The sequence below is a fragment of the Beta vulgaris genome, chromosome 8, assembly GCF_026745355.1.
Source record: "Beta vulgaris subsp. vulgaris cultivar EL10 chromosome 8, EL10.2, whole genome shotgun sequence".
In the NCBI taxonomy this organism is placed as follows: Eukaryota; Viridiplantae; Streptophyta; class Magnoliopsida; order Caryophyllales; family Amaranthaceae; genus Beta; species Beta vulgaris.
Window position 1 is genome coordinate 58,623,476 of NC_079209.1, and position 60,948 is coordinate 58,684,423.

General features: G+C 37.9%; 4 protein-coding genes across 4 annotated transcripts; 2 read left to right on the forward strand and 2 right to left on the reverse strand.

The window, feature by feature from the left end:
• Positions 1-16,238: 16,238 nt before the first annotated feature.
• Positions 16,239-22,649, reverse strand: LOC104902202 (hypothetical protein). Its single transcript, XM_010689901.4, has 5 exons — positions 22,224-22,649; positions 22,099-22,136; positions 19,676-19,946; positions 18,435-18,718; positions 16,239-16,941 (listed from the first exon to the last, which is right to left on the reverse strand). Exons 1-5 carry the CDS (start codon positions 22,566-22,568, stop codon positions 16,512-16,514), a joined length of 1,368 nt encoding a protein of 455 aa, XP_010688203.2. The 5' UTR covers positions 22,569-22,649; the 3' UTR covers positions 16,239-16,511.
• Positions 22,650-24,031: 1,382 nt separating this feature from the next.
• Positions 24,032-27,811, reverse strand: LOC104902203 (uncharacterized). Its single transcript, XM_010689902.4, has 7 exons — positions 27,422-27,811; positions 26,319-26,429; positions 26,127-26,225; positions 25,897-26,007; positions 25,514-25,817; positions 24,994-25,133; positions 24,032-24,908 (listed from the first exon to the last, which is right to left on the reverse strand). The coding sequence occupies exons 1-7, from the start codon at positions 27,560-27,562 to the stop codon at positions 24,366-24,368; spliced, it is 1,449 nt and encodes a 482-aa protein (XP_010688204.2). The 5' UTR covers positions 27,563-27,811; the 3' UTR covers positions 24,032-24,365.
• A 4,181-nt stretch (positions 27,812-31,992) lies between these two features.
• Positions 31,993-38,719, forward strand: LOC104902204 (probable chlorophyll(ide) b reductase NYC1, chloroplastic). The gene is made up of 10 exons (XM_010689903.4): positions 31,993-32,558; positions 33,225-33,303; positions 33,400-33,529; positions 33,611-33,685; positions 33,776-33,959; positions 34,712-34,780; positions 35,195-35,334; positions 35,434-35,556; positions 36,351-36,543; positions 38,178-38,719. Exons 1-10 carry the CDS (start codon positions 32,217-32,219, stop codon positions 38,361-38,363), a joined length of 1,521 nt encoding a protein of 506 aa, XP_010688205.2. The 5' UTR covers positions 31,993-32,216; the 3' UTR covers positions 38,364-38,719.
• Positions 38,720-45,634: 6,915 nt separating this feature from the next.
• Positions 45,635-58,256, forward strand: LOC125492534 (proline-rich receptor-like protein kinase PERK1). Its single transcript, XM_048635140.1, has 8 exons — positions 45,635-46,180; positions 50,758-51,315; positions 51,450-51,536; positions 51,627-51,697; positions 51,902-51,978; positions 52,152-52,299; positions 52,429-52,590; positions 57,692-58,256. The coding sequence occupies exons 1-8, from the start codon at positions 45,703-45,705 to the stop codon at positions 57,989-57,991; spliced, it is 1,881 nt and encodes a 626-aa protein (XP_048491097.1). The 5' UTR covers positions 45,635-45,702; the 3' UTR covers positions 57,992-58,256.
• Positions 58,257-60,948: the final 2,692 nt, after the last annotated feature.

Below are 60,948 nucleotides of genomic sequence, written 5' to 3' on the forward strand. Positions count from 1 at the left end.
AAAAAAGTTTTCTTTTTTTATGAATGTCTGTCTCTAGTGAGTAGACAAAAAAATTTCTTCATTTATAGGTCTATCGCCTGGAATTGATAACATGACAAGATGATTGTCGCGGAATATACTTAGTGATCCCCATTAATGTGAGATTAAAGAATTAAGAAAGTAACCTATGTGAAAGGTTCGATTCATACCAAATTGTGTATGTATTTTGTTTATGACAACTTTTTAAATTGTAATTTAAGCTTCTATTGTATTATGTTATTATGTAATCTCATAACAAAAATAATTATTTTATTAATATGGTTTAGATGATGGTAATTCTTTTGTGGTTCAAAATACCATCAACATTTACATTAGAATGACTTTGTTTCAATGTAAATGTTGATGGTATTTTGAACCACAAAAGTATTACCTTTGTAGTGGACACGCTTTCCCCATACCGTTGAATTGATGTATGCAAGAGAAGGGGCGAGAACAAAATATTCCCTCAGTTTTTTTTTTTTTTACTTATAACAATTTGACTTTTACGCTTGTTAATATTAACTTTAATCACTAATATTTTTAGTTACTAATAAGTATAAATTATAAAAAATAGACATCCGTAAAATACATTGAGACGAATCTAACAAAATTACACATAGTTTTTCCTAAACTATATATCAGCAAAGATAAGCTAAGTATAGTTTGTAAATAATGTAAAAGTCAAAACACTACTACAAGATGGAGTCAAAATCAGTAACGAAGAAGAGATGAGAAGAGGGTGGGTGATTTTAATTTTCTTCCTCTTTCAATAAATCAAATCTTTCCCGATGGATAAAATGTGGTAGGAATATGAGTCTTCATGTTTTCTCATAAAATTAAGGGAACCCAAATATATTCTTCTTCGGTTTTTAAAAAGTGAAACATTTCTCTATTTTTTGTGAAAATTTTTCGAAAAAAAAATATTTCACTTATTTTAAAACGAATGAAGTATAAAATGTCTCGCATTTTCTATAAACTTAAGGGAACCAATAAAAACATAAAATGTAATTTTGCTTGTAGTTGATGCTTCACATCCACGCAATAATCTTGCATTAAAAAGATATTGAGATTCAAGGCCTCATAAGTCATAAGTCATAGGGGATCCAAGTTGCATCTTGGCATCAGAAGGATCCAATGTAATAATAGTGAATCCTTTTCAATTTTACATTTAAAGTAGTCAAAGTCCTTTCAACTTTAATTAATGAGAATAGACTTCTGGTATATGCACTATTACTTGGCATTCCACCAAATTTCATCTGAGTATCGACTCTTTTTCTTTTTATCGTCTTTAACATTTGCCTTGGCACTTTCTCAAAAGCTTCAATAGTTGATGTACACTTTCGATCTTCATAGCTTAGTGGTTATGTTAAGCAACAGGGTGTTGTAGTTTGATTAATGTGGAACAAAATCAATGAAATAATAAAGGTGAGAAAATAATAAAAATGAACAAACAAAGAACACAAGTATTTACGTAGTTCAGTCAAATTAGACTTATATTATCCACAGGTGGAGGATTAGAGCTTCTTCACTATAATAGAGAAAAACAAAGAGAATGATTACAAGAAGTCCTAAAATTACTAGAGGCTAAAAGTGTTTCAAATATTGTGTGTTAAATAATGAATATCAGGGTTCCCTTTTATAACATAAGGAACCCCGTACAAAACCCTGAAAGATAAACTAAAACGGAAATAGTCAAAACGCGTCCAAGCTAAACCACCCGATTGGACAGTCAATTTCTCCAAGTCTTCTGACGTCGTGGGCCTGATCAGGAGACGTCCGTCCGGTCGTAATTCACGAAGGTCGCCTGATCGGGCGGGCATACGAAAATGGACTTTGATGAGTTCAAGACACCGAACTTTCACAGGTTGCTTGGTTAACAATTTTTTTTTGATAAGTGTTTGGGCCCATTAAATCCCTCCAAGGAAATCATGCCACGTGGCACCGCTACCTAAGGATCGTGGGTCCCACCAGAATCATCCAGTGAAAAGGTATCACCAATCCCCAAGTGAGCTGTCATGTCCAGCACACCACTTTATGGAAATTCTCACCACTATAAATACCTCTTGTCCCATCAATGCAAAGGTATTGAATACTCACCTAACTAACTTGAGCTTCTCACTCTAGATTCCCTCTCTACCTCAATCATCAACTGACTTGAGCGTCGGAGGGGCGATCCCGGAACAACCCCCGGGGTAGTTTTTCTGTGTTTTGCAGGTTTCCGGTGAACTGATAACCCCCAGCTCGGACCTAAGGACTTGTTCAGCACAGACATTAACCTTAATTTCTAGACAGAAACAGTTTGGCGCCGTCTGTGGGGATAGTACAAAAAGTTACTTCGCCACCACTTTCGAAAGACTCTCTTGCTGCTCAGCAGGACTTAATCACAGTGCTAGTCAGCCATGGACGCACCTCTCCAAGAACGCCCGTAACAGATCTACCCAACCTCAACAAACTGAGAGGGAACCCTCACCCCAACCAAGGAGGTCAGCACGAACTAGATCCCCATCGGTTCATACACTGGACCCTAACCTGGAGCTCTCTCAGGAACTTCAGCCTTCTCCCTCTCGGGAAATACAACGCGCTGACCCCCAACCTCTACTCACAGCTGACATTGCACTCATAGCAGCTCAGCTGCAACAAACCTTGCAACAAAGCATTATGCAGATGCTGACCACTCTCCAGCAAGGGCAAGGGCATAACCAGCTCAACCTCCAGCAACGTGAGGACAACATTCAGAGGCCCTCTCATAGGGAAGAGCGAAACCCTCGCTCCCTTCATGACCAGCCTAACCGGCAAAGGTCAGCTGCTCGGGAGCTTAACCGGTCTCAAAGGCCCCCCTCCCGGCAGGATGAACGCCCTCCTCCGGGCGAGAGGTCGGCCCCTCGGGAAGCCGCTCTCCGAAGGGAGGAGACGCATGTCTCCAGATCGCCAAGGGGGAATCCTGGTCGCAAGCCAGAGGATGCTCGGGATTTCCTTAACGAGAAACGAGGAGTCAAGGTATGATGCTCGTCAGTCCTAGACCGCAAAGCGCTCAGCGAGAAGGACACGGCGACTCCGCTCAATCCAAACCCCTGAGGCTAGGAAACGGGAGCCTGAAGTTCATGACTCCGTTCAGCCGGGAAATCATTGGCACCCAGACCCAAGGGAAGGTAAAACACCACTAATTGAGCCATTTGCGGGCCTAACCGACCCGGAAGATCACATGGCCACATACAAGGCTCAGATGAGCGTGCAGACCAGCTGTGAGGCCACCTGGTGTCGGTTCTTCCCCACCACACTGAAGGGGCTCGCGCTGAATTGGTTCCAAGAGTTGCCGGCGGGAATCATCACCGACTTCTCGGTGCTAGAAGACATGTTCACTCATCAGTTCGTGGCCGGAAAGAGGCAAAAGAAAACTAGTTTGCATCTCATGGGGGTCAGACAAGAAAAGAATGAAAGTCTAGCCGACTATATAAAAAGATTCAATGAGGAATCTCTGAAGGTATCCGACCTGCAGGATGCTGTGGCCTTTGCTGCTCTCATGTCCGGATTGCAACCTGGCCGGCTAAGATGGACATTGGCCGAGAGTGAGGTCAGAACCTTCTCAGAGGCCATGGCAAAGGCTCAAAGATTTATCCAAGCGGCGGATATTTGCCGCCACTCGGAAGAGGGAAGTAAGAAGAGAAAGGAAGAAGGAAACAACAGAGATCAGCCCAAACAGCAGAAAACGGGCGGTAGGTCGGATAGGTTCACTGATCATGGAAACGACCCTCGTTTCAATAAAAATAGAAGAGAAATATACCTGGACATCAAGCACAAGTCCATGCTGCCCAATCCCCAACCCATCCGGACCTCAGCTTACCGGAGGGACAAAAGCCAGTGGTGCGAGTACCACCGGGAATGTGGTCATACCACAAAAGATTGTAGGGAACTGAAGAAGGATTGGACAATCTAGCTGACCAGGGGAAGCTGAACCGCTACCTCAAGCACACGAGTGAAGAGAAGGGAAGCAGAAGGTCGGTCAGTCCAATAGTGGGGACACTGAAGGCTACATTGGGGTCATCTCGGGTGGCTTCGCTTCGGGGGCCTAACCGGCCGAGCCAGGAAAGCTCATCTCCAAAACCTCAAGCACCAAGTACTCGAGGTCAAACCAAGCCGGTCGGACTGTCCTGTGATGACCTTCGGGGAATCCAGTCGACCAGTCAGCGTACCCCATGATGACCCCTTGGTCATCGAGCTCAAGGTAGCCAACTCCCGGGTAAGGCGAGTCTTGGTTGATAGTGGGTCGTCCGCTGACATCATAACTCTAGAATGCCTGAAAAAGCTGAAGTACAGCGAAGAGGATGTCATACCACTCGACCAGCCACTCATAGGCTTCGGGGGTAACTCGGTACAACCTGTGGGATCGATAAAGCTCCCTACTCGGATGGGTGAGAAAGGCAAAGGCAGAAGCCTACCGATCGACTTTCTAGTGGTCGACATCCCCCTCCCATACAACATAATAATGGGGCGACCCACTCTGAACAAAACAAAAGCTGCTATCTCCACGTACCAACTCCTCATGCAGTTCGAAACAGATGAGGGGAAGGTCGGAAAAATTCAGGGAGATCAACAGGCTGGACGAGAATGCTATGTTAATAGCTTAAAGAGCAGAACTGAGATCGACGTCCAAGAGGACTCGAAGAAGAGAAAAAGGGAAGAAAGTTCACCAAGGAACTTGGGGGTGTACATAACAGAAAACCCCAAACAGTACGAACGACCTCAGCCAGCTGAGGAAGACGAAGAAGTAGAGATCGGGACAGAACCCGGTCGGACTGTAAGAGTGGGCAAGGCCCTAAACCCAGAAACAAGAGCACAAGTGTGCAAGTGCTCAGGGAATACCAGGACGTGTTCGCCTATGAGGCCTCAGAGATGCCGGGCTTGACCCCAAAATTATGTGTCATGAGCTGAACATTAAGGAGGGTATCAAGCCGGTCAAGCAAAAGCTAAGGCATCAAGGTCCGGAAAGGTGCAAAGCTGCCGCAGGGAGGTAAAAAACTGCTCGAGGCAGGATTCATTGAGGAATGCCAGTACTCGGAATGGCTGGCTAAGTGGTATTGGTGAAAAAGCCGAGCGGGGCTTGGCGCATGTGCGTGGATTTCACAGACCTGAACAAGGCCTGTCCGAAAGACAACCATCCTCTGCCCAAAATAGACAGGTTAGTCGATTCGACAGCTGGTCATGCCCTTCTAAGCTTCATGGATGCTAATGCAGGCTATCACCAAATTCCCATGGCGGAACATGATCGGATTCACAGCTTTCACCACCCCGCAAGGGGTATACTGCTATAAAATGATGCCATTCGGACTGAAAAATGCCGGAGCCACCTACCAGCGGACAGTTAATAAAATTTTCAGTGATCAGTTGGGCGGAACATCGAGGTGTATGTTGACGACATGATCGTCAAAAGCAAGGCCCACTCTGATCACCAGACGACTGAGGGAGACGCTGAGCACACTGGGAAGTATCGTATGATGCTCAATCCTAAAAAGTGCGTCTTCGGAGTGAAAGGGGGTAAGTGCCTCGGATTTCTGGTAGATGAAAGGGGTATTGAGGCCAACCCCGACAAGATCAAGGCAGTTCTGGAAATGAAATCCCCCCGGAACGTCAGGGAAGTGCAGCGCCTAACCGGATGTCTAGCTGCCCTTGGACGGTTCCTATCACGGTCGGCTGATAAGAGCCTATTCTTTTTCAAGGCCCTTAAGAGAAAAGAGTTCGAATGGGACGAAGAAGCTGAGCAAGCCTTCGCCTCCCTCAAACTTCATCTTCAACTCTCCCAAGCTCATGTCCCCCTTGCCGGGGGAAACATTGTTTGTATACTTGGCCGTATCCGAATACGCCCTAAGTGCTCGTTCTGGTAGCCGAAAGGGAAGGGACGCAACACCCGGTCTACTTCATAAGCCATGCCTTCCGAGGGGCAGAAGCAAATATAGTGAGGTGGAGAAGATGGTCTTCGCCCTCGTCATGGCAAGCAGAAAGCTGAAACCATACTTCCAAGCCCATCAAATCAAGGTCCTTACCGGACAGCCTCTCCGCAAGGTCATAGAAAGCAGGAACCACTCCAGTCGGATGACTGATTGGGCTGACCAGTTGGCTGATTTCGGCCTGGAATATGAGCCCAGAAGGGCCATCAAAGCTCAAGCCTTGGCGGACTTCATAACTGAATGCACAACTCGGCCCCCGGTCGGCCAGAATGAAGAGTGGGAGCTATACGTGGATGGTTCTTCCACCAAGTCAGGATGTGGGGCGGGGCTAGTGCTTAAGCCCCCGGTCGGAGAAAAAATGGAGTATGCAATCAAATTCGAGTTCCTGGGGTCGAACAATGAAGCAGAATATGAGGCACTCATCCTCGGACTTCAGCTGTGCATTCTTGCAGGAGCCACGGCCATTGAGGCCCGATCAGACTCACAGCTTATAGTGGTCAGGTCTCTGGGGAGTACGAGGCCAAGGAGGACAATATGAGGAATGTATCTGGCTAAGGCACAAGAGTCATCAAAAAACTCTCCCATTTCCGCATCAGCCACATACCCAGGTCGGAGAATCAGCAAGCCGACGCCTGGCTCGTATGGCTAGTTCAGCAGAGGGGTCAGCCCCTCGGACTATCATGTGGGAGGTGCTTCGCCAGCCCAGCATCAATGCCAAAGAACAGTGATTCTAGACCGAACGGCCACTTGGATGGATGAGGTGGTCGGATACTTAAGGGATGGAGTCCTCCCAACAGATGCAAAGAAGCCGAAAGGATCAAGCACCGAGCAGGTTGGTTCTTATGGCATGACGAGCAGCTCTACAAGAAGTCATACACGCACCCATTGCTGAAATGCGTAACCCCTGAAGAGGAAATTACATCCTAAGGGAAATACACCAAGGGGCTGTAGTAGCCATCAAGGGGGGAGAACCATAGCAGGAAAAGCTCTAAGGCTGGGTATTACTGGCCTACCCTCAAGGCAGATGCACAGAATTGGTAAGAAGATGTCCATCTTGCCAAATCCATTCGGATATTCCCAGATCCCCAGCTACCCCCCTCAATCCAATTCAGGCAGTTCTACCATTTGACAAATGGGGCATGGACCTGCTCGGCCCATTCCCACCAGCATCGGGTCAGCGGAAGTTCTTGATAGTGGCCATAGACTATTTCACCAAGTGGACTGAAGCCGAACCCCTTGCCTCCATCACTGACAAACAAGTCCAAGCCTTCATTTGGAGGAACATAATCACAAGGTTTGGGATCCCCGAGCCCTGGTCTCGGACAATGGTCGGCAATTTAACAGTGGACCAACTCGGGAATATTTCCGTTTTGGAATACAGACCAGTTCTCTCCGTGTCCCGACCACAAACTAACGGCCAAGCGAAGCGGCCAATAAGATAGTGCTCAAGGGGATAAAAAATCCCTTGACGCAGCGAAAGGGGCTTGGGTGGACGACCTACCTGGAGTCTTGTGGTCTGCTCGGACAACGGTAAAGGAAGCAACGGGACACTCCCCGTTCGGACTGGTCTATGGTAGTGAGGCAGTACTGCCCGTAGAGGTCGGTATCCCATCGCCTCGGATCACCTTTTATGACTTCGAGCAAAATGAAGAAGAAAAGCCTGTCAACCTCGACCTGCTGCCAGAAACAAGGGGCAACTCATTGTTAAGGTCGATCCGCTACAAGCAAAGAGTAACTCGGCAGTTCAATCGTCGAGTCAAGTCAAGGCCGATCCAGCTCGGAGATTGGGTGGTCAGGAAAGTCGAAGCTACGGGGCTATCACATCTGAAAGGCAAGCTAGGGGCCAACTGGGATGGTCCTTACAAAGTAACCAAAGTCATCAAGCCTGGTACATTTCAGCTCGAAATCCTGAAGGCATACCACTTGCTCGGCCATGGAATCTGGACAACTAAAGAAATACTATGTATAGTCAATTGCAATTAGGGGCATATAGCCGAGATACTGGCCAGACGTGGCATGTAGTCACTCGGTTTGTAAGACTTAACCAGTCAATCTTCTAAGTTAATAAAAAGACTTAACCAGTCATTTCAATTGTTCGAATTAAACTTAACCAGTTTCAGTGCTCGAATTTAGTCCGACAACTATATTCTTTCGAAACTTAACCAGTTTCAATCCAATTGTTCGAGTTAAATCCGACCAGCATTATCAAGCAAAACTCAAACCAGTTCGAGAATCTATACTTGAAGCAAAAATTACAATCGACAATAATAAAAGGTGCTCGGATAAAATAAAGAAGACTTTTATTAAAGTTAGAAAAATATTACATCCTAAAACCTTGGTACTACCAAGGCTAAGAGCAAAAAGAAAAACAAAATACAAGTCAAACAAAGCCTAAGATGCAGGGGCGTCGGTCGGCTCATTGGTGCTTCCATGATGCTCCTCGGACCTGGCCACCCCTTGGTCTTGTCCCTCGTCAGCCACCGCCTCTTCCTCATCCTCTTCATCACCATCATCGTCATCATCCGAGAGGCCAATGTGCAATTCCGAGAGGATGGCCTGATCCTCCTCCTTCAGGAGAGCTTCGTAGTCCCCATGACCTCGGACCAAGGAAGAGAGGGATGCGATCTCTCCAAGGCCGCTTTCATCCTCTTAAGGGCGCCATCTACCCCCATCTGCTGGCGCGTAGACCGACCTCGTTGACGAACAGTTCGCAGGCCTTGGTCTCCTTCCAACCCGCAAACCATTGGTCCTCGGTCTTGGGAGCCTTCTCCAGCTCGGCAAGTTGGAATCGCAGCTGGGTGATTTGGCTCTCCGCCTCCACCACTCGGGCCTCGACAGCAGTCTTGGCAATCACCGCCTCATCCCTCTCCTTGATGAGTTTCTCCTTAGCCAAGTTCCACTGCTCCCGCTCGGCCTTGAAGTCCTTCTGGTCCCGGTCGATGCAGCGTTTGGCATTGACGAGGTCGGCTTCAGCTATCCTTTGGCCCTCCTTGGCAGCGCGTAGCTCCTCATATTGCTTCTTGCCTCGAGCCTCCAAGTCGGAGACCTTGTCGGCCAAGTGAACTTTGTTCCGAGCCACATTGACAAGCCGAGCAGAAAACTACAATAAACAAAAGATTCAGTACTTGGCAAGAAAAAATAGCGAAGTTAAAAGCGAAAGGGGCTCACCTCAACCCAGCTGCGGAAGAGGTCGTTCGTCTCCTCCGGGCCGCTGGACTGCGCAATGTACTCCCGGTCGGTGGGACTATACAGGCACTCGACCGCATTCATCCAGCGGGTGTCGAGCCCGTGGGCATCCAATTCTGCGAATGGTTTGGCCAGCGCAAGGTTGAGCTCCTCCGGGTCATCATGATGGCGAGGAGTGGCCGGTGTGTATTGAGGGCTCTGGACCGGTCGGAAATCTTCAGAGTGAACCGAAATCCGAGTCCCCTCAGACCTGTCTGCCCGCTCCTCCGGTCGGGGACTATTAACTTCAACGGACTTGGCTTTTTTAGCCTTTTCGTCCTGAGCCTTGGCCAGCGCCTTCTCGGACTTGGCCACCTTATGTGGATCTCGCTCCTTCCTTTTTTTCGAAGCTTTGGGCTTCGACGGATCCTGCAAAGTTTCAAGATCAGCTCGGAACCAACAAGAAAGGGTACTCGGCCAAAACCCGAGACATACCTTTGGGGGGTTGGGGACTCCGATCTTTTTTGCCTTCAATTCGGCCTTAAGCTGGGCCGCCCTCATTGCTGCGTAATTTAACTTCTCGGCCATTTCGGAATCGGATTCGAGGAGGCGTGTCAAAGAGCAAGCTGCAAAAACAACCAAGTATGAGAAATTGCAAGTGCAAACAAAAACAAGTTAAACAACCCCCTCGGCCGATTACCCCTGGGAAATGTCCGGCTCAGCCCGACCGCCGACAGCAAGTGCTCGCTCTTGAACAAGCGGCAGCTCGGTATCCAGTTGCTGGCAACATAAACCTCCCCCCCTTGAACAATTTGGGCCTCGGTTTGTAGGTAAATGGCCGCAATGGCTTCCTCTTCGGACATCTCCGGAACCCTGAAATTAAGTTCATGATTGGGCTCGACATCCGGTCGGACTGTGGGGATTCCCCAGTCCCCTCCAAAAAACACGAAGGCAAACTCCCTCCTAAAGCCCTTTTGAGACGTGGGCAGGTCGAGCACTACCTTGTATCCCTGTCGGGCCTGGAAATACCACCAACCTGGACCGTTGTCTCCAGCCGACATCTCGACCAGCTTGAACATATTACGCCAAAGTCTAATGGTTGGTCGGACGCTCAGCATGGCACATACTGTCTGAACAGCAATAATACTTCCCCAAGAGTTCGGAGAGATTTGACTTATACACAGATTGTAGGCGTTGAGGAGTTCCTTCACAAAGGACGTCAATGGAAACCGGAGCCCCATCTCCATGGATTTGTAATAAACCGCGGTACAGCCCGGAGGGGGAGTGAGAACAGTATGATGGGCCTCTGGTCGGACAAGCATATATGGGTCCCTTATCTGAAACCGTGCAGCCTGCCCCCTCGGGTCCTCAATGAAGGCCTTCATCAAAGCAGGGAGCGGAAACTTGGACCCCGGTCCTCCCTTCGGATCCGGGTCAGGAAACTCCGGTCGGCCAGAGGTTGACACATCTTCGCTATCCGACATCGTCACCCTCACTACACCATCAGCAAGGTATTTATCTAAGTAACTGGCTTTAGAAGAAAAGGCCAGGGACACTTCCCAAGGGAAGGGAACAGCGTCCTCGGCCTCTTCCTCTAGTGACGATGAGGGGCTCGGAAGCAGAACCGCGTCAGGAACGGCCGAGGGGTCGGGGCAACTTATTAAGGTCGACACCAACGTTATTCCCATCCCCCTCACCTCCTCGAACCGATTGTAGGGAGGTGAGGTCGGAGGTGTCACCGACTCGGACGATTCTCCCATTATTGTATTGACAAGGGAGTCGGCCGAGGTTATTGAAAAGAAAAAGCGAAATAAAACTAAAAAAAGCAAGAGCGTACCTGGTCGGACGACGGAAACCGGAGAAATTGCAGAAACTTAGAGAGAAGCGAGAGCTTTTAGAGAGAGAAAGCGAAGAATTTTTTTGAAGATTTTGCACAAATGAATTCTCTCTCCTCTCCGTACAAATATATAGGCGTGCCTCGGGACGCGTCTCTCCATAAACCTATCAGGTGCCTCCACATGGCCAATGGAAGATGAAACGTCAAAAAGTCCCATCCAGCTCAACTACCCAGCTGAGAAGCGCCATGTGGCAGGCCACTGGCGTCCAGCTCAAAGCCACTCCTCTCGGGCTTTACAAGCGTCAATGCAGCACCCGGTCGGTCAAATTGGGGCTCCATCACCCTTTGCCCGACCAGGTCTCTGCTTGTTCATTTCACTTAGCCAATGTTGCTAAGTGCTAGGGAACACCTGGTCGGTCTCTCCAGGGCTTGTTAGCCCCTGTCCGAGCAACACTCTCCAATCCGGAACCCGGTCGGTCAAATTGGGGCTCCATCACCCTTTGCCCGACCAGGTCTCTGCTTGTCCCCTTCACTTAGCCAATGTTGCTAAGTGCTAGGGAACACCTGGTCGGTCTCTCCAGGGCTTGTTAGCCCCTGTCCGAGCAACACCTTCCAACCCGGAACCCGGTCGGTCAAGATGGGGTTCCATCACCCATTGCCCGACCAGGTCTCTGCTTGTTCCCTTCACATAGCCAATGTTGCTAAGTGCTAGGGAACACCTGGTCGGTCTCTCCAGGGCTTGTTAGCCCCTGTCCGAGCAACACCCTCCAATCCGGAACCCGGTCGGTCAAATTGGGGCTCCATCACCCTTTGCCCGACCAGGTCTCTGCTTGTTCCCTTCACTTAGCCAATGTTGCTAAGTGCTAGGGAACACCTGGTCGGTCTCTCCAGGGCTTGTTAGCCCCTGTCCGAGCAGCACCCTCCAATCCGAAACCCGGTCGGTCAAGTTGGGGCTCCATCACCCATTGCCCGACCAGGTCTCTGCTTGTTCCCTTCACTTAGCCAATGTTGCTAAGTGCTAAGGGACGCCTGATCGGTCTCTCCAGGGCTTGATAACCCCTGTCCGAGCTACTTGCGACTAAGAGGACCTTCGGTCTCCAGGGCTCGATAACCCCTGTCCGAGCTACTTGGGGCTAAGAGGACCTGGCCGGCGCATTCCCGACCTGGTCTCCTCTTGGCCTCCCCTCATGGAGGTCGGCCTAATTGAACCGGCGATTATCATGGACCTGGTCGGCACATTCCCGACCTGGTCTCCTATTGGCCTCCCCTCATGGAGGTCGGCCTAGTTGCACTGGCGAATGTCATGGACCTGGTCGGCGCCTTCCCGACCTGGTCTCCTTTTGGCCTCTCTTCATGGAGGTCGGCCTAATTGCACTGGCGAATGTAATGGACCTGGTCGGCGCTTTCCCGACCTGGTCTCCTTTTGGCCTCTCTTCATGGAGGTCGGCCTAATTGCACCGGCGAATGTCATGGACCTGGTCGGCACATTCCCGACCTGGTCTCCTCTTGGCCTCCCCTCATGGAGGTCGGCCTAATGGGGTCTGCGGATCAAAGACCTGGTCGGCACATGTCCGACCTGGTCTCCTTCTGGCTCTCCCTGCTAAGGATGGTCAGATGAGGGAATTCTACGCCACCAAGGGGCTTCACCCGGTCGAACGGCCCTTCTGCCCCTTCCCGGCGTGGGGCTAAATGTTTGGGCCCATTAAATCCCTCCAAGGAAATCATGCCACGTGGCACCGCTACCTAAGGATCGTGGGTCCCACCAGAATCATCCAGTGAAAAGGTATCACCAATCCCCAAGTGAGCTGTCATGTCCAGCACACCACTTTATGGAAATTCTCACCACTATAAATACCTCTTGTCCCATCAATGCAAAGGTATTGAATACTCACCTAACTAACTTGAGCTTCTCACTCTAGATTCCCTCTCTACCTCAATCATCAACTGACTTGAGCGTCGGAGGGGCGATCCCGGAACAACCCCCGGGGTAGTTTTTCTGTGTTTTGCAGGTTTCCGGTGAACTGATAACCCACTCAGCTCGGACCTAAGGACTTGTTCAGCACAGATCATTAACCTTAATTTCTAGACAGAAACAATAAGTTTACCATTTTCATTAGATAACTCTTGGCATGGTCAATCTCTACTTAAAACCAGGTATTCCTTCCATAAGGAGGGAAACTTTCATAGTGACAAGCACACCCGGAGATGAGGAGATTGATCAAACCAAGTCAATTACAGATCTAGTACTACCATCTTTTGTCAAGTATCTAATGAACATACATGATTATAATACCAATTAAAAAAACGAAAATCTTTTGTCATGTTGCTTGGTTCACAATTAATTGTAGGAAAGTACAACTTTTAAAAAACGAAAATCTTAATGAGTTGCGTGGTTGATATAAATATATAAGCGTAATTTAAGAAGTTCTTCCCACAAAAAAGTGAAAGTTACTTACCTAATCCTCCTCACTAGGTATATGAAAATTCAGAAAGTTAGTTTCTTAGTAGATGGAACTCAATCTTACATAGTATTAAATTTTTTTGCAATAATGCAATAAATAGACCACTTAGCCATGTTATGATTTTGGCACTAAGTACTTGTATGGATGGAAAGATATCGACTAGCTAATGTTATTAAACATGAGTTTACCTTACCTAAGAATACGACTAGGAACTTATGTACTTACGGATTATTAATATGCTATTATTAGTTACAATAATGTCTTAATTCCTTTTAATAATAAAATATATATATGAGATGATTTCACAAAAACAAACATTTAGAAACATTTTATACGTGAATCGTTCCTTTCTTTCCTATCATTTTGTACCGGCCTTCTGAGGGTGTATATTGAGGACTTTTAATCATAAATTATATTTTTAACATCAACTTCTTCCCAACATTCTGAATATTACTCAGGTTACATGTTTAACTAGTGAAATTCTTTTTCGAAAGACAGTTTTAATTTTACATGAACATTTGTTAGATCTATAACCAAGTAAGATCTCCTCAATCTGAAAAAAGTTGTTAAATCAAAGGGAAAAAATAGTAGGTCATGTCATAAGTGGATCACTTTGTTATTAGGTCAGAGTAGGTCAGATTATGAAGTTTGAGGGTCTGTAGCATATCATACTGAGAGCAATAAGATAAAGGATAGCATAGACGGAAAATTGAGCTATAGAGAGAGAATTGAGCGCACATTAAACATTAAACTATATGTATATTGTAGAGCTGATCATTTTGGCCCGACCCGCTTTTGGGTAGATTTTTTTTGGCCCGCGGTCGAGCACGAATATTTTTTTGCTTTGGGCGGGCTTTTGACAAGTTACAAATGACTTTTTAGTCTATTTTTTTGGCCCAACCCGATTTCGGCTCGAAATAACGGGCTTTGGGCACAAAATTTTGGCCCAACCCGACCAATGAGCAATTTTTTTTAGGTCCTCCCCATAATCACCTCTAGTATATTGTCTTTGTGATATCTTTTTTCTCTTACAAAATGATTTGCCTCCAATCATGGTCTTGTATTGAATATCAACCATGTCTAATAAAGATCCAGTCAATTAACCAGGTCTACTCTGTCTCAGACTCTTTAAAGCGCACCCTTGTAACATATACATCCAGTAAAGCCAGTATTGATTAAAGTTATTAGCTAATTACTTTCTTTAGTGGTAATATCTGAACAGTCATCCTCTGGCGCTTAGCATGACTACAATTGAGCCTTTTCTTCACCCTTTTGTATGAACAGATAGGATATGTCATGTGTGTGCACCAAAATTAAAGAGTGTGTATAGAAAAACTATAGATATAACTGATATACAACGAATGCCTAGCTTTTGTTTCACCTTTCATTGATTTGAAACTTGGATTAAAGTACTTTCTCCGTTTCAAAATACTCGCTACACTTTCCATTATAGAAAGTTTCACATTACTTGCTACACTTCTTTTTTAGGCAATAAACTCTCTCTATCTCTCTCCTCCCACATGGGTCCCTTTTCTTTTTACTCTCTACCTCTCTCTTCTCCAAAAATTGCCTAGAAGTCCGTGAATTGAGAAGTGTAGCGAGTAAAATGAAACGGAGGAAGTAATTGATTTGTTATCCCTTTCCCTTTACCAATGAGAGTATGAGACAAAGTGTTTGCACTTTGCATGTGTTTACCATTCTGCAAACATGATACTGATGGCTTATGAGCTTTCCCTTTTCTGACAATACCCAACAGTCTAGCACTTAGAAAAAATTAAGAGCTTAAACATCATCATAAACTGTTCAAAACTAATAAGTTTGTGTTCAGGTAGCTGATTAAGGTACTCGCCTAGTTTCCCTTCCATATCCATATAAAAAACGTTTTGATTTTGAATTCTTTCCTCTAGACAGCTGAACTCCGTCAAGCCTCTAGAAATAAACTGAGAATTTATGGGGGAGGGGTTATAATAAACAGGTTAATCACTTTTCCATTAATTCAATATGAAGATTTCCCTCAATTTACCCTAATATCTAAGTATCTAACACATCATATTTTCTAAAGATGGTAGATTTTCTAAACTGATGCCCGCTTAAGAGGTGCAGTTTTGTTCCATGGATACAGAAAAGCAACTTTCTGGGATATGTGGACATGAGTAGATAGTGGTTTTTATTATGCTGCAGATAAGCAAAGAATGAGGCGTTCATTGATCCAGGCGGATGAGTCGACTGCTATAAACATTTACTGGTGGAGCTTAATACTGGCTCCTGTGTCAACTTTTTGGAGCGTTTGCTTTGTGATGCTGCAAAGAGAATCGATATCAGAGCCCTGAACAAGGACGATGCCGACTATCCTTTTTCAGAAATCTTACCTGAAGCAGGTTGGGAGCTGATGGAATCGTCTCCAGTGCAATACTTTGACGATCTAATGAAACAGTTGCTCGCTTCTGTAGTTCATGATGGAAAGCCAAGGTTCAGACACAGATAAAGATAGCTCTTCGCTCTGTGTTGCTTGATGGAGCCTTTTGATGGACTCGATATATCAAGTGTTGCAATCAGAATGAAGCGAAGATAGTATATGTCATTGATCAGGTTGACCCTGTATTTTCGACAATTTCTTTATTCGTCATTGTCCATCTGCAAGAAAAATAGAAAGGCATAAAGGGAGGAAAAATAGATCTTTCCAACTCCTCCTTTTACTCCCCATGCTTGGAATTTCCCATCCAAACTAGGGGAAATTCTAACCCTCCACTCTTTCTTTCTTGCACTCGTGATTCCCACATCCAAACACAGTATAAGCGGCAAAAACGCAAGAGCTATCGCTAAACCAAGCAATTTGTATAAAATAGTATATTCGATTTACAGTAGTCTTGTTCTTTGAGACACTATCAAAAGTAGCTATTACAATAAGGAGACCAGTACTCCTACAGGTAAATGAAAATGTCATTCTGCCATGTTTGGCTTCCAAATGATTGTTTCTATCACTACTTCTGTAAATTGCAGCAATATTTACACAAGCGTATATGGGACCGCCCATTTACTATTAACAACTTTGTCACACCCCATCTAATCATCATGTTATATCATTAGTCAATTGCTTATATACTGCGCAGCTTCTGCTGCAACTTGCGAGACCCAATCAGCAGCAGTTCCGAAGAACAGCTCCCAAAACCAAAGATCCAACGCAAGAACGGAGGAAAAGATAAGGAGCGCTAATGTTTGGTACCGGTTTAAAGGCCATCCCAAAATTTCAGCCATGGTCTTCAGAAATGGGAACGAATTGCTTTGTAAATCTCGTTTCCTTATAGTCCACGCAGTTACCCATTGAACTTCACTTGGAACCAAGTCAAATTCCTCCCTCAACCGCCTCCCTAAATCTGGCATATGCCCACCTCCATACAGTATGGCTATCTTATTGTGGCCTTCATCCATAGCCCTTTCAAGTGCATCTATTGCTGCCTTGTTTCTCTCACCAATGATAACTGATTTTTCCTCAACATCTGCTGTGTCTTGTGTGAACCTTCACATAGGAACATATATCAGGAATCAACAATTGGCACTCCATTTAAGAGCATACTTCATCATAAATATGAACAAGCAAATTGCACTTACACGTGGAATACTGGTAAACATCAAAGACTGGCCTCAAATTCTTAAACATCATGGAATCAAAATAAAATAAAATTATTTTAAGAAATCTTTGGGATTGTATTCAATGAAGTGCACCTCTCACTGCTATGCGAAACAATATCAAGACGATAGGTGCGGATGTAATGAACTGATGCAAGGGGGGCGGGGAAATTTAGATATGTTACTTTAAGGTAGCTTGAGGAATAAGTTAGAGGGTTAGAAGGAAAGAAACTCTACAGCTAGAATAGATTAGGGAGAGAGATATTATGTTGAATATTAATGAGAATTCTGGTGAGCTTTTAAGAGTTCATCTGGGAGAGAATCAAGCCTCTCAAAAGCTTGAATATCTTTACATTTTGCTATATTTTCAGTTTATCAATCAAATCTTCTTCTTCTTCCTATAATGCTATATCTCAATAATGCTTAAGCCTTAAGCTATGTTAATTCGTGGCAGTGGAGTTTATGCCACTGTATCTATTCCTTACTACTATAATGTAATTGTCTGAAGTGCAATGGCCTTCTTTTCATGGCTATATTCTGACACCTCTATCCTTCACAGTTTCCAATAAGAACTCTATCCTGTTTGTCCCTGAAAAATCTATGATAGAAGTGAATCCAATAACAGACCTAAATCTCGCAGGAACCTAACGAGAGAAACCCCGTCCTATCTGAATCCAAACAACCCAATTTAGACCAGAATTGAGTCATTCATCATCTATTGTAGTTATATTTTAGTTATAAACTATTTTTAATATAATTTTAAGCACAATACCTCAACTCTTCGGGTTCCAAGTGTATAAAGCTAACCACTTGGTCACTTGCAATCAGTGTAACATGTAGCGAGTCTTTAAATTCATAATTAATTGACAGGGTGCATGTGTACCATACGTACACTTAGACGTGGATCCGACAGGACCGCTACTAAGCTACAAGTTTCATAAGACATTAACAATCTGATTTTCGAAGAAGTCTACAAACAAAGAAGAAAAACTGAATAAAGCACAAACTATCAAACTTCATATTTTAGTGTGAGAAAATTAGAATGCCCAATATATGCAACAATTTGGCAGTGTACATGGCACTTCAATCAGACATCTTGTGATCTATGCATCCTCTGCTATAGACTCAATCTTGGAAGAGTTATTGGACCAGATAAGGTTCAGATCAGTATGTCACTAACTTACACACCCCTCAATATTAAAATTTTGAGGGGTCGAAGTGCACATGTTGACAGACTCCACTTGCACTCCCAAATTGACCACCTTCATATTCAGCAATTTATCATGATTCATTGCATGAAGAAAAAGAATCTCAAGAAAGCTTATTTCACCAGAATCCATGGAAAATAGTTGCATATATACAGAATCTCATGCCAATACTTACTCAGAGGTGAGGCGCTTTGCCAGGAAAACTTTCATTGCAGCACCAAAATCAAGCCTAGACAAAGCATCAAGCTCGGGGTATTCTGATACCTGGCCTCCAACATCAGTACACATACCTCCGATAATAAGAAGGCCCACAAGTGGCATTGGAAGTACACGGGATGCCCACAAAAGCTTGGATCTCCATGGGTCAAGATTTTCTGGAATTTCTGGTTGCATCAAGGCTTTTGTCGATTTGAGGGTCATATCTCTTGCAAATGTGAATATACTTTCACCTCTTTCCATCTGAAGGATGAAAAGATCAAGTAAAGACATGTCAGGTTTGAAGTCTCAAGTTCTGTTGTTTGCCAACTGCCAACATTCCACAAGCTCAATTATATTTTACTTCTAAAGCAGACGGCAAAATCTCATGGCTGAAAGTCTAGGTTATATTGTTGGAATACTGGTTTTGAAATCCTGTTTTGACTATTCTCAAGCACTGTATTCTCCTTTCGCTATTGATTGAAAGTTATTGAACTTGCACGTCCAAGAAATTGTAAAAAATACGTTTGCTATCGGTCGTGCAAACAAGGCAAGAGCTTCTTATAACACCACTCTAGGGTTGATTTTCAAGTTGCTAGATGGAGTAGTCATCAACTGATATTTACAAAAAGTAAATCTAGAATCATGAGATTTTATCTCATTAATTATTTTGATTTTCCAACAGTTATCTTTGGCATTGGATCTTATTTTTCAATTTTTTTGCTTCCTCATATATTTCTATCCCAAGTTGATGTGTAATAATAATCTTTTTATCGCTTGTCTTCACAAACACATAAGCTTCATATTAAGAAAAAAAAGTGTGTGAACTTCATCAATCTGAGAGCATACCACTGTAAGTACTTTGGCTAACCTTGGGCAACAAATCTAACATTACTTTTGAGCACCATGGGGCCTCGACAGACTGAGTTTTGTTTTGAAGGCAATGATTATATTACTACACATAAACTTGTTAATCTTCCTATGTTAAACTTGTTAGTTAGTTGACTTGAAACACTATAATTCTGACATGAATATATTTTAAATTAAATTTACATAGGAGATCACTTAACTAATCCCTATGTACACTGTTCACAAGCATTCTGTGGTCTCATCTTCAACACAACAAGAGATGGGAAGACAGACAAACAAAATAAAGTTACAATAAGAGCATCTTTCAGTGTTAGCTTAAAACCGACAAGAAATGAAGACAAGATATTGTACCTGTAATGACCTGAAGGTCTCAAAATCCAAGTCAGCATGGTACCAGTTCTCCGCCTGGTAATCAAGACAATCTAACTGGAAATCAAGCATAAGAATCCGAGCCATCTGTCTTTGAATAAATCCAAGAATGTTAAAGCCTCGAGAACGTGAAGATTTAAGCCTCCTTTTAGCCGCAGCATATCGACGATTTTCTAAACTCTCTCTGCTAGCCACCATCTCATAGAGGACACAGTCATAGGGCTCAAGTTCCTTCTGCAAATTTTCAAAATATCTGAACAGTCACAGACATCAGTTTTTGCAAAATTGAGGCCAGTTGCTAGCTAATTAACACAACCTTACATCAAAACACACCCTATAACGAAAAGGGAACCCCCTTCTCCACTTTATATTTCAGAATTGATATGATACGATCTAAGTATCCATGTAAGGGAAACATTGAAGAATCCCAAAGGCTAACACATCCATAGCACATTCTCTAACTCTTGTGTAAGGAAAACCTAAGAGCTTAGTATTATCAAGGAACCAAAACCTTCAGAGTTCCATAGAAAACTAAAATTAGTACCAAATAAAAGGATTTTTCGCCAATTGCAGCCCTTTAAAATCTCGAGTTTGTTAATTGCACCCCTTTCATCGAATCTCTTCAATTGTAGCCTTAAAAAAACCCAATCACTTTTAAGTTGCAGCCCAAATTCATTTTCAGCCCAATTTTGGACTGGATATGACGTCACTATCTAACCCTAGTTAAGTCCCAAGAGTCTGTTCTATCTCTACCCTCTTTCAATTCCCTCCAAAACCCTAAGTCATCTCTCTCCTCTGACCTCCATTTTCTCTCTCCTTTGACTTTCATTTTCTCTCTCCTCTATCTCCAGGACACTCCATTCTCTCTCCAGAGGAATCTGCTTCACCAAGTTAATGGTGAAACTCCCCACATGAATTTGACCATCCAAAAACAATGACCCCTAACCCAGTTAACCATTAAGTTTCTATTCTCAAAATTCCCCCATAAAACATGCGAATTCCAATTTCAGGAGGGAGGGGTTTAATGCCAAAATCCGTGTGCAATTTCAAATTAACAGTCATTAAAATAATTCTTTGCAACTGTAAACTTAATTAACAATTTCTTATTTTATGCTAATTGCAGGAATCAAAGTGCAAAAACAAGTTTTTATTTATGCCATTAAAGTATTACAAATGGAAAATAAAAGGCGCAATTTACTTGGGGCATATCATGGGTCCGGTTTTCGAAGTTGAAGATGCTTGGGTGGAGCTTCTCCCAAATTTTTCAGCCATTGTCACATAAGCTTCCAACTGCCAGCATAAAGAGGAGAGAAGAGAGAGGGGAGAGGAGAGAAAATGGAGGTTAAAGGAGAGAGAGAGGACTCAAGAGTTTTGGAGGTAAGTGAAAGAGGGTAGAGACAAAAAAGACCGTGGGGACTTAACTAGGGTTACGTCATATTTAGCCTGAAAATGAATTTGGCTGCAACTTAGAAGTGATTGGGTTTTTTAAGGCTGCAATCGAAGAGATTCGAATGAAAGGGATGCAATTAACAAACTCGAGACTTTAAAGGGTTGCAATTGGCGAAAAATCCCAAATAAAATAATAAGTTTACTACAGGAAGGAAACACAAGGTCCATAATTTGCAAACCACATATAAGCAATGAAAGCAAGTACATACATCAAATGCTCAAGCCTTTCACAGGTAGCAACAGTCAAAAGCTCGTAAAGAATACTTAAAAGTTAATTAGATAAACAAAATGATATTACAAATCAATAAGGGCATTTCATACAGGTGGCTGCAAAATGGGAAAACCTCAAAAGCAAGTTCACAAGACCTATTCCTGATGCTCTGTATCCTCATTTCACGAAGCTAGCGAAATAAGTATAATACCAGCTAATATAATCTAATTTTAGCCAATCATCACAATGAAACCTTTACACTAGACTCCCTAAAGCACTCACCGCAACATGAATAACAACCTACTCCATTAAATTATCCCATTACTTATCTTAACCTTCCACCGTCGATTCAATGCTATTAAGTAATCTCTCCATTTCAAAATCAGCGTCTTCTAAGTGGAAAAGGTTTAACTGTTACATTAGTATCCAAAGTTTACAAATGATATACATCGCCATTTCAAACTAACAAGTATAAACTTACATTCCATTTCTTAAGCTTGGGATGAAGTACAAACTTCAATTCAAAGATTGCAGTTTGCATAATTGCATAGCAAAACCTCCTCAGTTAATTAAATTCATGAGCAAAATCACACGGCTATGTTCTTTTGGACTGAAGTGAACTTGAAGTAAAACTGTGAGAGAAATTTGACCGAACTGAACAAAATTTCCATTAATTCAGTCCAAAAGGACAGCGCCTAAAAACTATATCAATTAACTCCATTTCCAAAACAAAATTAATTCTTACTCTTTATCTGCAATGTGAATAGTGGAAACTAAATCAACCTGCAAAATTCAATCCACCACAAAATCACACAACACAACAATCAATCCAACCGAAAAATCACAGCAGTAAAAAAGAAAGAAAATTACCTTCAGAAAAGGGCGTAAAAGAGACCAAGGGAACTTCTTGCGAAAACTAACAACAGCAGTTTGCAATTCACCATCAACACCATCAGAGCGTTTGCGAAACCTCATGAAATCAGCGATGGAGTTGTTCTGAAAGAATTGTTCCGGCGAATCATTTTCCGACAACGTTGACAACGGAGATTTGAAGGAGGAAGCTCGAGGAGGAGAGAGAAAGAGTGAGGAAGAAGATTTAGGGTTTCGACGAGAGAAATTGGAGAAATGAGGGAAAGAGAAAGAGTCAGATGTTGTGGATGAAGGAGAAGAAGTTGAAGGGAGTGGAGAGAAAATGGAGAGAGAGTGAGCCACCATTGTTGTTTACTTGTTTGAGGGGAGGATTTCTGTTACGTGACTCACTCTGGTTCTCGTTTTTTCTGTTTCATTCAATTTCTTCTTTTATTTCTTTCTTGTATTACAAAATATCTTCTTTTTTGGCCCTCAATGGAGACTTCATGGTAAAGGGTCCTGCCAAATCAAAATCTCTAGACGATTAACATAATCTAGTTTTGTGTGCAGACAGTTTGAGAGTAGGGATCGTGAGAGAAAACACTCTCCTAAAGTATCTCTAGTGGGAAAATGCCCGTCTACAATAGATCGGTAGCAATAAAACATTTATTAATGTATAATGTATTAATACTAGATCCTAGACAACTCAGTCAAATATTACAACTCTATTGTCGCGAAATTATGATGGTTGATGAGATCTAACGCTTCTGTAAACCTTTTTTACATCATTGATTGTAGTTACTCTTTCTTTTGAGGAAAAGTATTATAATTTTGAGCATATTTAGCTTATACTACTAGATTTCCCCTCAAAAAAAAAAAAAAAAAAGCTTATACTACTAGATTTAAGCATGCAATGTATGCTTCAAATTACAAAAACATGTAAAATAGTTAGAGTATATTAACATTAAGTTTTAGAAAAGTACAATGAAAAAAGGCATTTAAGATATTGTAAGTAGACGTCAAACTAAAGGTGATCATAAATTCCACTCAACTTTAATATATAAATATACTAAAAAAATTGCGATTAAGAAAAATAGAGGAATATTATATTAGTTAGTCACCTTTGTGAAAAAGCTGTATTTATTCTGAATCTATTTCTATCTAACAAATAAGGGGATGACATTATCTATTGCATCCTCAGTTCCCCACCCACCAATTTTCACTCTTGAACAATTCCAAGAGATGCATTGTATGCATAATATAAAGAACAAAATACAACAATAATGAATAACATGTGTGTAGTCCCTACTCCCCTTTGCTTCCTAATGTTTCAATATTCAAAAACATATGTTAGAAATCTTCCAAGATGTATTAAAATCCAATCAACAATACATAATTTCTCGACTATATAACATCTATTATCATTTAATTACGTTCAAAATATCAATGCACTATTACTTATCGCTTCTATATAGTTACGGAGGAAATAGTGGACAATCTCCTATGTGTCTTTGTCGTTGGTTTCACATTGGTGATTATATAGTTGTATCATGGTTACTCAATTTCCAGATAAATTTGTTAAGAATCAAGGTTGGCTTACTTCTTCCACGATTGTGATAAGAGTTCTGTTCTTTCCCCTTGCAAAATGGAATCCCCAATTTGTTTCATATAAACAACATTTCTCGACTTGATGTTTATATGAAACAAAGGGAGTAGCAAATTACCAGTTTATTCTTTGAAATTTTCTGGATCATGGACGCTCGGCTTGATGTCAAGATGATGGAATGCAATTCAAATTTGCTATTCCTGATATTCTGGTGGGAGTGGAATAGAACTAAAGAATCAATATATTTCTTTATTCATACAGAACTTGATTTATTACAACATTCATCAAATACTTTATATATCAATTTTACAATCAATTCTTGAACATTAGACCATAGAAAATAAATATCACCCCAAAGAAAAAGACAAAAAAATATGCCTTCCTTCACCTTAAAGAATAGAGGAGTCATGAACAACCTTAATACAAAAGAATTGAGAATGATGATTGATCAACACCAAGCCATAAGAAGATTTGATTGATTGATGACCCCTATGCCCTAACTATTGAAAACTAGAGCTTCTTAGCTATGGATAATCCCTTCTTCGTTGATCGAGATCTCACACTCCTTGTGACAAAGATCGAAGGCCTGCCTCTAAATCTTCTAAAGTGATCGTCAGCAATTCATCTGTGTCCAAACAATCAAAGCTAAGCCTAAGGTCTAAATTTTCTCGAGCATTAACCAACATCGGATCAATCAAACCTCCGTTCATCTCCTGCCTTTGCTTTACGGTGGTTTCTCTCTCTATTAGTGCTGCAATAACATCTAAGGTGCAGGAAGAATGTAGCCTAAACCCGTATAACAAGCTACTTTCGGTTAGGTTATTCATCTTTATATGGGTAATATTGGCTAGGTCCGTTGTATTGAAATCAACAAAATGGAAAAACTTTGTCACTCGTCTGCAAAATCCTTCATTGGAGCATATTACCCGTTTCATAGGCTCACTGTACCCAGCGAATATGACAACTATCTTCCCGTTGTCCATGACTGACATAATCTCCTCCAAAGCCTCCAACCCGTAATCCTTATCATCTGATTTCTGCATTGGTATAAGACGGTAGGCTTCATCCACGAAAAGAATCCCCCCTTCGGCTTCCTTAATCTGCTCAAAAAAGAAATTATTACCGGCTCAAAAGGAATTGACTAGCTGGGCGTGGGAAGAAGAACGAGAAGGATCAGAATAGTACCACTCTTCTAGTCTTTGGCCCCGTGTGACCAACGAACTCACCCACCAAATCTGTCCTCTGCACTTCCGTCACCTTTTCAGTGGGTAAAATTCCCACCATATGGAGTAATTTTCCAAGTATTCTGGCCACCATAGTTTTGCCTGTCAAGCAATGATAATCAATCATTCAATTGCATATGACTATTAATCATATGATGTGCTCTCCTCTAGACATGGAAGACGAGAATAAAGCCAAAGTCCAATTAAAAACTATAATAACCATGTGCTTGGCATAATAATGGATACTTCTTTACAGAAAATCTATACTTAAATTGCACAGCAATTCTGGCCTTAAAGAAATATGTCTCTCTAAATTTCATAATCTATTCCTATATCTATCATAAAGCTAATCATGGTTTCGAATTTATCTTTTTTTTTACTCTATGGTGCATTGGTTGTAAGATCAACATTACAGTGGCAGTAATCAACCAATAGTAGCAAGTATTACTAGCTACCAAGAATGACAAATCCTAAGTGAATACCTGTTCCCGGATTGCCAAGGAATGCCATGTGTGGTGGTCTTCGAGCACCCACCTTTAATCCAAGAGCTCTACGCCTTTCATCAAGAAGCATCCCCCTAGCCCATTTCCTCAACTGCAACTTAAGGTCATGTAAGCCCACAATGTTTGACAAATCACGCTCAAGTTCGTCCATCTTAGCTTTTGTCTGACTACAAGCTTCAAGGGCTCTGCGCTTCCTCTGCTCCTCGAGATACTGATTCAATAACTGCCGCAATTTCTCACCCCCAGGACCTGGTGATAAATGATTCAGAGGGGTCATACCATCCTACATGTCCAAAACATTACATAATTGTTAAATTTTAGCCAACAGAAAAATATGCAAAGCATGTCCTCCATTAACTCACATCATCTTTGGCACTGCAATCAGCATTATACTCCAGCAAGGTGTTCACGGTCGAGCAGTCATCTGATCGAAGTGAATGCCAAACAGCGAGATGCAAGGGTGTCATTCCATTCTGCACAGACACAAGAAAAAGTTCTAACAACCATAGATTGGACAAGTTCATCTGTATAATACTATTACTTATTTTATATGCACCATGAGAAACAAGGGACTGAAAAGAACGAAAATTACATTGGCTTTTGCCTCTATATATGCACCATGAGAAAGAAGCAGCTTAGCAGCATCATTGCAGCCATTCTTTGCGGCCATGTGTAATGGAGTCTCCCCATACTGCAAATACACGCTTTTATGTCAAAACAGAAAAAGTTTAATGTCACTGCAATCTTAGCACTTCTAGACAAGTCATCAAAGTCCAACTCATACCATATTCTTGGCTTCCAGCTCAACCTTCTCTACACCCTTCCAATCAAGCAGAACTTTAACAATCTCAACATTGTTGTAACCAGCAGCAACATGAAGAGGAGTTTGTACCATCTATTATCGTTAAAAAAGCAAGTCAATAATCACACCCACTTGATTGATCATAACATGAACTAATCACATTTCACTTCCGCTAGACTAGAGAACCAAAATAATCCATCTGCTTCTAAAGTACATCCATCTTTATCATGCTCAAGGCGGATTACCAAGAGGGAGAAAACATTTCTACAACCTTGGTCTCATTTTAATATGCCAAATTTGCCTCAATTTTGTCAGCTATGATATGATGCTTCTCCTAATTCTATGAGTAATGATACTAAGGCATTCACGATCACAGTAAACGGTCGCGATTAGTTAATCTCATCTATTGAATAGGCCAATGGCCTAATTGTGTAAGATGGTGCAACTAATCTATTAGTCTCTATTATGTAGTATGATACAGACAGCATTTCTCTAGTAACCGACATCCCAAAAGCATACTTTGGTTTCATGGATTAGCCTAAGCTCCAAATACAACTCAAATTTTCCACATAAAGCCATGATTCACAGAAAGAACATCATATGCACAAGACTAAAAAAATCTTTAACAGGACACCCTAATTTCAGAACAAAATTTTCCCTCCTTTTCCCTATTTTGTCAATATGACTCAGTTCCTCCTCAGATCCAAATCAAATTAACAAAAATTGAACAATTTAACTACTAAATGTGCTATAAACCCATAGAAAAATAAAACACAGATCCAAACTTTTTTTCACATTCTACAAAAACCCATCCCACAAATCACATCAAGAATTAAAATTTAACATACAAAACTCCTAATACGATCAAAGAAAACAACTAAAAACTAACACCCACAAAAACCCAAAATCCCAATTCTAATTTACAACCAAGAAAACAACAAACATCAACACCCAAAAAAAAAAAAAACCCATTTCACATTTTTCACCCACAATCAAAACCCATTTCACATTTTTTTCAACAATAATTAAAACCCAATTCAGCAAAAATCAAAAACCAATCAAGAGAGAGAAAGAAGAGAACATACAACAGGATTACGTTCATTAAGAAGAGAAGGATTTTCTTTGAGCAATCTTTGAAACCCAATAAAATCACCCGACTGTGCAAACCCATGAATAGTTATGGGTTTCAAAGATCTTGGGCGTGGATGATCCATGGCAGGCGCCATTTTTCTTTTTCTAATATTGTTATTACTATTAATGTGATCAATTTTTTTGATTGTTAGAAACAAAAATTGCCTTTTTTTGAGGTTTTTCTCTCTCTCCGAGTTTCAGAGAGGAGAGAGAAAAATAGGAAGAAGAAGAAGGAGGAAGAAGAAGGTGTTTTGGGTTTCTAAGAATTTTCTTGTCGGAGTCATTCGCGGTCACTGCGAAAGGTGACTCCTTTTATCGGGAGGTCCAAATGCATCAACGCGCTACCTAGCTAGCTGGTTACAATTTGCATTTTCTTTTGGTTTTGTTTCTACTTGGTAAGTGGTTTTTGTGAAACTTTGTGTTGCGTGGAAATCAAGGAATTAGTCTTGATCAAGATTGATCAAGATCAAGGCAATTAGTCTTTCGATCGATCCGATAAGTGGTCGTTTGGTTGAATATAGGGAGTAGTATTTTTTTTTTAAAGGAATTTGGTATTTTTTGAAGTTTCGTTTTCTAGGAAGTAGCAAAAGTTGTTTGGTTGATTATGCGAATAAAAATTTTCGTTGAAAAGTTACACTTAATTGGCCTACTGAAGTAGTGCAACTTTGTATATTTTTCAATTATGTAACCTTACCTTATTTTATTTTTTTTTAAGAAGATTTACTTCTCTTGTATATTTATGTCAACCAAACAACCTCAGTGCGTTATTTTATGTTGTTTAAGAATATGAGTTTCACCAATGTCTAAAGAATTTGAATAGGTTTATGAAAGTAAGGTGAAGAAAACAAAGAAAATGTACCCTAAATTTTTAACCATCAAATAGTCATGTAGGAGATATAACTTGGTGGAGTAAAAGTTTATTTTGGACATAAGGAGCCAAATGAAAATGTACACGAAACTTGATTGTAGATCATAAGTAAACGTGCCCGCACATTTTAAGTCTTGACGAAATTCGGGTTGAGGAAAAGATAGATTTGTGCAAATCTAAATAGGGAAAGTGAAAGTTAACGTTAGCGAGAACATTATTTATGCATCAAGGAATATGGCTAAGTGGGTTATGCCCATCAATAATATTATATACTTGAATGAAGGAAAGAAATTAGCAACTTTCAATAACTTCTCTTCAAAACAAAACTTATGTTTTTCGCTTTTCTATTTGTTCTTTTGACACGGGTACATAATATGGGAAGAAACTAGGTATATGTACTTTTTACACTATTTTCCTTGTACTTTTTATAAAGTTCTTTTTTTACTTTTGAAACTTTTTTTATTATTTTTTGGTACTTCTCTCTTACTTTTTATTGTCCAGATAACGTAATATTCTATTTAGAAAAAACATTTTGAAAAAATCCTAATAGGAAAATTGAAATAACGAATAGAAACGCATAAAGAAATACTTTATACTTTTCTCATGGAACCAAGATTATCTATCATCATGAAGCTATATTATTAAGGATGAGGAGCTAGCTCAGGTGGTAGAGCACTCCCCTCTAATCCTTGAGGTCAGGGGTTCGATCCTTACTCTCAGCATTATGTTGGGGTATTTCCTTAGCATGCTTTACCAGCCAATGTCACTGGTTCAAATCTTGTTGCAAACTAATTTATACTTTTGTTAATCGACATGATTTATATACACATTAAACAATTCTAGTAGAGTAACAAAATTGTCACGTGACGTGTATATATTGTCACGTATACCTTTTAATATATTTGTATACTGGAGAAATTTTTTAATTCCTTATAGTACTCCAAATAATGTGCTGGTTTTCATGTATGCGTTGTGCCTGCAATTTGGAATCCAGCTAATCATTTCCGGAACTAGGTCAAATTAGATATGCAACAATTAATTATAATGCACGTGGAGTATTATGTAAACTAAAAGAAACCTTCCAACAGACAACTAAATACTAGTAGCTGCTGGCTCAGCCTACCCTTGCACAGCAAAACCCATAGGCCATAGCAATATATACTGCTAATACTTATTGCATGTTAAGTTAAATACTCCATATGTTTCAAAATATAAGACATTCACGTTTTATAAAAATTTGTTTTGACCATAAATATCTCTCAAATACGATAAGTAAAAATTATACCGTTAGATTCGTCTTGAAAAATACTATAATACTATTATTTTTTAAAATTTTCTATCAACATAAATTGAGAGTAATAAACGGTCAAAGTTCGACCTCGAACATCGTGCGTGCCTTATATTGTGAAACGGAGGGATTAGTTGCCTAATAGAAACTACAAAGTCATTTCATAATTCATTCATATCACATATGCACTATTATTAATGTTAATATCAATATATTACTTAAATAATCATAATGAGTGGACAAGTATACTAAGTCGGAAGTCTCAAACCCATGCCCTCTTATTTCAAATGTCATTATCTTATCAGTTACTACTGAGCTACATCTCTAATAAATAATTAAGTTTCAAATCCCAACTACTAAATCCTCAAGTCTTATAAAAATTATTTTAAGTAATCAAATTACAATAGAAAATCAAATAAACTGTACAATCTACTATCTATACTAATATATTAAAAGACATTCCTAAGCAAGAAACTACGCTATGTGGTGCTATCCCTTATATTTAATTTATAACACGCATACAATAAAAAAAATAGAAAATGCATCTTATAAGATTCAATTACATGACCTAAATCTGGAGTATACACTAAAGTCTTAACCACAAAATTAGACCAAGTTATGTTTAGTGTTATATTTATAAAGTAAAATGTTAACAAATGAATACTCCCTCTGTTTTTTTTTATCTTTCTCACTTAGAATCTTGACACTATTCATGCATAGAGAGAATCTTCTCAAATGTTCTCAATTTATAAGAAAAAAACATAGTCATGTGGGATCTTGTTTGATTCGTCTCAATTAGTACTTTATTAAAATTCAATCGTTATAATTTTTACTAATATATAATGAAAGATATTTAAGTTTTAAAACGTGCATTGGCAAACGTGCAAAGTCAAAGTAGGAATGATAAAAAAAAAACAGAGGGAGTATTATAAATGCTCGGGGCATAACTCGAGCCTAAAACTAGTTATCACTTATCACTACAAAACATGGGTAAGAAATGTATTAGTTTGTTATGAGTTGCCCTCTTTTTCTCACAAAACTTAATTACTCCATCCGTTTCTATTTATTTTTCTTCTTTAGAATATTTTTTAAAAAGAAAAAAAAGACAAAGTAGAAAAAACAAATACAAATGAAGGGAGTAAAGAATATTAAATTACTAGTAATGACCAAGGTCATGACCGCGACTAAGAACTAGTATATTCTAATACGGGTGGAAAAGAATTGTAGTCTGCGATGTGTCGTCATTTTTCCTTTCAAATAATTACATAGAGGCCATGTCTTAGGTGACACAATATATTATTTTTTGTCTTTAATACTTGGGACCCAACAATTAGTTTATTTTTATATTATCAATGATATTTTTAGTTAATTTACGAGGGATTTTTTTAAAAAATATCTTGTATTTTTCAGCAAAGTAACCCAGGCAACCCTCATCCAAAATTTCAAAATTCTTTCACTAATACGTGTAATATCTAATATATCCAATATAAATTAAGTAAACCTCGAAGAGAACACAAGCAAACCATGTAATGTGATGATGACAACTAGCACACTAAAAATGTTTGTGTTTATCCTAATAGAAATGTGTTAGAAAGATTCAATCTCATGGCAAAAAGAAAAGCATTAATTCACAAATATAAACCCTGTCAATATATAAGGGATCACTCAAATTAATAAAAATAAGTACTCGTCTTTCATTACATATCGTAAAAATTATATTACATATCGTAAAAATTATAAAATTTTGATATTTTATAAGTTTATATCGAAAAATTCTAACTATATATCACGCGATTATATATCGAAAAATTCTAACTATATCTCACGCGATTATATATGGTTTGAATCATAAAAGATGCTTAAGAAAGAGCTATATAAACAATGTAAAAATTAATCCACATAATTTACTAACAACAAATCGAAGGGAGGTCTCAGGGCATCAAATTACTTCTTAAAAAAAGATAAATATTTCTCTGTTATCGTATTAGACGTAAATGCTGGTGCAAATTCTACACTAAATAAGTTTGTCTTTCTTGATTTGTAATACGTCTCCTCAAGAGAAATGAAATTCTAACTTATATGATGCACCTTTAAAAAATATTGTTAAAAATAATTTTGATAGTGTATAAATCAAAAATTCTAATAAAAGTCATCAATTAAGAAAAAAATTGTTGGGTGTGAGAGTGAGGTTTATTGTCTACTTGTGTAGTTGTGTTTGTTAGGATGATTTATGAACTTACGTAAATAAGAGGAAGCTATTAACTTACAAAATATGGCTACGTGGAACCAAATGATTAGAAGATCAGGTTGATGAATCTTTGCTTTAACGTGTGGATATCACACTCTCTCCTTCTTCAAATCTCTTTACTTCTCTTCCAATTTACAAGGATTCTCTCTCTTCCCAGATATTTTAATTTTACTCATTTCTTCTATTTTTTTCTTTATTATCCTCAAAAAAGTTCCAATTTTTCTGGGTTCTTACAAAGTGTACACTATAAAAACACCAGCTTTTTTCCAATAATAATTCATTCAAATATCTGAAAATTAAGATAACATAAGATTTTTTTTAAAAAGTTCTTATCTTTGGCTGAAAATGGCCACTTTTACCAAAATGAATTCATACCCAGATATCCAATTGCCGGTCCGACCGGAATTTTGCCGGAAATTTTCAAAATCCGGTAAAATTCCGGTTGTGGGTCGGTCTAAAAAGGGTGGAAGAAGATGGTGTTGGGAAGTTTGTAGGGCTTTTAAGGAAGAAGGGGATAATATTGAGAAGATAGAAAAAGAAAATAAAAATTCGAATTTGGTATTAAAAATTAGAGTTAAAAAAGAAATTGTTAATTCAATTAAATCAGGAATTGTGAGATTGTGTAAGTGGCCTTCAGGGGATGAGAATAGAGATGCTTTGGCTGAGCTTGAGAAGGTTCTTTTCTCGGTATGTTTGCTGCATTTTTTTTTTTTGGGAGTTTTGATTATTATTATATAAGTAGTAATTTATGTGATAATTGATTTTTTTTGGTTGTAAATGAGCGATTAAGAACAGTGATGTAGACGGGATTCGATCTTTCTTAGATGACATCCACTAATAATTAATTGTGTTTTGACTGTGGAATGTGATTAAAGTAAGCAACTTTGAGGATAATTTATTAGTGAAATGATGGGCTTTTGAAAGAGTTGTTAATTTGGGAAATTGGGTTTTGAATCTTAGGTGCAATTTGTGTTATTTTAGAATGTCATTTTGATATTTTAATCTTCTGATTATTTTTTATTAATGTGTTCTACTGCTACTGGTTTGAATAAACTAAGTAGAAGCGAATCTAATTGAGCAATCATGCTCGATTCTTTAAATATTCTGGCTAACAGTGAACACTCAGTTCTACCTATATATATGATGATGTCAACTTGCTGATTATGTTATGGATGCTTGTGTGTGTGTGTGTGTGTGTGCTTGTGTGTGTGTGTGTGTGTGTGCTTGTGTGTGTGTGTGTGTGTGTGTGTGTGTGTGTGTGTGTGTGTGTGTGTGTGTGTGTGTGTGTGTGTGTGTGTGTGTGTGTGTGCTTGTGTGTGAAGAAGATCACTTTATTGCTCTTTATGTAAATAGGCTGCTCTACATTTTGGGAGATACATTGTAACCATGATGAGCACGGGTGTCGTTCTATTAACTGGATTTCAATTGTCAGGTTACATTTCTTTTACATTTGATACATATGCTTCAATTACCTCGTAGTTCAAGGAATTCTGATAGGCTGATCCTATAATATTTTGATGATGTAAAGGTGGTGAAATGCATGACTTGATCTGGTATAGTTGGCTTGGAGGAGTTATAATTGGGACTATGGTAGGGGCTAACATGGTTATGGACGAGCATAGCCGAGCTGGTCCGAGAAATGTTGTAATAACTGGGAGGTATTGTGCCTTTCTTTTTCACATGCCACTTTGAAGCAGCTCTGCTTCTGTTTAGTCTTACTCTCTCATTACTTGGTGCAGTACTAGGGGACTTGGTAAAGCACTTGCTAGGGAATTTCTTCTCTCTGGAGATCGAGTGGTTGTAACGTCACGCAGGTTTTGTACTGGAAATGAAGCATCATCATACTATTATTTAAAAAATATTATTTCGAAATTTAAACTCACCTTGCACTCTCTTCTTGACAGTGCTGATTCAGTTGATGCAACTGTCAAAGAGCTTGAAGAAAATCTACGGGAAATGGAAGCTGTAAATGGTAAAAATCTGGCATATGCGAAAGTGGTAGGCATACCAAGTGACGTTTGTGACCCTGATGATGTGAGGAAGTTAGCCGATTTTGCTGTAAATGAACTTGGCTCAGTTGACATTTGGGTGAGTAACGTGCTTTCTCTACCAAGGATCTCTGTGCAACCTTTTTATACTCTCTTCTTCTCTTTAACTTCCTAGGACTTTAGTATGCCTTTTTGCTCTTGCGTAAAGAGTTCTAGTTCTATAGTGGGGTAATTTTCAAATTCAAATCAGCTCGGTGCTTTCTCGTAATATTATATAGACAATTATGACGATACATTGCCTAAAAGGAAGTTGGACTTAATTGTCTGAGAAATCGTCTACCCTTTATATGTTGCTAGCTTTTCGTTTCATTTCTGAAGATTTTCAGCTTTTGCAATGTAAATTTGCCATTTCACAAGATTGTTGGAACGTGGAACATGATCTTTCATTCCAGTGGTTGTGGTATTGTGGAACTTGTTCCTTACCACTCTCTTGTCTTTCTTTGATCCATACCCTTGAGCCTGGATCACAAAAACGTCACAGTATGACTATTCAATTACAAGCCCCATGCCTCCCAATGCTTTCTTTATGTGCCCCCATGTTACTTTATCTAATAGACCTATCTGTCTATTGTTAATGGCGCGTTGTGCCAATGTTGAACTGAATCGGGGACTTTGTTTTGTCTAATAGACCTATGTTTTGTATGAGATATCTGTCTTATGTATTCATGTGCATCAATACCTACATCCCGATTTTCACCGTTTTTGTGTCTGTTCATTTCATACAATTCTATTGAAGCTACCATCTTCCATGAATCATATAATATTGACTTCTCTTATAAAAATATATGGCAGATAAACAATGCAGGAACAAATAAAGGTTTCAGACCCTTGTTGCAGTTCACTGATGAAGATATAAAGCAGGTGTGGAAGAATGAATTTGTTCTATTTTTTTATGCAAGAAGTCTTGTGATATTACTGGGAACTCTAAGCTCTCATATATCTCCTAATTTTTCGTTTTTCATGTTGACCTTTTATTGACTTTTTTTAGAAAGTATATCATGCCAAATTTTCAGTATTTAAAGGCCAAATTTTCAGTGACTTACCTACCTTTCATTATTGATTTTTTTATAAAGTACATTATACCAAATTTTAGTTTTTTAAGGCCAATTTTTTTGTGACTACCTAGTAGTACCTACTAAACATTGTCATGGTCTGAAGCAAAAAAAGTTATCTGGGGGCAGTACATTTTATGTTTGGAGGACTTTCAGATATCTAGTGATACTCGAATTCATTAAGATTGAAATGGATCTGTTGACTGTTTTAAATTATGTGTAGATTGTATCGACAAACTTAGTTGGGTCTGTACTCTGCACCCGAGAAGCTATGCGTGTAATAACCAGCCAGAAAAAGGTGGGCCACATATTCAACATGGATGGTGCAGGTTCTGGGGGTTCTAGTACTCCTTTGACAGCTGTGTAAGTTGTACATATTCCCCCAGGCCTGAAAGTTTGAAATAGATCCTTCCTTTAAGACGTTTGGTGCTGTTGTTTATCTACCTTTTCTTTTGTTCACAGCTATGGGTCAACAAAATGTGGACTGCGGCAGCTTCAATCCTCACTCTTGAAGGAATGCAGGCGGACCAAGATAGGCGTTCATACAGCATCACCTGGCATGGTGCTGACAGAATTACTGTTGAGGTATAAGAAACCCGCATTTTTTTGCATAGCTATCTTAGTGAGTTTGAGACGAGGGAGACCAAAGATGAAATGGATGGAGGGAGATAGAGTTAAGAAAGATATGAAGAAAATGCAAGAGCATGTAACACTAAATATAGATGTATGCAAGAAGATGATCTCCGTGGACGAACACAGGAGATAATTTCTTGGTTCATTTAACCTGACCTCTTCTTATGGGAATGAGGCGTTGCTTCGTTTGTTTGTTTGCTGTCAGAGTGAGTTTGACCATGGTCACCGAGACTGTCTTTCACCATTGTGGTAGCTGTCCACAAATGCGTATCTCTTGGCTATTGTTGCTCCATTCAATTCCTTTGCTTTTCCCCCTCCCCCTTCCTCCCCGTCCTCTACCGCCACCGAAATAGTAAGGATTACATAACATCTACACTTTGAAAAACTTGTCTCCGCCCTTTCACTGTCCTAAAGAATAGAGAAAGGTACACAAATACCATTTTTTTTAAAGTTTACTTCTATCCCCTGAGGTAGGGGACTCGTCCCCACTTCGCATAAGGTATCCCCTCCTCCACAAGCAATGCTGTTAATTCCCTTGTATCATAATTTTATAGTGAATACTGAATATGAATAACCCATTTACCCATTAATAAAGTGTGTCAGCCCTCTAGCTCTTTCTCTTCATATGTGTGAGTCTTTGTTTTGTTTACTTATATCTTTATTGGTATTGATTTTATTGACCTCCTTACATTGTTGGCTTTAGTGACACCAACTACTCTAACGTCTGTGTATGCCTGCACCTGCAGTGGCTCGAGTCTTAAAAATAAGCAAATGTTTAACATTATCTGCGAGCTTCCAGAGACAGTTGCTAGATCGTTGGTCCCACGCATGAGAGTGGTGAAAGGCAGCGGAAAGGCCATCAACTACTTGACACCACCAAGGATTCTGCTTGCTTTGGTCACTGCTTGGCTACGACAAGGTCGCTGGTTCGATGATCAGGTATTCTTTATTACTTCTATCTCGTAATCCATGTCATCATCTTGACTTCAGGCCTGGACCTATTACATCTGTACTTAAGTAGGTGTAGATTCTGCAAAATTGGGTTTGCTTCAAAGAGTGTTTTAGTGATGTCATGAACTAATGATATTGACAATAGAATCTAATCAACCAGCAATAATGATGACAGTAATCCAAGAACGGATGATATTGACAAGTAGCTCTCAAATAAAATATGAGATGAAGATGTGCTGAATAGATTTCAGATTGCTAGTAATCACTTGGGAAGATCTGGTGGACCAAAACAGTGACAGTTCCAAAACTAATTTAATCACGCAGATATAAACAATGCCTAACCGGTGTTAGTGGTAGTTATTTACTTGTTTTAGAAACATTAATTTGTCGATATATGTACATTTGTCTACACAAAAGATGCACCCATACTTCCTTTTTTTTTTTTGTGGAAGGGGTCAGGTCAAGCAGGTGCAAGGGGAGGCCCTTCACTTGGCTTCATGCAAGTCCTTTCAGAGTATGAAACTAATAGATCAACACACTGAATTACCTCCTATGAAATTATACGCCAAACCTTCTAATTTCTGACCGTTAAATACTACCATGTAGTTTGTACAAACTCTACCCGTGATCCAGGGTTACACTAAGGTTATATTCAGTTTGAAGGAATACATTTACAAAAGAAAATTATTTTCCATTTTTCAAGGGCAGTTAATAAAGTGGGAAAACTTCGTTCAGATGCTCAGAAGAATTAGAGAGGATGGGGAAAATGAAAATGTTGGAAGAGGGTGGATAAGATTAGAGAAAGAGAAGGTAAGATTTTATAGAAGGGGGAGGAGTATCAAGTATGTGTCGTTCTTTCTCTTATAAAGGAAAGTGTTTTCCATCCTTGGAGACACAATTTTTCCACCCTTTAGGTTCATTTACAAACCAAACAAAGGGAAATGGTGAAACCATATTTTTTTTGTTACATCTGTCATGGTCAATGAGAAATAGGAAAGGAGGGCATCTTTGTACATCCAAAGTTGTCCGAAATTATATTGGTGCTATGTGAATAGTAGCATATCACAGGGTACAAAGGCATTTTGGATAATTTTGCCGAAACAATAGGGGGTTTTTTGGGTATTAATTTTCCCTGTTCTAAAAAAATTTCACAAATTTGCCATTATGGTATGCATATGCACTATTCAGATATCACGGGTTAAATTTTATTTTTTTTTGTTCATCCTGCCCCCTTGTCTCAAAAACCATTAATGTTCTTGCAATAATTCTTCACATTATATTTGATAATATTGTGACAAATGTAGAAACTTGTATATAACGAGTTTACTATATACAAGAAGGGGCTAGCTAACCCAAATTACGATATAATCACCTTTGTAAAGAAAACGACTTTTATAGTTTTATGTCATGTGAGATGACTAAGATCTAAGCCTGTTTTATGCAATACAACAAGATCTACTATTAGACAAATTAATGGACTATGTTAATGATCTTTAGCCTATCTTAGTGTTCATTTTCGGATTTGATGTTAGGGTTCCATTCTACTGTGACTATATTAGGATTAATAGTGAGTGATCAAACTTGCTCATTAGTTCTGCTATCATTTACCACTTGTATTCCAGGGAAGGGCGCTGTATGCAGCTGAAGCTGACCGAATCAGGAATTGGGCTGAGGATCGCACCCGTTTTTCATTCACCGATGCCATGGAAATGTATACAGAAAACACTTGGGTTTCTGTTTTCTCCCTCTCTGTTGTCTGTGCTTTCATCATCCTCTCAAGCACAGGCAGCTCATACCCAGGCACCTAAACTTTCAAAGAGAAATCCGAAAGAAGCGTTTAAATAAGCAGGGAACTGCTTGTTTTCTATAGAAAGCTGACAATTATATCAAATACACAAGAGTAGAGATCAGAAAGTAATTTGTGCAACCATTGAAAAAGCCATGCTCAATTATGTAGAACATCCAACATCAACAAATGTATCAAGCCCTCCATTGAAGTTGTATAGAAGTGGTCTGCAGGCTTTTTTTTATACAGATTTGTAGAATTCTTTGTAAGTTGAATTCTTAGGAAATGTGTAAAACTGTAAAGATACACTATACTGTATTACTATTGTATGCAGTTTGTGTAAGATGATCATTCCTGAATGTAAAAATTAATTATTTACTTTCTTTGTTTATATATACTTTTTTTTATAAAGACACGATAAAAACATTAGGAGACCCTCCGTCCGAGGAGGAGACCTAATGCATTGAATACAAGAATAGTTGATAATGAAGAATTATTACAAGGATTGATAATAAAGGAAGCTTCCTTTGTTTCTATATACTTGTATCAAGTAGAAATGTAGAATAACACAAGGAGGAAAGATGCATACTCCCTCCGTTTCCTAAAGATCTTTCCTCTTTTCGTTTAAGTGCGTTTTCAAAAGATCTTTTCTCTTTTACTTTATTCCTTATTGGAATTTTTTTCCCTTTTTACCCTCTCATGTCCCTATTATATGATCCACCATTACATTATTAATTCAATTTTACTCCCTTTCTCTCTCTTACTTTAAACGGAGGTACTATGACCCACTAAACTATGCAGGTCTGGAATGTGGAATGAGAACTTCTTCCACTTTCTCTAACCTTTTGCATTAGTTCTTCATTTGTGTGTTATCCTACCTGGTGGTTATTTATTATACTCTTCTTAATACTTCAGCTCAAATTATTTCAATTTCTATCGCAAGTTCAATTTTATGGGAAATGATTTTATTCTACAATTTCTAGGAAATGCCATTTATATTGTGATTTTTTCTGGCCAATGAAACAATTGTTATTTTTATAAATTATCATAAATTTTTCTCTTCACATTATTAGTAGTCGACCAAATAAACACTTAATATATTTTACGATATGTTGTATCAATAAGAATTGATTTGTTGCTCATACCTTATCGAAAAGGAAAAGTACAATCTTTTTTAGTCACCAATATCGACATATAAAAAATATTCTATCTAAGGTAATACACATAAACTTACAACTAAATTCTCTTATTTTGCTCAAAAGTTGATAAGTTACACAACATGCATTGCACGGATTCTAATAACTAGTTTACTTTTTAGAAAATTTATTTAATAAGTTATTTTGGGAAAATGAAAAGGTAACTTTTTGTAAATGATTTTGAAAAATCATATTATAACATGTCTTTTAGACAAGACAATAATATATCATAATAACGTTTTTGAAATTAAATCTAATAATTAATGTTCGAGAAAATTACTTGTTGGATGGGTTAGAACATCCACAATATGGGGAGCTTGGTTGTCCAATAACTTCTCTCTCATCTATAGGGGAAAGCTCTTCATCTTTGGATGTTGCCTTGCCATTTTACAACTCATATGTGCAAAAGAATGTGTATAACTATAAACTTTCTCCATTCAATATCAATTGCAATGTCTCTAATTTGGAAGTTTTACATTAATTATAACATTTGCTAATATCTTCTCTATATATCTCTTCTATCATATGAGTTTCACTTTATATTTATTTCTATCTATTCTCTTCTTTACGTAACTTTATTAAAAAAAATGGTTTTACTGGATGAATGATGTTACAATAAGTGAAGTAGAGGAAGTAGATAATAACACATTAACACAAAATTAATACAATATCGCATGAATCATAATAGCTTTTCTTACATATGAATAAAAACAAAAATATAAAAGTTAATAATGACATTTTTTTTGGAAAAATGTAAATGACTTTAACCTTAAAGTCAAAAATAAGAAGATGGTTTTAGACCAAGAAAAAATATTTCAAGATTAGACCAAGAAAAAATATTTTCTTTACGATGAGGTCGCCGTTGACTGGGCCACAAACCTTTTACCGTGTCTAAGAAGCAAGAAAATTGAAAACACAAACAGAAGTGGGCCTAATGCTATATCAAGCTCCTACCTACATGCATTGATGAGCCCATGTTGCAACACTTGGTCATAATGCTCACCTTCTACTACCTTAAGTTACATGTTTCCCAATTTGACTGGAATGATAAAAAGTAGAGTCATGCTCTTTATTACAATATGTTTAAGAAAGCTAATAGATTGTGCTTCCGGATGCCCAAGTCGATTATGCCAAGTGGTAGAAAGAATAGTGGCTAAAGCGGTGGCAAGGAAAGCGGAAGGTTGGACAAGAGTCATTGAAAAGAAGTTACATAATTGTCTCCGTTCAAAGGTCATTCACAGAAAAATCAAATGGATCAAATTATATAGAGACTGAATTATGAATAGTTAATTTTCGAACTAGTTTTTGATTATTTGCGTGACAAGGTAAATATCAAGAAGAATTAGAGGTTGACTAGGAAGGGTGGTATGTCCATAACCCGTAATCGGAATGCAATTGTCATTACCAACTAAAATATATATGATTATTTTTTTTTTGGAGGGGAAACTAAAATATGAGGGGCAAGAGATTACCTGAATTGTGAGTCACGTGAGAGGTTGTACCAAAATCCATGTACCACGCATCATCAAGATGAGGTAATGTCATGGTGGAGAAGGCATTACGTACCAAGCTTTGTTGGCGTCATAGGCGGCCCAAAGGTTGTTGGACTGACAATGTACGCGTGTTGGGCCTAGGTGGGGGCATAGCAGGGCTGGGCCAGGTGAGTAGGGGAAGTGCGGTGGTATGATTGGGCTACTTGCGTAGGATATTGGCCTGGTGGGGTGGCCCAGTTGCTCTACTGCTGCTTTCAGGCTTGAAATTGAGCCCACTGGTGGGCCGAAGGAAATGGGCTAGCCCACTGGACCAAGGAATTTAAAGGTTGTCTTGTGGCTTGCTGGCCACTGTTGCTGTCACAACCCCTACGACAGCCAGATATGCCGCCACAACCACCATGGAGCCACCAGTTCGCGGTTGAGAGGGCTGAGCGGACTGATTCAAGGGGGTTGATGCACTCAACTCGATTATTTGAGCCATAAACGAAGAGGATGAAGAGGAAGTGTCGTTTTCCTTGTATAATTCTTCGAGGAAGAGACGAGACTATGCGATCTCAAACAATGGGAGGGTGTCAGTTTGTTGAATCATGAGAGCAACTGTGTCAAAATCCGTGTTGACAAGACCCGCAACCAAACGAAGAACCAATTTTTGTTCAGACACGTCCTGATCAACATTGGCAAGTTGATCACGAATATTATTTAATTGCTGACAACAAGCATTGATGTCTGTAAAATTAGAGAGGTGTAAAGCCTAAAATTGATTTTCAAGATACACAACGCGAGTGTGTTTGTTATCTTGAAATAATATCGCTTTTAATCTGTCCCGTATCTCTTGAGCAGTAGAGACACGATAAAGAACGATTTATAAGAGATCTGATGAAATAGTGCCAAATATCCAGTTTTTTACTACAGAGTCGAGGCAGAGTCACAAAGGTTCAGAGAAATATGACGGGCAGGGCTTGGTGGATCAATGTGGTCCAATACATCATAAGCATGACAATTAATCTCAAACAATTCGACCCAATTTGAGTATTGAACCTTCTCTCGATCAAGAACAAGAGGAATGTTGCTCTTGATGTTGCTTACGGACAATGCGGAGTGATAAGAAGGGTTGGCCGAAAGGGGGGGAGGTCGTGGTGGGTTGTTGGGTTCACCGTCTTTAGTCATGGCGGTGAACAAAGTTGGGTTGTTTAGTCGGCAGGTGGAAGGCCGAAGGCGCACAAGGATCGAGCAAAACAACAAATTTAAGCTTTGATTTAATTTGTTTTAGGATATGATACCATATTAGATTTGGTAAACTCTCTTACTTGAAGTAACATAATTGATCACAATATTTAAATTACAACCTAAATTATATCCTAAACATATTAGGAAATCTAACTAGAATAGAATTCTAAGTATACGAACTATATCCTAACATGAAAATATTTATCATTGTATTTTTATATTCTATCATCACCTTAGAATTCAAGGCATTTGTCAATTCTCTCCAAGTAGGTTAATTGGTCATTACCACAAAGACGAAAATTTCCAAGGGTTGGACATGATGATCGAGCTTATCCATTGCATGTTCATTGGCCAAGGTTGTAGATATTCTTTGTAAAATAAAGTTTGTCTTATAAGAGACCGCCTATTTTTAAATTAATATTAGGCAATGGTAAGCTCAATATTAAAAAGAGAATTAACCCAATAGTAACTAGGTTAATTTCTTTCGGTGACTAGTTTAATCCATTAGTGACTCGATCTACTTTTATATTAAAATTAGACTGTCTCTTTTAATAATTTTTGTATGAAATATACGCCACCCACATTCTTATGATATACTAGAGGTGATCATTTTGGCCCGGCCCGTCCCGTTTTTGGGCAGAATTTTTCGCTCGCAGGCCCGACCCGCCCGTATTTTTTTGGCTTTGGGCAAGCCAAAAATGATTTTTTAGTCTATTTTTTGGCCCGACCCGTTTTGGCCCGCAAAAACCTGCTAATTTAGGCCCAAAATAGCGGGCTTTGGACACAAAAATTTGGTTTGAATTTAGGCCCGGCCCGACCAATGGGCAAAAATTTTTGGCCCCGGCCCATGATCACCTCTATGATATACTCTCCCGTCCTTGAATAGAGATCCCATTTTTGCATTTATGTTTGTCTCAAATAGATTACCCCATTTTCTTATTTGGTATGGGTCCATCAATTAAAATATTATTTAGCTTTTGTTTTTTTATTATATTACCCATTTTTCCATAAGCAAGATACTTTGTAAAGTAGCCCACATTCTCTATACTCAATAAACAATTCATAAATAATTTACCAATTTTAACTTTTAATTTTGATCTAATACAATTAAGGTTTCTTATAATTTCTCCTTAATACTTGTGCCCAAAGAAATGGAAACTCTATTTAGAGATGGATGAAGTACTTCCTATTTTATTACTTGCATCATTTCTTTTCCACAAGAACCAAGTTGATAAGAGAGATAAAAAAAAATAAGGAACCGGAAGTGCTATATGAGAGAATTAGATAATATATCGCCAAAAATAGAAACAATATGCAAGTACTAAAAGTCAGATAATAGTATTCCACTAGTAAAAAAAAATTAAACGCATCCGGTGATATTAACTCTATACATTGAGTTTTATAGAAATATAGTGAACTTATATATAATATAGTGAATTTTATTAACGGAAAATATATAGTGAAATTATATGCAATATAGTGGAAGATTTAATTTTAATGTTTCAACATAGAGGAATATGTGGGTTGTATAGTTTATATCGTGACACATGCTTTAAAATATAGAAAGATGTAGTTTTTGAATTATACAGTGAGTGTATGAATGATATAGTGAGTTTCTGCTGAATGATATAGTTGATTATTTTGAAATGATGTAGTTTCTGCATGATATAATATGTTTTTGAATAATATATTGAATTTCTTTATAATATAATAAGTTTCTAAATGATATAGTAAATTGTTTAAAAATATTATGGTTTATAAATAATATAGTGAGTTTTCAAAATGATATAGTAAATTGTTTAAAAATTATTTCGTTTTTGACGGGGTCGCCGTTGACTTGAAGTCTGCCATAACGTGCCTAAGATGCAAGAAAATTCAAAAGCCAAGCAGAAGGGGGCCTACTGCTATAATTGTCACCTTATACGACCTTAAGTTAAAAATGTAATTTGGAATTGAGTACATTTAAATTTGTCATTTTTCTCTAACTAGGTAAATTGGTCATGACCCCAAAGACAAAAATTTCCAAAGGTTGGACATGATGATCGAGCTTATCCACTGCATGTTCATTGGCCTAAATTGTAGATATTCTTCTTATTATATATTTCTTCTATTTTTTATTACTTGCATCGTTTCCCTTTCTATAAGAATCAAGTTGATTAGAGAGATAAAAAAAAGGAACTCTAAGTGCTAGGAGAGGAAAAGAGATAATATATTGCTAAAAATAAAAATGATGCAGTAATAGAGAATTGCCAAAATGAGAAACGATGCAAGCTAAGTAATATAAAAAAACGGAGGATGTATAGTTTACAAAATGACCATGTGATTTCTTTTCCTCGAATACAAATGAACTACTTGCATAAAAAATCATTTTAAGTCCGCATCTATATTTAGTGCTATTTGCTAAATGGAAAGACAAAGATGAAGCGAAGATCTTTGTAAGTCAAGCTAAGATGGTTTGGATTTGTAGGCAGGTTGAGTTAGAGAAATTTGACACCTTTAAAACACACATAACTACCCTTCTCGACAAGCTTGTTACGCAAGGTAGTTAGCAAGCAAGTCATTCTTGGTTGGTCGATTAATATATATGATTTTGTATTAAAGAAAAACTTATCTTTAAAATGTAGGAATTAGGATAATCAGTCGATTACTACGTATTCAATATTTACTTTGTAATCTACAAATTTTTTTATAATAAAGCTTGTAAATTAATAAATTATTACCTTTTAAACCATATAAATTTATTATTGTTACGAATTGCCAATTTTCAATGGTTATTTTAAGGGCTACAATAACAAGTTTGTTTAAATCACCACATTGACTTTAGAATTTTAATATACTTCATATTTTGGGGTAAAGTAAGGGCTTGTTCTCTTCGACATAAAACAGCTGAACTGAACTGAACTGAATTGATTGGAGCTGAACTGAACTGAACTGAATTGAATTGAATTAAATTAAATTGAATGTAATAAATATATAAATAATGTTTAAACAATAATAATATGAATATTAAATAATTATTATAATGATAAGTAATAATAATGAATAATAATAATAATTGTATTTTGGATATTTTTAAATGATAGTTATAAATAAATAATATTAATAATCATAAATTAATAATAATAATTAGTGATAATAATGATATTAATAATAATTATTTTATATTATTTTCATTAATATATTAATACTTGATGATGATATATAATAACAATAATATCTAAGAAGTAAATTGAAATTCAGGATGATACTCCACTAAACTACCACATCTCTAACTTCTAACACTTTTTGATTTTACTATTGATATCAATATGCATCGCATGCATATATTGCTTGTATTCTCCTAATAAAAGCAGCAACAAACACTCAGCAAATAATCCCTTCTCTCTCCGTAAGGAAATTAAATAAGGGCGTTCCTCTCACATTTTTTTCTCTCCTCCAGCCTACAATGTCCTCGCCCTCGCTGTCGCCGTCGCTATATCCTCCCGAGACCATTGCTCCTTCTCCTTCCTTTGTTTCTCCCCCCGCTCCACCTGCATTTTCAACTCCCTATATCTCTCCTTCTGTACCACCTTCAAGTGATTCTCCTTCCTTTATTTCTCCCCCCGCTCCACCTCCACTACCTGCACCTTCAACTCCCTCTATCTCTCCTTCTTTACCGCCTTCAAGTGATTCTTCTTCATCTTTCGGTTCCAATTCCGATTCGAGTTCGAGTTCGGTATCGGGTACGGATACAGGAAGCAATGGAGTATCGACGGGGACGGTAGTGGGAATAACAATAGCAGGAGTAGCGGTGTTGGTGATATTCAGTATATTTTGTGTACGTACTTATATAACGAGGAAGAAAAGAAGAAATGATCAGTATGGTGACAAAACTTACAATGTTCCTCCTCCTCCACCTCCTCACTCTCTTGATAATCCTAAAGGTAATTTTATCTGCTTCAATTGTTTTTAACTTTCTGCATGTCTTGATTTTTTACGTGGAATTTTGCTTGCTTGAGTGATTGATTCTTGATATATTGGATTTGGATTGTTGAGTTAGTGAGGGTGCGTGTTTTTCTTGATCTTTGAAGTAGATATATTAGCAAACACATGCTTAGATCAAATGATCAATTGGTAAGGGAGTTGTTCTAGCTCAACTAGAAATCTAGGGTTCGACCCTACGGGAAGGCAGCAGAGTTTGTTGGAAGAGCTTTCCCTTCAATTGGGGTTTGACCCAGCTCGAATCCGAATTAGTCGGATCCAAAAATGGATTTCGGAAACCGGGTATGGTTTACCAAAAAAAAAAGTACATTTATTATAATTATGACTTTTTTTTTGGGTGGATATAGATGTGCATTTTTTTTTTTCCTTTTTTACTGATTGCCGATTTTCAATGGTTATTTTTTGGGCTATACTATTAGGGTGCTTATCGATCGAGTTGAGTCGGGTTTGAACTCTTGTTAGTTCGGCTCGTGTTCATTTAATTTAAGTTTATTCGAAAGGCAAGCTCGAAACTTCATGAACCGAATTCTGATCGAGCCAAGCTTTGAACAAGCATTGATCGAACCTTTATTGAATGTTCACGAACAAGCGGGTCTATTGTTATCTTTGTTTACTTATCTTCTTCATATTTTTTAAAAATATTTTTAATAATAAAACTATTAAGTTTTTATTATTTAATATCTAGAATAAATATATATCTATACTAATATATCAAGAGGCCTCGCTCCCTAAACAAGGAAGAAGGAAATGTGTTACATGACACTATCTTTTTTCTTTTTTAATTACATCGACAAAATTTGCATTAATTAAAAAACGAAAGTACAACCTAATGCTAATATAGTCAAATATAAAATAAAAAAACAACATAAACTAAAGTGACCTTCATTTACTCTTAGATTGTTTATTTCACGTAAAAACACATAAAACAAAATTTTTGCAAATGCATGCTATAAAAATTTGATCCCATGATTTCAAGCTTATATACTAAAATTTTAACCACTAACCAAATAGTGTTGATGAAAATTATAATTACCGGTGGTGGAGTGAGGTGGGTGGGTGGTGATGGTACGATGAAGAAGGAGAGACAAGGGTAATGCTAAAATTGAATTATGAAAATACCCAAAAAATCGTCAGGTACGATAGAGTGGTGGGTGGGTGGGTGGTAATACTTTTAGCTAGTCTAGCATTTCATTGGGCATAATTTCGTGGAGTGAGATGATGGTGGTGGCAGGATGTGAAGGGTGGTGGTTTAGGGAAAAATAAAGAAAAGGTTAGGGATGTAATTTCAATTTTTTGGGGCGATGTTTAACAAATCCCAATTTATATACATACCTAATACATTATTTCCATATAGTATAAAAAAGTAATTGAGCCAGTTCATTATTTAAGAGGATAAGATGTATTTCAATCTTTTAATAAAATCTTAACCGAAAAGGGGAGTTATCAAAAGTAGTCCAACTTTGATAAATGCAACCCTCAATAAGGCATAGTTCACAATAACCCAATTTAGTGATCTACCTTTTTACCCACAACTCAAAACCAATCTTTAACCATTCTAAGGGCATGTTCGGCAAAAATAGTTGTTGGGTAGCTGTTGGCTGTTGGAATAGCTATCAGTTGTTCGGGTAGCTGTTAGCTGTCGACTAGTAGCTGTTAGCTCTTAGCTGTGAAAGTAGTTGTTTACAATATAAGTGTTTGGTAAAAGTAGTTGTTATGCTTATATATGATATAAATAACATTTTTTTAATTATAATATTATTCTAATTATATGATTAATTACTATATGGTTCATACTAGGATGACAATGTCCTCATCAGTCTACTTAAATACCTCGTTCGTCCCTTCTTTGTTATTAGATGAAGCCATCTACGTATCTAACATAACCATGAATAATATAAAAATATTAATGAGAATATAATGCACCAAGCCATCTACGTATCTAGCAGCCATATTAGTATACTAATCAACAATGAAAAATATAAGCAGAACGAAAACAAGAGAGTTAGTTGATAAAAAAATTATCTTTGATAAAAATGAGAAGTGGGATTTTTTATCCTTAAAAAGTGGGATTTTTTTTCTGTTAATCCCAAATTTTTATACTCAATATATGATATTCTATTAATCCCAAATTTTTATCAGTGAAAATTTTTTCCTTTGGAAAAAAATAAAAAAAAGTAGAAAGCTACTTACAAAAACTGAACACTATAAAATATAACGTTTGGGAAAAGCTATCCAAAAGCTATTTGAAACTCCAACAGTTACTCCAACATCTACTATGCCAAACACTTAATTAGTGTTTTGACTTAGTCAAAACACTAAAAGCTAGTGCAAAAGCTGTTGCCGAACAGGGCCTAAGTCAAAACACTAATTAAGTGTTTGGATAGTAGAGGTTGGAGTAGCTGTTGGAGTTTCAAATAGCTTTTGGATAGCTTTTCCCAAACATTATATTTTATAGCGTTTAGTTTTTGTAAGTAGCGTTCGACTTTCGACTTTTTTTTTTCAAAGAAAAAAAAATCCCACTTTTCAAAGGATAAAAATTTGGGATTAGTAAACTATCATGTATTCAGGATAAAAATTTGGGATTAACAAAAAAAAATCCCACTTTTTAAGGATAAAAAATCCCACTTTCTCATTTTTATCAAAGATAATTTTTTTATCAACTAACTCTCTTGTTTTCGTTTTGATACGTAGATGACTTCATCTAATAACAAAGAAGGGACGAAAGAGGTATTTAAGTGGACTGATGAGGACTTTGTCATCCTAGTATGAAGTATGAACCATATAGTAATTAATCCTATAATTATAATTAATATTTTAATTAAAAAATATGTTATTTTTATCATATATAAGCATAACAGCTATTTTTACCGAACACTTATATTGTAAACAGCTACTTTTAGAGCTAAGAGCTAACAGCTACCCGAACAGCTGACAGTTACTCCAACAACCAACAGCTACCCGACAACTACTTTTGCCGAACATACCCTCAGTCAAAATACTAAAAGATAGTGCAAAAGTTGTCACTGAACATGCCATTGATATCTCCCATTTGTTGCCTTATATAATACTCCCTCCGTCCCAAAATATAGTTCCTATTTCATTTTGCACAGTCTCCAAGACATACCTTTGACTTACGATATCTTTTATTTCTTATTAGTAAAAAATATAAAAAGTTGATATTACGAATTTACACATTGAGACAAATCTAACAAGATCCCTTATCAATATGTTTTTCTTTATACATTAGTAAGAATATTTGGTCAAAGATTCTTAATTTTGACTCGCAAAATAAAAATGGAAATTATATTTTGAGACGGAGGGAGTAGACATTTAGGCTTTACCGCGCTTTCCCTCCTTAATTTGTTTTTCTTATTTTTGGAGCTTTTCTCCTCCTTTGAATAATGAAAAAAAAACAATCCTCTTCCTTTCTCTCTCCTCTTGAAAAAGACTCGACTATTTTTCTCTCCCCTACGGAGAATTATATCGTCGCCGGCGCCGGCGACATCTCCTGGGGTTCGTGTAGAGTATCGACGGGGATGGTAGTCGCAATAACAATAGCAGGACTGCAGGAGTAGTGGTGTTGGTGATATTCAGTATTTAGTAAAGGTGCTCTTCTTAATCTTTGAACTACATCTATATGAAACTATTCTTTTGATGTGCATTTTTTTTTTTTTTTTGGCGGCGTGCTGATGATTTGAAGGTGTTTTCTGCTCATAAATTGTTTATCTTTTTGCTTCATTTGAATGATGGTGGCCTATTCATAACTATTAATGAGATGAAGTCAACCAAAAGTTTAAGCGGATGGTTAGAGTCCCGTAAATAGTTTTATACTACCTCTATTTCAAATTAATTGTTACACTTACACTTTTCACGCATGCCAATGTAAAACTTTGAGGACATATATCTTTAGTTTTGTATTTGTAAAAATTATAAAAAGTACATATTAATAAAACATACTAATACGAATCTAACAAGATCCCACATGACTGTTTTTATTCACGTATAAATCACAGGGTCAAAGTGCAATTTGTGAATAGTGTAAAATGTCAAAGTGTAACAATTAATTTGAAACGGAGGTAGTACTCTATAAGCGGATGGTTGGAGTTCAAGGAATAGTTTTATACTCTATCGATTTTGTTTAATTTAGGCTCGGTTTGGTAGGGTGTAAAATATTTTCTATGAAAATGAGTTTTCCTTTTCTTTCTATTTTCCGTTGTTTGGTTTGATAAGGGGTGTAAAACAAGATTTGCATCAAGGGAGCTTTAGCAACCTTTTACTATTCTCTTATCCATCCTCTCTCTTCCCCTTCCATTTTTCTCTTTTCCTTAACTTTTTTTACATTGAACCATATAAAGAAAAATTAGCTTTGCATTTGAATTATCCATTGTAAAATGTTTTACATGAAAAATCATTTTACACTGAAAATGTTTTACGTCCAACCAAACGGAGCCTTAGAGTGTTTCTATGTTCATGTGTTTGCTCATTTGTATTGATTATGATGTTGGTTTGTCAATTCTAGATGGGCTTGATGATGTTGAAGCACAGAAGTGGCAGCAGAATTATCCGCCACCATCTGAGCATTATCAGGTGCCGAAACCCCCTCCTCCGACAACAGCCCCAACACGACCACCTAGATTTCCTTCACCCCAATCCCAACCCCCGCCACCGTTTCCTGCACAGTTAATGAGCAGTGGTGGGGGTTCTGGGTCAAGCTTTGGTTCTGAAAACCCGAGTCCACAACCTTCACCGGGACTGTCACTTGGGTTTGTGAAGAGCCCGTTTTCCTATGACGAGTTGGCAATGGCAACGGATGGGTTCTCGGTAGATAACCTCTTGGGTCAAGGTGGTTTTGGGTATGTTCACAAAGGTGTCCTTTCAAATGGTAAAGAAGTTGCTGTTAAGTCCCTTAAAGCTGATAGTGGACAGGGAGAGCGCGAGTTCCAGGCAGAAGTTGAAATTATCAGCCGTGTTCATCACAAACATCTTGTCTCATTGGTTGGATATTGCATCACTGGGTCACATAGGTTGCTGGTTTACGAGTTTGTTCCAAATGGTACCATGGAGTATCATCTTCATGGTTAGTTTATTGCGTTACTGAATGGTTTTGTAGTAATTTTACTGAATTTTACGCCGTTTGCTTCTTGTGCTGGCAGTTGTTTGTTGAATTATTTGCATTGATCTGATTATTTTTTTTAAAATGCCACCCTGCAGCTAAAGAACAGCCTACAATGGATTGGCCTATACGACTCAGGATCGCTCTTGGAACTGCAAAAGGATTGGCATATTTGCACGAGGATTGTAGGTGTTCTATTGATATCCTTTCTTTATGCACCAGTGTTATAGTTAACTATAATTGATTCTATACTAGTATACTGTCTGTTTCTGTAGGTCATCCAAAGATCATTCATCGAGATATTAAATCTGCCAATATTCTTCTGGATTACAAGTTTGAGGCAAAGGTCAGATTGCATTTTTAAGAGTCAGATACCCAGATTTTCCTCTTGATCAATACTCTCATCTGTGGACATTAGCTTTTTAGTAGTGACAGCTGTTGAGCTAGCTCATTGTTCCCTTCATAGACACGAGCTTCTGCAATTTAATCACTCTTCAAGCTGATTTGTTTCATGACTTCTATATATGTGTTCTTGGTTTCATTTGTTCAGGTTGCAGATTTTGGACTGGCAAAGTTTTCCTCGGAAGTTCATACTCATATATCCACTCGTGTAATGGGGACCTTTGGGTAAGTATTATTTTCTATATGTGTTTCTCATAGAACACTGTTACATTTTATCAAAAAGAAATTCTTTGAAGAAGGATCTTTGCATGCATAATTCCAATTGTTAAGTTAATTTGTTGCTTACTTGAAATTGAAACAAGTTCTAAGGGAGTTTCCTTTATGTATGTCATTACCAGATACCTGGCCCCTGAGTATGCTTCAACTGGGAAGCTTACAGATAAATCTGATGTTTTTTCCTTTGGAGTCATGCTTCTGGAATTGATCACTGGGCGACGGCCAGTTGATGCAATACAGGCTCACTTGGATGACAGTCTAGTTGACTGGGTAAGCATTTAGTCCATTTGTAGAGCTTCATTTTCGACTTGTCTAGTTCTTTAATTATCTGAAAAAAGGAAACGATATGGATCAGAGAATTAGAGAAGTAACAAGGCTTTTCTTTTTGGGTCTCTGTAGGCAAGACCTTTGCTGATAAGAGCTCAGGAAGAGAACAACTTTGATACTCTCGTAGATCGGCATCTGCAAAACAATTTCAACCGCAGTGAAATGGCCCGCTTGGTCGCTTGTGCTGCTGCTTGTGTCCGTCACTCAGCACGCAGCCGCCCTAGAATGAGCCAGGTAATAAATTACTCCCTCCGTCTTTTTTTATTTGCTACAAGCACTTTTTCACAAAGACCAAGGAGGGAGTGGGGACCATTGACATAAATGGAATTAACAAAAAAGCAAATAGGTAAATTGTGGGACCTATGTATTATATATGGAAACATTTACAAAATTAAGAAGGGAGTGATGGCAAATTTGTAAATAAAGTGTGGGACCTATGTACTATATATGGAAATATTTGCAAATGTAGCAAATAAATTGAAACACCCCTAAATGGCAAAATGTAGCAAATAAAAAAAGACGGAGGAAGTAACATATTTTGCCGGCGTTGATGAGTTTGCTGATTTGGTGGCGTAAATAACGATAGAAATTGCTGAGTCTTCATATTTTATATAGCAATATAGCATGTCCAACTATAAGATGCACCTGTGACTTTTGAGGACACTAGAGAGTTGGGATTTTGAAGATTTTTAGAAGTGAGGCAAACAAAAGATGACTTGGATGGAGGGATTTAGAAATATTATGAAGAAATTGGGTTTGTAGGAGTATATAACATTAGATACAAATGGATGGGGAAGAAAATTATTGTGGATGACCACTGTAGGTAACTTTTTGATTCATATACCGAACTACAACTTTCGGGATTAAGGCTTTAACAGCATCGTGGACTACTTTTAACTTTTAAGGTACTTGGTAGTTTCTAGGGGTTGCAAATGCAATAGAAATTAGCACTAAGCCAAGGAAGGTGATGCATATGAGGCGATTTTGGGTGAGTGCAGGATCACTAATTAGGTGGAGCTGATATTAGCAAATCCTTTTCTGGAGAAGTAATCTTCTTCTTATTAGAATTCTTTCATGAGAGATTCATGCTGCTTAGTAGAAGGTGAATTGTTGGATCGAGTGTTTTCTTCACATGAATTTCACTTATTGGAACTTCTTGGACTTATTTAGCCCTTATTTGAACTTGTTGAAACTTATTAGTTTATCAACCCTTATGCGGACTTATCGGCCGTTATTAGGCCTGGATTCAATATAATAGTATTTGAACTTGTCCTAACTTGTTTTTCCACAAGTGAAATTGAGTTGAAGAAAACAAAGCCTAATCTAAGCTTTTTCTTTTGGAAAAATTATCAAAATAAGCCAACTTTTGGCCTCGGTGCTTAAAGTAAGTCATACTTTTGATTAATTTAGAATAAAGAAGCTTATGGGGATATTAGCTTTTACTAGGCTTAAATGACAAGTGACCTGAACAATGGGTAATTTTATTTATTTAAAATTTTCCCCCTTAGACCACTTTCTCTCCTTCAAAACCATGTTTGGATCCTCTAGAGTTCTAAAATCTCTATAAGATAGAGTTTGAGTAATATCAACCATTCTATAAAAAATCAATGGCTCTTACATTCTCTTTTCAAAATCCCTCTTATTTTTTATCATTAAAATCCATCCTCAAATTTTTCTCTCCCACCAATATGAGCCCTTGATTTTAAAATGTATGGTTCAGATACAACTCTACCTTGTAGAGTTTCTCTAAAACTCTAGAGAATTCGGACTCTTCAAAACCTCTTTATACTTTCTCTCACACCCCATCACCACAAGGTCACCTCCTCCACCCCTCTCTCACCCGACCACCTCCTCCCCACCAAAACCACTACCTCCTCCCCAGCCACCAACCCTACATGGCTAGACGAAGGCACTAAGCTTGCTTGCAAGGCTTGTGCGCGGGACGCACTAAGCTTGCGTGGCACGCTTTGTATTCTTTCTCTTGTGTTGGTAAACCGCTACTCTAAGTAGCGATTTACATGCGTGCTTTATAGCTTGTCTTAAGGACACAATATAACCGCTATTTGAAGTAGTGGTCAACTTCGGTGTAACATTATGGGTATTAACCGCTACTTGGGGTAGCAGTTTTATTAAAAAAATCAAAATTATGGCGTGCTGTCCTACGTGGACGGTATCCATGGAATAAATTTGAAATTCAGCGCATAGGAGGAATTAATATTCATTTTGACATTATTCATGGAAAAAATTCTGTTATTGTTGGGGAGTGGTGCCTGGTTAGTAGTTTTGGGGAAGGGGGGGGGGGGTCGCCAATGAGGGGTAGAGGAGGGCAGGCGAAGGAGAGAGAGTGGAGAAGGAGGAAAGATTGTTTATTTTAAAATGTCTTTCTAATTAATGTTTAGAAGTAAATTAAAATTTAAACCAATTAAAAAAAGACATGTGGATGGAATACCTATAATAATAGGTTATTTACTTGTGAAACCTATTAACCAAAGATGTTTTGGCCTAGTGGTTAAGATTGAGGTGCTGTGAACAGGTTCGAACCCCCCCCGCCCCTTCTTTATACTGCATTCGTTGCTTATAATTGTGAAACCTATTTAAATTTAATACACCCACAAGCAGGGGCGGACCTATTAAGGGTCCTGGGTGGCACGTGCCCCACCAAAAAAAAATCGGATTCTTTTTACTTTTAATGTCAAGCAGATTTTTACAATAGGTTAAAACTAAAACGCGTGTAATAATTACATGTAATCCAACTTGCACCAGTGGTTCTCAAACATATATTGATGTTGTTGTGGTCCGCGGGTTCGACTCCCACGCATCTTCTGCTTTCTTTTTTTCTTCTTTTCTTGTTTTTTTTTCCTTTTTTTCTTAGTTTTGTTTTTCTTTTTCTTTGTTACTTCTTAATCTTTCTCTTCTCTATTTTAACATTTTTTTTCTTCTCCATTTTAGATCTTCACTTCATATCATCTTCTGCTTTATTTTTTTCTTTTTTTCTTAGTTTTGTTTTTCTTTTTCTTTTTTACTTTTTAATCTTTCTCTTCTCTATTTTAGCATTTTTTTTCTTCTCCATTTTGGAACTTCATTTCATATTTTAAATAGTATCCATCTCCCTAAATTCTAGCTCTAATTTTAACCCTTTTTTTGTTTGTGATATAACGATTACTTTTTCTTTCATTTACATATAAATGCAACACTTTGACTTTCGACATTATTTAAATATATTAATTATGACCAAGATTTATTTACAAATACTTAAAAATAAATTTTACTATTTAAAATTTTGTTTTCATTTCTATTTACATTAAATAAATTTATATCAGCTTCTTATAAACTTTAGTAACAAATTGAAATAAAAGTTGCATCTGTTGATGAATGTGAAAGTCAATATGTTAAATATACCAAAAAAAATGGAGATAGTATTGAATACTTAATATTATTTATTAAAATTGTGAAATTAAAGTGATGCATTGTTTTAAAATATGATATTATTATTTTTCGTTTGTAATTTGGTGCCCCACCAAATTTGAAATCCTGAATCCGCCCCTGCCCACAAGCTTTGCTTATTGTGAGATAATCAAAAGTTTTGACTTATTTTAAGCGGCAAAGGTTGGCTTATTCTTGATAAAAAAAATTGATTAAGAAAGGCATGCATCATAGAATTAAAACAGGGCTTGAATAACCCATTACAATCTGAAATAATCCAGTTGTTACACAAACTAGGGGGGACGGGTTAAGTTCCTCGTTAAGCCGAATCTAAGCTACTGTGTGCAACTACTCGCATAAAACATGACTGCTTGACTAACATTGCTTAACAGCTTTATTATCTTTTCCAAAGCTTTAGTTAAGATTTTCATGTCAATTGTTAAAATTTTGGCAGAGTTTGTAAGTTGGCATCACTGGAGATTTAGTAAAGAATAACCTCATGTATCAAAAAAAATTAGCATCAATTATTTTGGTTATTTATAAGGAGTTTCCAACATTACCAGCTTGTCACATGGTCTGGCCTTCACATGCAATATTTAGTTTTTTGAGTTGTTTTGGTTAATGGCAATACTTGAAATGGTTGAGTTGAATCTCTGTGAATTCAATGTTTAGTAAGTTTTTAATTAGTTATTAGGCCCGGACTATGCCCCGGGTAAGAAAAGAAATTCATTTATTAATATAATACTTTATGATATTAACACTAAATACAACTTAGCCTAGTGGTTAAAACTTTAGTATAAGTACATGGATTACATGAACTAAAACTCCCTAGGGAGAGCGCCACGTGGCACAATTTCTTGTTTTCACACGCCTTTTAATATATTTGTATAGATTTAGCTAGCTGCCCTGCACCTTACCGGATGGGGACAACAACACCTGATTGATCCTCAAGGACAGAAACTTCCTAGTGTATTTGATGATCTGGTGGACTTTTTGAGCATTACATACCTTCTCTGGATTCTGAGTGTAATTGGTTTACGAAAACGTAGTAGGATAGATAATTAAAAGGCCTTGGAAGCGAAAGATTTAAGCTAGTGGGAAACAGAAGTTGACATTATCAGTCTAACTATTCATGGTCTATTCATATTGAGTTTCTTGTTGATGCTAATTAGCTTTTAAATACATAATGTCACCCAGATACTCTTGTACATTTTTAAGGTTTCTTTTAATACTCTGGAGAATGTATGTTTGGGAGGATATCTGTTTGGTTACACATGCAATTCCTAATAATTCTTAGCTTGCAAAGACTAGTTCTCCCAAGGATAAATATATTTTTTCAATGCCAGAATTACCTCCCAGTTACTCTTCTCCCATAGAAAATGTCTTTTCATGGAAAATCACATTTCGGCTCCGTTTGATAGGGCGTAAAAAGTTTTCCCGGAAAACTGTTTTTCTCTATTTTCAGTTTTACATTGTTTGGTTGGCAAAAGAGTGTAAAACCATTTTCCCTTGGGGTAAAATTACTCTCCCAATGGTGGAAAACCATTTTCCTTTCAAAATGAAGGGAAAACTATTTTCCTTATCTCTCTTGTACACTCCTCTCACTACCTCCTTACTTTCCCTTTCATTTTCCTTTCATTTCATCATTTTTCTTACATCGAACCAAACAACGGAAAACTAATTTTGGAATTGTATTTTTCATTGTAAATTGTTTTCCATGAAAATCATTTTACACTGAAAATATTTTACGCCCTACCAAACGGAGCCTTCATTAAAAATATTTACCGTTCGACGAAATAGAGCCTGAATCATAAAGATGCAAAAGACATAACTTCGTGCTCTCATGCTTTGCTGCTGTCATAGAACTGTGTTTTGGTTCTGATTATGAATCTTTACCTTACATATTGAGCAGGTTTATAGAGCCTTGGAAGGAGAAGTGTCGCTTTCTTACCTAAATGAAGGAATAGGACCAGGACAGAGTCCAAACTACAGCTCATATGAAAGCTCAGATTATGATACCTCCCATTTCAAGGACGACACGAAGAAATTCAGACAGACGGTCCTTGCGAGCACAGAGTACGGTAGCAGCGAGTATGGTGGAACGACCAGCGAGTACGGTCTGAACCTTTCTAGTTCGAGTACTGAAGCCCAAAGTCGCCAAACGACTCGAGAGATGAAAGGAGATAGTAGAGGTTTCAGTGGAACTTCTTGATTATCAGTGGACGCTTAGACATTTCTTCATGTAAAGAAGTCCCTGAATCCAGATTGTGGAAAGGAAAATTAAGTGTTTCATAGAAGTATTAGATTGTGAGTGTGACAGTATTCTCACACAATTCTTTTTGTTACTTTTGGGGCATATTCTCTTTACTTACAGTGGAATGATTGTTTTCTACTCCAATGTATTTACTATTCATATGTAACATACTGCAAACTGTGTAGTTCTTTTGTATAACAATATTTGATTTTGCTGAGGTTTATTGTGGATGTACTTGTAGACTCTTTGTCCTTGATTAATGCATTTTTTTTTTTCCTCTTTTTAAAAAAATCGACGTCCTAACTTGATTGTAGAACATATACTTCTATTCTATGTAACACCGGCTAATCCTATTAACATGCCATAATTATTTATTGTCATAGTTTGTTCTATGAATTTTCATGAAAAAAATGTTTCTTCATTTATTAAGTTTTTATTTGTAGTTTGAAAAAAGAGAACTTGAGATTAATGAACGTGAATAAATTAGCATTGTAATTCGTATAGAGGCATAGATATTAACTACTCCGTTTGTTCCAAAAAGTAGTTGAAATTGTTAGTTGGCCACGCGAGTGCTTATCAAGCTATACCATCTGCACCGACGTGGAAGAAACTCGAGCAAGGCGGGGTTGAAGTTAATTTTGATGCGCACGTGGGTGCTAATAGAGTGGCGGGTCTTAGTGTTATCATACGAGATTGGCAGGGGTGTTTGTTGGTGACAGCTCCAACACGTCTGAATGTTGCGTGGGATGCTCGAATGACCGAAGCTGCTGCTGCACGTATGCTATGGGGTGATGATAGCTCGAAGATTTGTCTTCACAAAAGTGTGCTTGGAAGCGGATGCAATGTCAGTTATCTCAACCTTTCGCGGAAAACAAATGGTTATGCTTATGCTCCTATTTACTCTTTATTCTTGGATGTAATCACTCTTTAGTGAATTGTTTAGTGTTTTTTTTTTTATTGTTGTCGTGTTAGGAGAGCGTGAAACATTGTTGTATTTATTGGCAAAGTGAAACGTTAATTTTAATTTTGAAGTAGTATGTACGAACTCTTTCCCCCAAAATATCTTACTTTTGGTGGAACTTGATTTAGCTTAATAAAACGGTTTCTCGTTTTTCCTCTAAAAAAAAAATTACTTGTTGGATTAGTTGAATCATCGACAATGTTGGGGAGCTAGGTTGTCCAACATCTTATCTGTTCTCTAGATGGGAAAGCTCATATAATCATATTTGCAAGCGAAGGTGTATAACTATAAACTTTTTCTATTTTATATTATTCATAACTACAACGTTTCTTTAACTTGAAAATTTCACATTAGTTTTAATATCAGATAATATCTTTTTTAAATCTATCTTCTATCACATAAGTTCCACTTTTATTTATCTCTATCTCTTTCCTCTCCACAATAATTTCTAAAAGAATATTTTAACAACGATGTTGCAGTAATAGTGGCTCAGAGGAGGTATAACACGTTAACACAAAATTGCTAAAATATCACATAAATCACAATAACTTTTCTCATTAATACTCATAAAACCAAAATGTCAAAGTTGATGACTTTTTTTTTTTTTGGAAAAATGTAAATGACTTTCACCTTAAATACAACATGTGAATATGGTTTTAGGCTAGAGGGAGAATATTATTCCATTTATACCAAGATAAGACCAGTAAAAAAAATGATTGGCTTTACGATTGGGTCGCCGGTGACTGCGCCATAAACTTTTTACCGTGCAAGCAGAAGTGGGCCTAATACATGATGAGCCCATGTTGTAACACTTTGGTCATAATTGTCACCTTATACGACCTTAAGTTGCAAATGTACTTTTGAATTGAGTGCATTTGTCAATTCTCTCCAACTAGGTAAATTGGTCATGACTCATGAGTCATGACCACAAAGACAAAATTTCCAAGGGTTGGACATGATGATCGACCTTATCCATTGCATGTTCATTGGCCAAGATTATAGATATTCTTCATGATTCAAAATATACGCCTGTTTTTTATTACTTGCATCGTTTTCTTTTTTATAAGAACCAAGGTGATGAGTGAAATAGAGAGATAAAAAAGAAATTACATGTACTAAAAGAGAGAAAGAGATAATATATTACCAAAAAAATAGAAATGATGCAAGTGATAGAAAATTGTCAAAAATGAGAAACGATGCAAGTAATAAAAAAAAGGAAGAAGTATAATTTACAAAATGAACAGGTGAAGCTTTTTTTCCTCGGATTCAAATGAACAACTTGTATAAAAAATTATTTTTAAGTCCACATTTAGATTTAGTGCTATTTTCTAAATGGAAAGACAAAGATGAAGCTACGACCTTTGTAAGTTAAGCTAAGATGAGTTAGATACTTAGGTAGGTTGAGTTAGGAAAATTTGAACGCATTTACAACACACATAGCCTTCTCGAGAAGCTTGTTATATAGGGCTAGCAACCAAGTATCATTTTTGATATATAGGAATTAGGATAATCAATCGATTACTTTCAATATTTACTTTGCAATCTATGAATCTTTTTATAATAAAGCTTGTAAATTATTACCTTTTAAACCATATAAATTTATTATTATTACTAATTGCCTGTTTTCAATGGTTATTTTTGGAGCTACCATAACAACTTTGGTCAAAATCACCACATTGACTTTAGAATTTTTAATATACTTCATATTTTTGGGTTTTAATAAGAACTCCATCCACAGTCTAAAAAAGGTAGCAAAACAAATGTAAAACCAATATTGGAAATATAAAAACAAAAGTTGGAATCTAAGTCTATAACTCACAAAGTGACCTATATTAAAAAGATTGAAATAATATATGAGTGACATGTCAATCTTTCAATAAAATCTTAATTGAAATTAATACAGGATAAAGCTTGATTTGTTCTAATTAAAAAGAAAGGAGACGAATTGCACACA

Bases quoted from the DNA above. Each gene is read 5' to 3' on its own strand.
- LOC104902202 (XM_010689901.4), bottom strand. From the start codon at position 22,568: ATGGTGGCTCACTCTCTCTCCATTTTCTCTCCACTCCCTTCAACTTCT. The intron at 19,947-22,098 runs GTAAGAATTAAT...GTGACTGTTCAG, and splicing joins ATTCACATTGCAGATAAAGA to ATATTTTGAAAATTTGCAGA. The intron at 18,719-19,675 runs GTACAATATCTT...TTCATCCTTCAG, and splicing joins AGACCTTCAGGTCATTACAG to ATGGAAAGAGGTGAAAGTAT.
- LOC104902203 (XM_010689902.4), bottom strand. From the start codon at position 27,562: ATGGCGCCTGCCATGGATCATCCACGCCCAAGATCTTTGAAACCCATA. The intron at 26,226-26,318 runs GTATGAGTTGGA...GTGTATTTGCAG, and splicing joins AGCTGGAAGCCAAGAATATG to TATGGGGAGACTCCATTACA. The intron at 26,008-26,126 runs GTAATTTTCGTT...GTGTCTGTGCAG, and splicing joins ATATAGAGGCAAAAGCCAAT to AATGGAATGACACCCTTGCA.
- LOC104902204 (XM_010689903.4), top strand. From the start codon at position 32,217: ATGGCCACTTTTACCAAAATGAATTCATACCCAGATATCCAATTGCCG. The intron at 34,781-35,194 runs GTGTGGAAGAAT...AATTATGTGTAG, and splicing joins CTGATGAAGATATAAAGCAG to ATTGTATCGACAAACTTAGT. The intron at 35,557-36,350 runs GTATAAGAAACC...CTGCACCTGCAG, and splicing joins CTGACAGAATTACTGTTGAG to TGGCTCGAGTCTTAAAAATA.
- LOC125492534 (XM_048635140.1), top strand. From the start codon at position 45,703: ATGTCCTCGCCCTCGCTGTCGCCGTCGCTATATCCTCCCGAGACCATT. The intron at 51,979-52,151 runs GTAAGTATTATT...TGTCATTACCAG, and splicing joins CGTGTAATGGGGACCTTTGG to ATACCTGGCCCCTGAGTATG. The intron at 52,591-57,691 runs GTAATAAATTAC...CATATTGAGCAG, and splicing joins GCCGCCCTAGAATGAGCCAG to GTTTATAGAGCCTTGGAAGG.